The sequence below is a fragment of the Ruditapes philippinarum genome, unplaced genomic scaffold (genome assembly GCF_026571515.1).
Source record: "Ruditapes philippinarum isolate M1 unplaced genomic scaffold, ASM2657151v2 ctg2050_1_1_1_1, whole genome shotgun sequence".
Lineage (NCBI taxonomy): Eukaryota > Metazoa > Mollusca > Bivalvia > Venerida > Veneridae > Ruditapes > Ruditapes philippinarum.
In genome coordinates, this window is record NW_026867228.1 from 2,724 (window position 1) to 74,812 (window position 72,089).

General features: G+C 32.3%; 1 protein-coding gene across 1 annotated transcript; it reads left to right on the forward strand.

Moving 5' to 3' along the window:
* Nucleotides 1-5,077: 5,077 nt before the first annotated feature.
* Nucleotides 5,078-28,364, forward strand: LOC132735355 (uncharacterized; the record flags this gene model as incomplete). Its single annotated transcript, XM_060722292.1, is given in 15 exon segments — nucleotides 5,078-5,226; nucleotides 7,085-7,198; nucleotides 10,224-10,361; nucleotides 11,523-11,725; nucleotides 14,895-14,984; nucleotides 15,962-16,293; nucleotides 17,431-17,536; nucleotides 19,482-19,617; nucleotides 20,848-20,951; nucleotides 22,788-23,620; nucleotides 24,231-24,314; nucleotides 24,743-24,891; nucleotides 26,847-26,966; nucleotides 27,386-27,454; nucleotides 28,089-28,364. Coding segments are annotated over 15 exon segments (2,717 nt in total), but the record flags the coding sequence as incomplete, so codon positions are not given.
* Nucleotides 28,365-72,089: the final 43,725 nt, after the last annotated feature.

Consider the following 72,089-nt stretch of genomic DNA (forward strand, 5'->3'; position numbering starts at 1 on the left):
AAACAAGATTAAGGCACAATTCTTCATCGAGGGGTTTTTGTGGCAACAATCCTCCCCGAAACTTGACTTGCTAATTCCAAATAGAGTAGACAAAAAGCTTATTTGCAAGCCGTTTCATTTTCAGGAGAAAAATCCTAGAGATGTTTGGAAGAACGTGATGGAGAGTTAAAATTTTGTGGGCAACATGACGAAAAACTCATCAAACTGAGAAGTGAAACCCCTGTTAAGTTTTTTCTCGTCGTTTAAGACATAAAAAATTAAATTTTGTTTTGTTTGTAGCAGCATATTTCTTTTCAATGTTTTATAAGTTTTAGGAATTTTCCCTGTTAGAAATGCTGTTTTATATCGGCACTTTCTCTAAGGAATCGAAAAAGAGGCCTTCTTTGAGTTTGGAAAAGCAACTGGCCTCTGAAGACAGAAAACTAATTTTGCCTGGTTTTTTGAAAGACTAAATCTTGAATGGTTTTACTGGTATTTTTTTATATTTAATGATCCCAAAGGGGACTAGTCGGTGTTTTTTTCCCTTTAAATTAAAAAATTTTGAAACAGGTGGAACATAATCGGATCTGACTGGTTGTTGTTTTTTTTGTAAAGATGTTTCTAATCCATAGTATTTATGTCTCATTTGTTAAATTTTTTCATTGTTTAACATCAACAAATAACCGTGTTTGAAGATATTTTTTATGGTTTTGTTTTGGTTTTTCTTTTTCTTTTGGTTTAGTTTTTTTTTGACGCGCACGGGCAAAAAACTTGGACCCGACCCAGGATCTGAAAAAAATATTGTAAATCAATATTTACAAAAAAAAATTTTTTCCTTGTACTTTGGTTTTTTTAACTAACAAAAAATTTTTTAATTTTCATTTTTTTTTTTTCATTATTAGACTACTAAATGAATAATGTTTTTAAAATAATAAACTCTCTTTTAAAAATTACAAAAAAAAAAGATTAAAAATTTTTTTTACCCTTAGGGTAAAAAACCCCCAGACGGAACTGTCAGTCATATAAACGATATGCGCGGGCACTTAGACCCTCGAATCGCCAAAAACTGTAAGAAAATTTTACTTTTACTTTTACTTATTGTGTACGTCTAAATATTTATAAGAAAAACGGAGGGGCTTTTTAAAATTAATATTCTATTTTTTCGACGCAGATTTCAATTTGTTATTCTGGCAATTTTGAAAATAATCTTTCCTTGACATTTTTTCAACTTATTTTAATAACTTCAACTAAAAAAATGTCGATTTTAAATTATGAACGAAAAAACGATTTTGAAAAATTTTAATGGAAAAAACTATACTTCTTGGTTATCCCTGTCACGGTAATCCCCCAAGTAAAATCGGACGGGAAATACATTCCTAGACCCGAGAAAAACCCTCAAAAAATAAACAAAAAAAACGTTTTGACTTTTTTTAAACCAGTAGTGTTTTGGGAAATTCATAACGCCAGGGAAACAAGGGGCGGGGGCAAGCAGTAGGCGAGGGGAAATGGAACCGCCTTTGAATCACAACAAGCAGAAAGTTTATACGTCTTGGTTTAAAAAAACTAAAGTGAGTTATGCTTTGAATCGTACTCCTTAAAATAAAACAATTTATAAATATATACAGTTATTCTAAAAAAGATCAAAACTTTTGAATATGATTAAAATTAGTTTAAAAGTGATGACAACGATACATATGCAGTTCGTATTTTCCTTATCTTGGTAGGCGGGATTTGCTTAAAGTTCCGAATATTAATTATTTCTGTATACTTCGGCAGTGTAACAAAGGGGATGGGGAAAAAACAATGTTTTGCAAGTTAAAAAGGGGGCAAGGGGTTTTAAAAAACCTTGAAACAACGTTTTTTTGGAAGAATAAGAAATCTAATGGAATTGCAAATTTTAAAAAATTTTTTAAATTTTAACGAAAAAAAACGATTTTAAACGGGGATTCGTAAAGTAACTGGGGATGTAAATCGGCCGGAATTAACTTTTTCCCCCTTTTTGGTCAACTGTCACATATTTTTTTTTTTATTCATTTTTTTCAAAATCGTAATTATCAGGGGGAGAGTGTAAGATATATTTATTTAAAAAAAATTTTTTTTTAAAAGAATTATTAAATTACAAAATGGCATAAAGATTGATATTATTTTTATACTTTCCTTGCAAAGCTTCAGGACAGGGTTTTTTGTTTCAAAAAATTTTGGAAATGGGTTTTAAATGTATTTCGAAAAAATTTTTTGAATATGGCGCTTTTTTTACTAAATGATGAAAGGCACGGATTTTATTACAAGGATCGGACACTTTGGGTTTTGCTAAAAGTCCCCCTCGCTGGGGCGGAATCGGGTAAAGGGGGAAAATGAGATGGCGGAAATGCGGGGGTACGAAATAAAAGTTTTTTCCCGGGGGTATGTGGGGTTATTGGCTTTGTAAAATTTTACCATATGATGTATTTATCAGATTTTTTTGTGTCGCTAAAATATTATTTTGTACTGATAAACCATTTTTAAAAATTTTTAAAAAAAATTGGCCAAGGAACTTTACCTTTACCCCCTTTTTTTCCCAGATTTTTTGGCATCCCAAAAAAATTTTTTTTTAAAAAATTTTATCATTAAAAAATTTTTATTTAAAAAATTTTGAAATTCATTTTCAAAATTTTTTTTTTTCTTGTGGAAAATTTTTTCCAAATGATTTACTTTTTTTTTAACCCTTAAATGATTAAAAAAAACTACAAATTTTATTTATATTTTCAACTTTTGACAAATTTTAGAGATTCTTTAATTGGGGGGAAAATTTTTTGGCATGAGTCGTTTTATAAATTTTTTTTATGTAACATATTTTTTAAAAATATCTAAAAACGTCAATGTTTTTTTTAAAAAGTTTTTTTTCTATTTTAAAAAATATTTCAAAATTGTTTAATTTTCAATTTCATTTTTTAATAAGAAAATAGATTTAAAATTGTATTATTTTTTTAAAAATTTTTTAAATATGCCATGAAAAAAAAGTCGATTCAAAAATTTTAAAAAATTTGTTTGAAATGGGGTTCTTATCAATTAATTAATGATTTTGGGTAAATTTTTTTAATTTATTACCCCTTAAAGTAATTTTAATTAAGAAAAATTTTAAACATGGTAAAAAAAATTTTAAAATCTTTTTTTTCGCAAAATAAATGAATCAAATGGAAAAAATTGTGGGGGTTAAAAAATTTTTAATTTTAACCCCCAAATTAAAAAGTCTTTACATTGGAAAATTAATCCCTTTTTTTTTTTTTTAAGAAATATTAGGGGGTTTTTTTAAAAAATTTCAAAAATTCTTTTTTATAAAAAAAAATTTAAATTTATTTATTTCCTCCAATTTAATTTTTTTAAAACCTTTGGGGACAGTTTAAAACCCTTTAAAAAAATTTTAAAATTTAATTTTGAATTTCAGTTTTTTCCATTAAAATTTAAAAATTTAAAAAATTTTAAATAAAAAAAAAAATTTTTTTTAAAAAAAACTTATGGTATTGTGAAAAAAAAAGAAAAAAAATCCGTTTTTGCGAAAACGGGCATTTTTAAGGGGTTCGGCCCCGGTAAATTTTCGGATTTTTAATTCCCGGGTGCACGACAAGATATTTAAGCATTTATATAGGGTTAACTGGGAGTGTCCGATCCTTGTAATATAAATCCGTGGATGAAGCCCCTAATAGTAATATGTGCCCTGCATGATAATACATGCCGGGCCCTGCACAATAATACAGAAAAGCAAATGGTTTACATAGAAGGTGAAAGTTAGTGTATACAAGCAGAAAATATCTTTTTTTTATGTTTTCAGGAGATCTTTCTTTCCCTTTTATTGTCCCGTTTCCCTCTGTATAGGGTTTAAAAAAAACTTTTAAATTTAATTTTTGCAGATGTTTTAAAAAAGAAAAAGTATTATACTTTTTTTGAAAACCTTAACCTAAAATTAAAAGATAATATGAAAAAAGGCAAAAACCCCCAAAGCAAAAGGCGATTTTTTTACCGTAAAAAATTTTAATTATATTCATTTTTTTTTTACATTAAAGATTTTCCGTTTTAAAAAATTTTATTTTTGGGATTTTATACATGCCCCCGTTTTTTCTGGGGTTCCCCCCCTTTTCCTTATGGTTTTCCCCACACCCGGGTTCGCTAAGGCCAGTAAACTGCCCTTTACACAAAAAATGTGTATTTCATGCTGATACGCATGCTATCTGGAGCTCTGGTTCTACATCAGTCAAATTAGTCTTAGTACATCTGTTGTTATAATAACTTATACTAGTGTAAGCAAACAATTAAGACTACTTCTTGTATAGTAATGGTTTCATTTTTTGATAGTTTAGGGGCATTAAGCCGCATTGAAGGGTGGGGGCCTACACTCCAAGTGTCTGTGTCCAAACCCACTAACCTCTGACCGCAGAAGGTTTGAGTCACGGAAGTGTCTTCTGATTCTTTCATGTGAAAAAGCTATCTAATTAGCTGATGGAATATAGGTGGTTCTATTCGGGGTACCTTGGTTGCCTTAAATAACACACAGAGGCACCACTGCTACCTGGGACATTTAATACTTTGTCCAAGACAACTGCCAGTAAAGCTTTAAAAAAGCTGTTATAATAACTTACTGCGTTGGTACAATCATGTTAAACTCAATAATACAAAGAAAAAATCCTTTGAATCTTTTTTACTAAAACATAAAAAAAATAACAATATTAAAAAATTTTACATTCAAAAATATTTACTTTCAACCCATGGTTTATTGCATTTTCTGGGAACTGCTCGCTGAAGGCTGGTTTATTAAATATGTGATTATTTTTTTGAACATCATATCTACATTGTACTCGTCCTGATAAACTGAGAACAATGCTTTATTGTCTGATCACCTTTGGCAGTTTTTGTCAGGCCCAAATCCAAGGGGGGGGGGGGGGAGAGGGGTGCTTATGTATTTTAACTGACATAGTTGGAAACCTAACCTAAGATGATTAGAATGAAATAATTAACTGCAATGCCTGTTGGAAGTAGACATTTTTTTTATATGGTTCCTGTTTTTTTTGTATTGAAAATTCTTTCTAAATAACTTTTTTATTAATACTTATTTCTTCTTTGTAAGGACTAACTTCACTAGATGGCCACAGGATATGGTACGAGGACACAAGGGGTATAGTACCAATAACATATGATGGTGTACCCTTTGTGTCCATCCAAAGTGAGGTACGACAGTGCCATCAAGGACGTGGCAGAAATATAAAACCAAAAGAGGTATTACGTTTGATAATTAATTTTTATGTATGCAATATTGTTTTATAGGTATTTAATAGCACAGGTATTTTATTGCACAGCAGAGCACAATAATTTAAGTAATAATAATTAATATGGGTGTCAGTTTTATTTGACTACTGGTCAGAGACTGTAAACTGTATAAATGGAAAAATTTCCATACAGATTTCATTATTTTAAAGCTAGATATCTGAAAATTTGAAACGGTACAGCTAGGTTCTCCTAGGTTACAAATTAGTTTGTTTATTTCTGAAGTTGTGAATGGTATCAGAATTACCTGAATTGTCCACTGTACAGAATCATCTGTCCAGACAGATAGTACATGACGTTGTATTAATCCGATAGAAGCTTGGATGTTTTAATTTTTAGCTTGACTATACAAAGTATATGGAGAGCTGTCCTACTTGCCCCTGCGTCGGCGTCCGCTTACAGATTTCAGATTAAAGTTTTAGTGCAGTAAAATATTTTTCTCTATAACTTTTTCATTCTTAAGGTATCAACTTCAAACTTCAAATATATGTTCCTAATTGTTAAGGGATCAAATTCATACTTCAAATATATGTTCCTGATAATCTACCACATCTTATTTGCCAAGGTTTATAACTCTAGCAACAGTATTGCCAGAATTATCTCCCCTTGAACTTCAATTTTCCTTAAAAAATATTATTTTTAATTATTTACTGTTACTTCTTTATTTCTTAAGGGATCAACTTCATACTTCTATAGTATGCTCATTAATCACATGTTTTGTGGCAAGGTTCATAACTTGAGCACCAATATTGCAACAATTATCTCCTCATAAACTTAGATTGTTTTTACTTGAAAAATGTTATGTTTTACTTTAATTTCTTTAGTTTAAAAGGTATCTACCTAAAACTTCAAATACTTATTCCTTATCAACAATTACATCTTATATGACATTGTTCATAACTGTTGATGCAATAGTTTCAGATTTATCTCTCTTTGAATTTAGGATTTTCTTTAAGAAATATTATGACTTCTTTACTTTTTAAGTTACATGTATCTACATCAAACTTCAAATATATATTTGTTATCTTTACACACATGTTGTGTGACAAAGTTGATAACTCAAGCGTGACTATTTCCAGAATAATTCCCCCTTGAACTTGGAATTTATGTTAACAAATGTTATATTTCACTTTAACTTATTACATAATTATACTTAATTGATTTTTATGCCCCCACAAAGTGGGTAGCATATAGTGTTGCACTTGTACATCTGTCAGTATGTCTGTCCGTCTGTCCAAACCAAGAGGTACTTGTGTGACTTGGAGAACAATGGGTAACAGTAAATTCTCTTTGATCCTATTCATTTCGTTTTTACTTGTGTGTCTTTTTAAGTCTTGTGTGACTAAAAATGGCCAAAAAGATAAAAGGAAAAGTCACATAAGTAGCATTTTGTGAGTACGTCCGTCCGTACGTCCCGAAATCTTGTGAACACAACTCCTTTTAAACCAGATGGCAGATTTTGCTTAAACTTCCAGGGATGTGCAACCTTAATGTATAGATGTAAGTAAGTAAAGGGAGGAATTTTGGCTGCGAACAAATTTAACAGAATTATGGCCCATTGTTGATTTTTTCACTATACATGTATACCATATAAATGTTGTCAGTGGGGGCATCCGTGTCCTTTGGACACAGTTCTAGTTTTTCCTAGTTTTGTCTTCCCTACTGCATCTTGCATTTTATTCGTCAAGCTTTGCTGTATTTTGTGATTGCTCTAGTTTATTTCTAACATTATATACAATATTTCAGCAGCAAATGCTGAAGTTTATTTGTCATGCACACCTAATTTCTTGTTTATTTCTTGCATTTTTAGAATAAAAATGATCACTTTTATGAGACTGGAAGGAAACAAATACAAAATACAAAAAAAGTTGACTGTGAAATGAAAATAAGAATGAGGATGGTTGTAAGATTTCCAGACTATAAGGTTAGTGGGATATTATTTGTACCTAACGAAATGAATAGGGGTGTAACAATACAGCAAAAGATGTATTGCAATATATTGCCATTTTGCTGAAGCGTATTGCAATATATTGCAATACGTATTGTCGTGTATATGTTTTGATGTAAAGATGGAGTAACATTTATATATTATTATTATATGTATATATTTTTAGTAGAAACTTAATAAAAATGTAAGGAATAATAGAAAGTAGTGTCACACAATTTGATCAACAAAACTAGTCGCGTGTGACCTTTCACATCTGGGCGGCTTATGTAAATTATGCGGCCGCTTATTGACTTTCAAGTGTACTAGTTGTCGGATACTTTTATCTTACGTTGGTGCCAACAAAATTTGCCAATTAAAGATTTTATGTGAATTTGTGCAAAATTAGAAGGCAATTAATTGAAAATGATGATTTTTATAAAATACCGGTTTTCCAAAAATCGTACCGCGGTTCGAAATTTATTTTTTCATATTGCAATATATCGGTATACCGGTAAACCGTTACACCCTTAGAAATGATTAGTGGTTGGTACTTCAATTATATACTCAAGAGATAATTTTGAAACTCTAGTAATGTTATCTTGCCCTATTGAGCAAATATTTCTTTATAAAGTGACACCATGTCCAAAAGGAAGAAAATATAGTAATTGCAGAATAAAATACAGTAATTGCAAAGTTATGCCTATTTCTTAATTGTTTTTCTCATGTTAGCCTATCTGTCACAATTTATTTAACAAAAAACATCAAAAGATACAACCTGATTAAAACCAGCTCCTAATTTATGCTATGCATATGCTACACATTAGGATGTGATGGACACCAAATGGAGGTCACAGTCTTGAGACCTTTCTAAAAAGTCATTGAATTTGAAAGCAATTTTTTTAATTTATTGCGAATTTATTAAAGACAAGCAGAGTTATCACTCCCTATTTAGCAAAAAATAAGGCATCACATTTTACTGCATGAGTATAAATCCAATGAGAAGTGACTAGTTTTTAGCTCACCTGTCACAAAGTGACAGGGTGAGCTTTTGTGATCGCTTTTCGTCCGGCGTCCGTCCGTCGTCCGTCCGTCGTCCGTAAACTTTTACTTTAAATGACATCTCCTCATAAACCACTAGGCCAATTTCATCCAAACTTCACAGGAATGTTCCTTTGGTGGTCACCTTTAAAAATTGTTCAAAGAATTTAATTCCATGCAGAACTCTGGTTGCCATGGCAACCGAAAGAAAAAACTTTAAATATCTTCTTTTAAAAAACCCTAAGAGCTAGAGCTTAGATATTTGGCATGGAACATCTTCTAGTGAGTGTCTACCAAGTTTGTTCAAATAAAAACCCTGGGGTCAAAATTGGCCCCGCCCCAGGGGGTCATTGATTTTCCCTATATGCATATAGTAAAAACTTACAAAATCTTCTTTGAAAGAACTCAAAGAGCTAGAGCTAAGATATTCAGCATGAAACTTGTTCTAATGAGTGTCTACCAAGTTTGTTCAAATAAAAGCCCTGGGGTCAAAATTGGCCCCGCCCCAGGGGTTCATTGATTTTCCCTATATGCATATAGTAAAGACTTTAAAAATCTTCTTTTAAAGAACTCAAAGAGCTAGAGCTAAGATATTTAGCATCAAACATGTTCTAATAGTTGTCTACCAAGTTTGTTCAAATAAAAGCCCTGGGGTCAAAATTGGCCCTGCCCCGGGGGTCATTGATTTTCCTTATATGTGTATAGCAAAAACTTTAAAAAATCTTCTTTGAAAAAACCCAAATAGCTAGAGTTTAGATATTAAGCATGAAACATCTTCTAGTGAGTGTCTACAAAGTTTGTTCAAATAAAAGCCCTGGGGTCAAAATTGGCCCCGCCCCGGGGGTCATTGATTTTCCTTATATGTGTATAGCAAAAACTTAAACTCTTCTTTGAAAAAGCCCAAATAGCTAGAGTTTAGATATAAAGCATGAAACATCTTCTAGTAAGTGTCTACAAAGTTTGTTCAAATAAAAGCCCTGGGGTCAAAACTGGCCCCGCCCCAGGGGTGTCATTGTTTTAACTATATGTGTATAGCAAAAACTTAAAAAAATCTTCTTTTAAAAAGCCCAATGAGCTAGAGCTTAGATGTTTAGCATAAAACATCTTCTTATTGGTGTCTACCAAGTTTGTTCAAATAAAAGCCATGGGGTCAAAATTAGCCCCGCCCCAGGGGGTCATTGATTTTCCCTATATGCATAAAGTAAAAACTTAAAAAATCTTCTTTTAAAGAACTCAAAGAGCTAGAGCTAAGATATTTAGCATCAATCATGTTCTAATAGGTGTCTACCAAGTTTGTTCAAATAAAAGCCCTGGGGTCAAAATTGGCCCTGCCCCGGGGGTCATTGATTTTCCTTATATGTGTATAGCAAAAACTTAAAATCTTCTTTGAAAAAACCCAAATAGCTAGAGTTTAGATATTAAGCAAGAAACATCTTCTAGTGAGTGTCTACAAAGTTTGTTCAAATAAAAGCCCTGGGGTCAAAATTGGCCCTGTCCCGGGGGTCATTGATTTTCCTTATATGTGTATAGCAAAAACTTAAAATCTTCTTTGAAAAAACCCAAATAGCTAGAGTTTAGATCTTTAAGCATGAAACATCTTCTAGTAAGTGTCTACAAAGTTTGTTCAAATAAAAGCCCTGGGGTCAAAACTGGCCCCGCCCCAGGTGTGTCATTGTTTTTAACTTTATGTGTATAGTAAAACCTTAAAAAAAAATTCTTTTAAAAAGCCCAATGAGCTAGAGCTAAGATGTTTAGCATGAAACATCTTCTTATGGGTGGGTGGGGGGAGGGGGCTATATACAGGTGAGCGACCTCAGGGCCATCATGGCCCTCTTGTTGTGACAAAACTGTGGAATGTTGAGCATTTTTTGTTTGCTATGGACGTATTTCTAGTTACTTGTTAAGTATTTTTATAAAATCTGGTTGATTTGTTTTTAGAATTCTAGAAAAAATCATGTTTTTAATGATTTTATCTAACATCCAGATTGAGGGTCAAGGATCCGAGTGGAGGAGGAGAATGATGGCCAAACGCCTAAAAGATAACTTTTCTCCCCATGTTCGTCAAGAATTTCAGGTACACTTAAGAGTTCAGGGAGCTCACGAGGGACATCTGGTTGGAGAGGTTTGTTTATCAATATTTTGACAAATATTATACATAATGAATTTCATGGTAAAAAACTATTTGCAAATTTTTGGATTCCTCATGACATGATAAGTGTTAAATTATTATTATTTAATAAATTATATATCCCAAAGTGTGATTTTATTTGAGTTAAGAAGCGAGGAATTATTTTATTACGGCATAGCCCGAATGATATAATGATGTGCATTCTAACGACAAACAGTAATTTTATCAAGAACTAAAATCACCATATTGTAATTTTTAAAATTTATACTGCTAGAAATGTAATGCTGTACTGATAATAAAACAATATGTCATTCTGCTGGTGTATATTTTCATATTCAATGTGTCAAAAGTCAATAATTGTATATTGTAATTCTATATATTATACATATATTAACCTATAGCTCTTCAGCGCTTCTTATGTAAAATTCTTCCAAGTATAATTTCCAATAACCGTAAATTATACCATACCCAGACTATGGTATAATTTTCAGTTTTGAAGATCGAAGGAGTAAGTGTTTCTGGGCGGAGCTATAGGTAAAAACAGATACACCATTGGTGCGTTGACGATTTCTGGGTTTGCGTAAATTATACCATAATCACGTGACCTTTCTTATGCATAGGTTAAGGCATAAGAAAGGTCACGTGATTATGGTATATTTTACGCAAACCCAGAAATCGTCAACGCAGCAATGGTATATCTATTACTTAATAATTTTCATTCTGAAAGACAGGCGGAAAAAATGTTTTTTGTTATAATTTTTGTATATAACATTATAAAATGGAAAGATAAGAATTAACAATATAACCAATAGCAAATAAAAAAAGACTTCGTCTCGTGAGGTTAAGGCATAAGAAAGGTCACGTGATTATGGTATAATTTACGCAAACCCAGAAATCGTCATCGCAGCAATGGTATATCTATTACTTAATAATTTTCATTCTGAAAGACAGGCGGAAAAAATGTTTTTTGTTATAATTTTTGTATATAACATTATAAAATGGAAAGATAAGAATTAACAATATAACCAATAGCAAATAAAAAATGATTAACAGATTATTTTTTTTTTAATCCTTTGTTGTATAAATGTTGAGTTATTTATTACTCCTTTTACAGGTCTAGTTTTTCACTGGACACTTTACTTACATTTATTTCAGTTGTCTGGATATGGTTTGCCATTACACAAAGACGTAAAGCAACAGATCTCTGATTTAGTTGATGATGGCATTACCAATGCAGGAGAAATTGAGAGACATTTGGCGCTCAACACAGCTTCTGATGTGCCACTTACCAACCGACGTTTTCGTCCAAATGTAGGAGATATCCGCAATCATGTTTCTCTTGCTTTGAGACGAAAATGGTAAATGAACTGTTAAATAAAAATTATATGAAAATTTATTAAAGGTTATACATGCATGTTAATAATATTATGTATATTCTTCTACACTGATGGTACCTTCAAATAGATAGTGAATATTGAATGAGTATAGCTTTAATACTAAACTTTTTCAACAAACTGAATAAAATCATATTTTGCTAGCCTGCTGTATTGAATCGACATTAGATAAGAAATTGTTTAATTGTAAATTGTTTTTATTTAATGGCTTAATTACAAAACTATACCATAGTCTATGTGAAAAACATATTTGTTATGGTGTTAGGTTATTAACAGATGCTCATATTTTTATGGGTTATATTGCTGATAGAATCTTGAAATTCTATGTAATAAAGCACTAAAGGTATTCACTGCAGTCATCAAGTGTCTTTTGAGTCATAACTAACCAAGTGTAATACCTTTGTGTGATGTTAAGAATTCTTTTCCCTGTCTAAATTGGCTATTAACACAAAGAGTACATGTGACAAAACAGACATGTGGAATGCTATGACCTTGACTTTAAATGACTGACTCTCAAAAGATTGAATTTTCATCAAATTTTCTTAACATAGTCATTTATTTACAGCAAGTATTACAAAAACATTAAGTTTGACCAGATAGACCTATTAAAATTAAAAAAGAAAAGTTATTTTTATGCCCCCGCCATGTAATGGCCGGGGCATATAGTGTTACCCTGTTCCGTCATTCCGTCATTCTGTCATTCCGTCATCATCAGTTTCCGTTCATTATCTTAGTAACGGTTGCACATATTCAACTCAAATTTGACATATGGATATGTCATGAGAAAATACAGGTCAAGTTCGAATTTGGTCATGGTTCGATGATTTTTGGCAGAGTTATGCCCCTTTTACTTTGAAAATAATATGAAATTTTCAGTTTCCGTTCATTATCTCCCCAACGGTACAACACATTCAACTCAAATTTGACATATGGATATGTCATGAGAAAATACAGGTCAAGTTCGAATTTGGTCATGGTTCAACGATTTTTGGCAGAGTTATGCTCCTTTTACTTTGAAAATAATATGAAATTTTCAGTTTCCGTTCATTATCTCCCCAACCGTACAACACATTCAACTCAAATTTGACATATGGATATGTCATGAGAAAATACAGGTCAAGTTCGAATTTGGTTATGATTCGATGATTTTTGGCAGAGTTATGCCCCTTTTACTTTGAAAATAATATGAAATTTTCAGTTTCCGTTCATTATCTCCCCAACGGTACAACACATTCAACTCAAATTTGACATATGGATATGTCATGAGAAAATACAGGTCAAGTTTTAATTTGGTCATGGTTCGATGATTTTTGGCAGAGTTATGCTCCTTTTACTTTGAAAATAATATGAAATTTTCAGTTTCTGTTTATTATCTCCCCAACAGTACAACACATTCAACTCAAATTTGACATATGGATATTTTTTTGGAATGCCAAGGTCAAGTTCGAATTTGGTCATGGTTCAATAATTTTTGGCAGAGTAATGCCCTTTTCACTTTGAAAAAAATATGAAATTTACAGTTTCTGTTCATTATCTACCCAACAGTGTTACATATTCAACTCAAATTTGACATATGGATATGTCAAAGGAATGGGCAGGTCAAGTTGGAATTTGGTCATGGTTCGATGATTTTTTGGCAGAGTTATGTCCCTTTCACTTTGAAAATAATATAGATACATCTTAGGAATAGGCAGTTTAAGTTTGAATTTGGTCGTGGTTCAATGATTTTGGACAAACTTATCTTTCTTGAATATTGGAAAAAAAATTTGAACTTTCAGTTTCAGCACTCATACTTTTGTGGAAATGTATGTAGCCATTATTTTGGCTACAAATATGAAATATGCTATTTTCAAAAGGATAAGACTGAATAATTTCAGTGCCTTGAACATTGTATGAAAATGGTTTGTGTTAACATTGAAAAGTTTTAAGGGCTTTGAACTTAAAATGAAAACAATAATTTGTGCAAACAAATTTGGAACTAAATATAATAACATCTGAAATTTTGGCTGCATGCGGGGGCATCCGTGGCATGATGACACATTTCTAGTTTTGTTATGAATTGTTTAAACAGTTTGCTTTTAGGAAACGTAAAAAGTCTAGCGTTGCCCCGCTTGGCGGTGGCTATTGTACTTTGAAATGCTTTTGCTTGAAAATAATGCACCAAGGAAAGTCAAAAAGATGTTGTGTGAAAACTTTTGTAATCACAATATCATTTATTTAAAACTTTTACAGTCTCTGATTTCTTAATCTTTTTAGTCCCCTACCGGTTTACTGGTGGGGACTTTTGGTTTACCCTCTGTCTGTCAGTCTGTCCGTCCACAAAACTGGATCCCGCGATAACTTGAAAAGTACTGAAAATATTTTTATGAAACTTGATATATGGATAGATGGCAGTATGGAGATTATGCACCTCTTTTTCTTTTCTTCTTATATTGAAAATTCTGGTTGCTATGGAAACAAATATACTGAAAATATGGCAAATTTTACACATAAACTGGATCCAGTGATAACGCAAAAAGTAATAGAAATATTTTTATGAAACTTGTAATATGGGTAGATGGCAGTCTATAGATTATGCATGTCTTATCTTTTCTTCCTATTTTGAAAAAATATTGGTTGCCTTGGCAACAAATAGGCTTAAAACATGCCAATATAACAATATTTGTGATTAGGCAAAAATAGCTGAAAATTGTTATGAAATTGCATCTTTAATTCAAGAGTTATCTCCTCTTTAAGAAATTTGCTTTTAAAAATGTAATATTTTGGTAACAGGGATGTTTCAAATATTAACTTTAGAGTGTCCTTCAGTCTGTCTGTCTGTTCATAAAAACTGTTTCCTGTGATCATTTTTAAAGAACTTTTCTAACAAATTTACTTAAAATAGAGAAAAATTGAAAGATTAGTAAATGGCCAATGGCCCTTCAAAATGTTGATGGGGTTCTTACCGGTAGGGGAGGTATGGATTGCTTGCAATACTATGATAATTGCTTGTTGTTATTGAAATTTGTTTCAATATTTTCATGTTTACTTTCTTTTTTGTTCCCGGAATGATATAAATGTAATTAAACTTAAATTTGTGATAAATTTTTTGGAAATGTTATATTAATTTACTGATTAGATATCTTTTTTGTAGCTTCAGCCAAGATGATCAGCAAAATCTTGTGGCTGAAATTAACAAGTGGCAAGAAGACCTCCCAGACAACCAATTCTTCTTCCGTCCAAGGTATATGCAAGATAATTTTATTTTTATTTTTTCTTAATTTTCAAATCATATAAAGTAGGCAATTCCCTGGAAAAAAAACCCATGATTTGTCTTTCTCATAATAATCACTGGCTCTTTCACATTTTGTTGATCTTTTAAATGAGAGCCCTCCACACTTCCATTTTGGACCGTCAGCCAAAACAAAGCTGATATAGATAAAGACTTTTCTATAGATTCCTGATTTTTTTAAGAAAAAAATAAGTTGGTGCTGTGGATGGAGATAGTTGATTGGACCAGTCTGAGGAATTAATTGGGTGATCCATAGATCATTAAAAATATACAAGTGACAGGATAATTTCATTTATGTATAATGTGAAAACTTGATATATCTTATACTCTGAAACCCATAATGCTAGATCTTAGATTTTATGCCTGAAACATTGTGTGATGGATGATAGCATTTTGGAATTATGACTGACCTTAATGAGATTTTTGCATCATATAGTGGATCTCTACAAAGATTGTATGAGTTATTGCCCGGTGGTTAATATCCCTCTGGTTCATTGGCTTTCGGTTTATAAATTAAAATCTTCATAATATATGTTCTCAGAAACCTTAAGATCTATATCATAGACCTATGGCAAGTTACATTTTTGTTCATCTGAAAAATAATTATACCCAGTATTTTTACTAGTTTGATAGTTGGCCTCTCCATGGGTCATTGGTTTTTTTTAATGTATTATTGAATGTACTTAATATATAAATACAGGTTAAATGCATCTAAATGTCTATTGAAAAATAAAAATTATACCATTCTTGCGGCGTAATGGACCTATTAGTATTTGTCACAATTGTGACCAATAATTTTACAAGGCTTTAGTATATGCTTTTAGATGAAGAGTGAGAGTTGGTCACGAATAGTGCCCCCTGTTGATTTTGAAGTCATACAGTAAAGGGTCACCGGGGCAAAGTCATGTTAAGTTTGGTTTCTTTTACAGTTGTGATAATGGTGAAGAGGGGGAACAGTCATTCCTTTTTGTTCATCAGACAAAATTTCAACAGGATTTGTTAGTAAGGTATGGGGCAGAAATGGTAGTAATTGATAGTACTTATCGAACTACCAAGTATGACATACCATTGTTTATTCTCTGTGTGTCAACAAATTCAGGATATTCACCTGTTGGACAGTTTCTTGTACTGAAAGAAACAACACAATCCATCGCAGAAGCTTTACAGATACTCCAAAAATGGAACACAAAATGGTCACCAAAGTCATTTATGTGTGACTTCGATAAAGCAGAAATATCTGCTTTGGAAACTGTCTTTGCAGGTAACACAAATTTATGTCTTAATTATCCCCCGCCGAAAAGGCGGCAGGGGATATAGAAATAGTCTCCGTCCGTCTGACCTTCCGTCCGACATTTTTGTCCGGAGCATATCTCTAAAAGTATTTGATTAATCAACTTGAAACTTCATAGGTGGATAGACCACATTGAGGAGGAGTGCAGTGCACAAGAATGATAACTCTACCCTGCATAATTGTTTAGTTATTGCCCTTTTTTTATTTTTCAAAATTAATGTTTGTCCAGAGCATAACTCAAAAGGCCTTTGAGATATCATAATGAAACTTCATAGGTGCATAGATCTAACTCAGGAGGTGTGCAGTGCACAAGAATGATAACTCTACCTTTTATAATTTTTGAGTTATTGCCCTTTGTTATTTTTCATTCTTAATTATTCAATTCAATTTTTTTCTCAAAAGTATTTGAGTCATCAACTTGAAACTTCATAGGTGGATAGATTTTACTGAGGAGGGATGCAGCACACAAGAATGATAACCTACCTTGCATTATGTTTCAGTTTTTGCCCTTTGTTATTTGCCCTTTGTTATTTTCAGCCATCAGTATTCACATAGGTTTCAAATCTGTAATCACTGTAGCCATCAGTTTTCATTACCATTAGACCTCTTAAAATGGAATTATTCTGCTCTACTACATATACATTCTTCCAATGAGCAAACACATTTGGCGGGGGATGGCCATGTTGACATGGCTCTTGTTGTTGATAGTTTCAAATTGAAGTAATGCCTTGCTTACTATTTTCTTAGGTATTTTTAAAAAAATTATATGCTAGGAAAGTCATGGCTTGCATATTAGTATTGAAGAAAAAAATGGCTAGAGAAGAAATGCCTGTAATTGATAATTTGATGTTACTGAAAGATTTGCTGGAATTGATAAAAGCAATTTTATAGTTGGTATACTCAAACTGATTAAAGAATAAGTTAGTGTGTCTGATAATAAGTTAGTGTGTCTGATAATGTTTTCGAAGAACTGTGAACAATAACAATATTCTGTTGTTTGGGTGTGATATGATTTAACTGTGAGTTTTGAAATATTTTTTTAATTAAAGTTATGTATCTGGCAATGAAGTTTTGTCTTGTCTTGAATAGAAATGATACTGGTTTCAGGTGTAGATGTCTTTGTTTGCAATTTCCATCGTGAACAGTCCTGGCAAAGATGGCTTAATAGATCAGAAAATGGTGCAGCCGAACATAGACAATCCATCTTAAAGCAGTATGTTTTTTTTAATTTTTAGCTCACCTGTCACAAAGTGACAGGGTGAGCTTTTGTGATCGCTTTTCGTCCGGCGTCCGTCCGTCCGTCCGGCGTCTGTCGTCCGTAAACTTTTACTTTAAATGACATCTCCTCATAAACCACTAGGCCAATGTCATCCAAACTTCACAGGAATGTTCCTTTGGTGGTCACCTTTAAAAATTGTTCAAAGAATTTAATTCCATGCAGAACTCTGGTTGCCATGGCAACCGAAAGAAAAAACTTTAAATATTTTCTTTTAAAAAACCCTAAGAGCTAGAGCTTAGATATTTGGCATGAAACATCTTCTAGTGAGTGTCTACCAAGTTTGTTCAAATAAAAGCCCTGGGGTCAAAATTGGCCCCGCCCCAGGGGGTCATTGATTTTCCCTATATGCATATAGTAAAAACTTAAAAAATCTTCTTTTAAAGAACCCAAAGAGCTAGAGCTAAGATATTTAGCATGAAACATGTTCTAATGGATGTCTACCAAGTTTGTTTAAATAAAAGCCCTGGGGTCAAAATTGGCCCCGCCCCAGGGGTCATTGATTTTCCTTATATGTGTATAGCAAAAACTTAAAAAATCTTCTTTGAAAAAACCAAAATAGCTAGAGTTTAGATATTAAGCATGAAACATCTTCTAGTAAGTGTCTACAAAGTTTGTTCAAATAAAAGCCCTGGGGTCAAAACTGGCCCCGCCCCAGGGGTGTCATTGTTTTTAACTATATGTGTATAGTAAAAACTTAAAAAAATCTTCTTTTAAAAAGCCCAATGAGCTAGAGCTTAGATATTTAGCATGAAACATCTTCTTATAGGTTTCTACCAAGTTTGTTCAAATAAAAGCCCTGGGGTCAAAATTGTCCCCGCCCCAGGGGGTCATTGATTTTCCCTATATGCATATAGTAAAAACTTAAAAAATCTTCTTTTAAAGAACTCAAAGAGCTAGAGCTAAGATATTTAGCATCAAACATGTTCTAATATGTGTCTACCAAGTTTGTTCAAATAAAAGCCCTGGGGTCAAAGTTGGCCCCGCTCCGGGGGTCATTGATTTTCCTTATATGTGTATAGCAAAAACTTAAAAAATCTTCTTTGAAAAAATCCAAATAGCTAGAGTTTAGATATTAAGCATGAAACATCTTCTAGTGAGTGTCTACAAAGTTTGTTCAAATAAAAGCCCTGGGGTCAAAATTGGCCCCGCCCCGGGGGTCATTGATTTTCCTTATATGTGTATAGCAAAAACTTAAAATCTTCTTTGAAAAAACCCAAACAGCTAGAGTTTAGATATTAAGCATGAAACATCTTCTAGTTAGTGTCTACAAAGTTTGTTCAAATAAAAGCCCTGGGGTCAAAACTGGCCCCGCCCCATGGGTGTCATTGTTTTTAACTATATGTGTATAGTAAAAACTTTAAAAAAATCTTCTTTTAAAAAGCCCAATGAGCTAGAGCTTAGATGTTTAGCATGAAACATCTTCTTATGGGTGTGTGTGGGGGGGGGGGGCTATATACAGGTGAGCGACCTCAGGGCCATCATGGCCCTCTTGTTTATGTTTATCGTATTTCCTTGTACTTACATTTGTAGTACATGCGTATACTTGTAGCAAGTTCTGCATTGTTCATATTCAGTATTATTATTAATTAAATATAATGATAGATTACTAGATTCTATTCCAATTTAGTCTAACTTTTATTAAACCAAGTCACAATATATTTATTTAGCACTTGAAATTTAACTTTGAATTATCAACAGAATATGATTATTGTTTAATCAGGACTTTTTTCACAGGAAGGGTAGGTGGCCATTACACTTAATATTAAACTAAAATTTCACTAAAAAGTATTTACATGAAAAATTGGAATTGTTGAAAGGTTGAATTTGTTGTAATTGTCAATAGAAATAATTGCTTTACTGGTGACAAACTATTTTTAAGACTACATAAGATAGCACATGCCAGTTCTGAAGAAGAGTATGAAACTGAAGTTCAGCATTTGAAATCTTCTGACTTCTTTAAGCAGTCTTCAGCCTTCAGAAACTATATTGAAAAACAGTGGCTTCAAGAAAGAAAGGTAATACACAATTAAGGTTGTAAATGACTAAAAGGTATAAAGCTGTTTCTTATGAAATATTTCTATAAAATTTGTCAGCAGTAAAGATCCATTGTTTCCATAACCTTATAGTCGATTCTCTTAAGAGTTGTAACATGAATGACTCTCATTTAAAACTCATGAATATTGTATATTAACAGATTAAATTTTTTTTAGCTCACCACAGCCGAAGGCTCAAGGTGAGCTATAAGTATCAAAGGGGGATGCTCCAGCGTCCGTCATCCGTTGTCATGTGTCAACAATTGTCTTCTCCTCTGACACTACTAGGCAGATTTACTTCAAATTTGGTCTGTATTATCCTTGTGACAGTCACACTTGAATTTGCTCATGTCATTCCAATTGGCCCCTTTTAGTGACTTCAAACCACTTGCCCCTGACCACTGTGGGTTCGATTCCCAACAGGGACTTTGGATTCTTTCATGTGAGGAAGCTAATCACCTAGCTTACGGAACGTGGGTGGTTCTACTCAGGTGCCTGAAATAATGCATGGAAGGGCACCTGAGGTCTTCCTCCACCAGTAGAGCTGGAACGTCGCAATATGACCTATACTGTGTCGGTGTGAGGTAAAACCCAAACAAACAAACTTGACCTTCAAGCTTTACAGATGCATTGCTTTTGGTCAGAAGATTACCTCAATGGATTTTTTGTTGTTAAGGGGTCAGAGGTCAATATTACATTGACCTTATAGGTAACAATGCTTTCTGATCAATATCCCAACTCATGGGCCCTTTACTTTCAAATTTCACAGGTGCATTGGTCTTGGCCAGTAGATAACCCCTATTGATTTAGAGTCAAAGGTCAATTCATATTGACCTTGTATGTAAAGACTGTTTCTGACTAATATCTAAACAACTCAAGCTGCCTTGATTGACATTTTTTTAGTGAACTAAAAATCCTTTTAGTGTTCACATTTCAAGGTCTTATGTAATATAACAACTTGTCTGTCATCAATGAGGCCTACATGATTCATATAATTTATGCATATATTATTTTGTAAGATTTGAAATAACTTTGTCATAAAATTGCTGCACACAACCTTTGCGGTCACAATTACCTAGTGACTACTCGTGGCCAAGTAATTAACCTATATTGATTTTTTGGTCAAAAGTCAGTTATAATAAACTTATCACATAACTAATTGGCTGCCGATATGGGGCATACATGTTTTACAAACATATCTTGTTATTTCAGCGTTGGGTTAACTGTTTTAGAAGTGGCACCACCAATATTCAAGTGACCACCACAAACGGAGTGGAAGCTCTTTTTTTATGCAGCCAGCTATACAGTCCGACCCCGTTTATTCGACAACCCTTTATTCAAATACCCGGCATTATCCGAAGTAGATCTGTGGTCCCGTTTTTATCTCTATATAAATCAACATAAAAATGAACGTATTATTCAAAATGCATTATCCTAATACCTCCTATTTTTCAAAGTAAAATTTCAGTCCCGATGATACAATTATGAAAAAATATCACACCTATTATTCGAAGCCAGCCTAATTATTCTTCGAAGCCAGACTAATTGGCGCAGATCCACTCGCTGACCAGTCAACTTGTGAAAAATATCAACAGTCATGGGTGTATTTAGGCAATCATGATAATAACTCTGTGTGTTCTTCAATCAACGAAAATGAAAAGCTATGCACTATGTCCGATTATGTTACTGTTATTGCTTTAAGATGACAGCAATAATTTTCATACATACCGAATATGTGAATTTGACAAAACATCCAAAACATTCTTTTTCGTTAATTGTAACGTTACATGAGAGCCTTTATCCAAAAGCGAAAATACCAGAGTTAATCTCTGTAAATACCGTTGTAACAACACGGCCATTATCAAGGCTTTGCGTGAAACGAAATGATACATAATGTTGAAAAAATTGCCAGTATTTATGTTTCAATGTCATAGAGGATATTTGTTTCTTTTGGTGTAAGATCAAAATTTATTTCATCGAGTGATGGCAAGGATAAATATTTTCACAAGTGGCGCAGCCACGAGTGAAAATATTCAATCCTTGCCATCACTCGATGGCAAATTGAGTACAATTTCTGCATATTGTCAATTTATAAATATAAAGTACATATTCATTATTAAAAATAAAAATGATTACTGTTTTTTAAACTTAAAATTGTGAAGTAAAATAAGTGTTTTTTCTTTAATTTTTAACAAGAGGCAGTGGTAGTACATCCAAATGGTCCAATGAAAGGACGTTTGTCATCAGGCAAAAGAATACTTTAGAAATAATGTTGAATAAGAAATATGATATTTTTTTTAATCATTTAGAAGAAAAATTGTATTATAGTTTTATACCTTGTATCTCGAGGGTTACAACCTGATCTTGTTTTTGTTTGTCTCTCTATCTTTGTCATACATTAAAAATTCTTCCCCCGTCACCTCTTCGATACATAATTGTACTTCTCCACAGCAGAGGTCATGGCATTCTTTGCCTGTTCGCATGCCAAAATAACTTGTACAAATAAGCCACATGGAATGTATTAACGCTCTTGGATTGCCATCACCAAGTGTACCATTTTCATACATTTTATCCAGGGTCGCATGATCCAACACTTCTGCAGTTTTTGGTTTGTTGCCCAATCCTAGACTCATATATCTATAGATGTTAAATCACTTTGAAAACAGGTTTCTGCCATCATGTTGAAAAGATCGTGAGCTCTACCTTTACCAATGGATGGAGTATTTTCACACTTACATGTATTCTAAGTTCCTGACATGTTTATAAAACATTTTTTACTTGATTCAGTAAAAAAAAAAGAATCATAAGCCATAAAAAATATTTCTTTTATTTCATTAATTAATATGTAATATTGCAAACAATTGATAATTCATGCTGAAAGATTATGCTAGTAACTGGATTTAAGTACTTGTACTTGTATACCCATATGACTGTTTCTTTTACGATATTGGTCAGATTTTTGTTCAGGAAAACAGAAATTAATCATTCTTTGCATTTTATTAAAATATGGAAAAAGTGCATAGAAATAAAAAATGAAGACTGATTTCAGTAGACTAAAATTTTCAATTTGAAAGGGTTTGTTGTTCATTTCAACAGCCTATTTTCTCAAAAATATTATGGTATAAACGTTAATATGGCACTCTATGAATTATCTTCCCTGTTCTGTGCCTTAAAATATTTTTTAACTTTTCCAGGTACATTCGGAACCAAGTAGTCAGTTTGCCATTTTTCAAAAAGTACTCGAAGGATGTACCAACGTTCCTTGTTGGCAAACCGAAAAGGTTTGTTCTGCATTGTTTAAAGAGGTTACCCTCACCAAAATTAATAGAGGATGTTGAAAAAGTTGGAGACAGTTTCGTAATTAAATCCTCTTCAGGTGAAATTAATGTTAATTTCACCAATCATCTTCCATCTTGTACCTGTGAAGATTGGAAGAAAAGTCATTGGCCGTGCAAACATTTGTTAGCCATTTTTGAAAAATATCCAGAATACAACTGGCAGTCATTGTCTACGGAATATAGAGCATTGCCCTGGTTTAATGCAGATGAAACAGTGTTCGAAATAGATCAAGACCAACAAAAAACACCAGTAAGCAATTGCAGCATAGCTGAAAAAGACTGCATAACTCAACAAGAATCTAGCGACAGAAAAGATGAACAACAAAATAGAACAAATGACTCTTCCACTAATGAATATGAAAAGAAGAATAATTTAAGAAAGCTAAGATATTCTTGTTTGTCAATATTAAAGTCTATTGAGAGCAATTTGTACTGTGTGAATGAAGAGGAAACAATGAGAGATTTTAACCAAGTACTAAAGGAAACAGAGGAACTTTTGTCTAAAAAAATTCCAAAAGTTAGGGGTTTGCCTCTACGTAGTAAAAAAGTTAAACGCAGAAACTCTCTGTTAAAAAGATTTTGTCCAAAGAAGAAGAAACCAGTGGCTAAAAAGAACAGTAGTGTACAGAAAAAAGAAAAGATTGGGGGTAAATTTTCTTAGCATACATGTAGAATAAGTTTAAACATATTACTTTAGGGCATTTCTTACAACAGATATTTTTATCACTATGCTGTCGCAGCCTTGTCTGTCCTTCCATTTGCTGGTTTCTCAAGAGGCACTCATGATATAATTTTATTACTGAACTTAATATCCTTTATCATGATATAAAATGTTACATAATGCTTGTCTAAAGCAAAATCATACACATATGTTATGATCCTAAATAACAAAAAACGATTGAATTGTATAAGTTTTAGACCACTGATTCCCTACTTATTTCATTATATTGTTTAAGCGAAGTCTTTTGCTTATATGTTAGTTGCAGCCAAAAATTGAATATTCAACTTATTAATCATTGATTGAAACATTGTTGAAGATGAGAAATTGTTGTTTGTTCTTGGTCTTCATTGTCATTATTTCACCAGTAACATTTATTTATTTAGAAATATGTAACATTTACAGCACTGATGTTGGCACTGAACAGTATTGACTAGAAATAAGTAAACATTATTTACATACATTTTTGCTCTGTCTTTGTTTGATGAATATCCATGAATATTGAGATTTAATAAAAGTTGGTAACTTTGTCTTTCAAGATGAGATTTTGGATTTGGACAAGAGATCAGAAGCACTGATTCCCCAGTTCACAGAATGGAATTTTACAGAAGAAGATGAACAAGGCTAGTGCTTAATTAGCATATTTATTCTATGTAGTGATCCTCAATAGTTTGGGGTATAGTTTGCTGAGCAATAATGGTCTTCAAAATACAAATGTAATAACTTCAAATTATTTTATGTTGAATCATTTTCATAATTCTTTCAATTGAGGAATCTTTAAACCTAGGATATGGGTAGGTTGTCTCCTCTGCTTCAGCTTAATAATGGATAGAGAGAAATGTTAGCTTTTACTTTATAAGAGAAGCTTTGAAATTACCATTTAACTTGTGACATAACTCAAAAATAAGACAAACTTAAAGTTTTGATTATTTTAGATGAATTTTATTTAAGATGAAAAAGAGCAGGTATTTTAATTTGTCTGTGTGTGCACATAAACTAGTGTGTACTGTTGTTATACTAATATTAGCGTAATTTATCTGTTGATACTGCATTTCAGAATTGTTCATTTTTTTGTCTTATTTGACAGAAGTGGACAGGATATGGATGGGAAGATCTTCAGGAAACGTGGTTGGAAATATTGGGCCATATACATTGACTGAAAGGTCTTTTGAATTTATCAAAAGCACTCTTTCTGATGAGGTATGAGCCATTATATATAAAGTATGTATGTCAATTGTTATATGAAGATTTGGTACATCATCTTTGGTTTGTATCCCACTTTAAAATACTTTTAACTATTAATCCATTGAAATATTACTTTTCTCAGCATTAGAGATAGCTTTTCTCAGCATTAGAGATAGCTAGAGGAACTAATTTGGCGTAGGCAATGTTTACATTGACACCGATAAAAATGACTGACTGGTTAGCGTACTGTTCTATAAAGGTGTGTTATTTTCTCAGCCTGGGTTTATAATTGTAAACCAGTCGACTTTGTATCACTGAGACGCTCGGTAATAGATGTACATAAGATAAATCAAGCGTCTGTCACGTTATTGAAGTAGACGATAAAATATTGTCAATTTTATCAAATTATCAAGTTGTATACATTGATATTATCTTGTTCGAAACCCAAACAACGAAAAATCGACACATTCTACTGTGTAAACAAGCCCAGTGTCTTCTCAGTGTGTAATTCAGCCAATTATTAAAGAAATTTTGACTATTGATTGCAAGAGCAAAAGAAGTCATACGACAGCATAATTTAGATGCTACGATCAAATCATGGTGTAAAAGTTTCCCGTGGCTGTCTGTAATGCCAGATGTAGTACGTTTGAAATGTGCATTGTGTTGTAAGCACAAAATGGGTGGAAAATGTAGTGCATTTGAAATGTGCATTGTGTTGTAAGCACAAAATGGGTGGAAAATGGGCCAGATAAGGGGTTCTCAACATCCAAAAGTCTAACATTGAACGGTAAAAAATAAATTAATTGCAACCTTTTATTTTGTACCTAGCTCCTCTTTTTTTAAAGAAAAAATACAATGAAACTAAGTTATACATCACACCTTATTTTATTTCATTTATATGTTAGATAATTTACAGTCCATAAAACAGTAATCTCAACTTATAATTTGGTAAAGAAATGGTTGATTATTAGCCCACAAGCTTAAAGAATTGAACAGTGTAGGTCACAACTGTTTGCATGTATACATTTACTTCATTTCACATAAAAATGGTTCAAGGGTTTATAATATGCCTTAAACCTAAATATAAATGATACCTTGCCATGCTGTTATTTCTTATAAATTATAAACTGAGACCAATTCTGATTTTTTTCAGGCTGTAATGTATAAATATAAATTATAATGTATCATAATATGCGGCAAATTGACTCCCAAGTTTTTAAAACTGAGAGTCAATTTTACTCCTTCATTTGGCCAGAAACTGGCAGTTTACTCTCAAGTATAAAAAACAGAGAGTATTGACTCTTGAGTAAAAATAATTATCTAGAACACTGTTTTCTATAACATAAAATCACCTTTTCTTTAAGGACATTACTGTTGTAACAACTATTAAATAAAATGTACATTATCTCCATTATTGGACTGACAATTTCACTTCATTTATAGTTCACCTTAAAAAAAGAAAACTTTTTAAATATCCAACTCTCCCTATTGATCAGTATAGAGTTAGTTTGACAATGTGTGTTAATTTTTATAGAAGATACTGTGTCAAATTCAGTTCAATCACAGTTATTCCTAGAACTGCTTTGTAGAAATGAAATTTGCATATGAAACACAAGGGTACATGTGTCTTTGTGCACAAATTGACATAAATAATGCATATTTGTAAGGTCAAGTTTAAACACTTTCATTGAGGAATCTAGTGGACTGATTGTTAAGTAATTAAGTAAATATTCATGAAGCCAAATAAAGCTTGTCACTAAGTATGTTAGTATTCATCCGTAGCTGTTCTACAGAAAGTAGAAACATTCTCTGGTCAATATTGCTCCCATCTAAGTTTCTAATTTCTGTAGACCGCATGGATCAACACTAACATTTACTTCTTGTACAGCATTATATATCAGCAAATGTAACAGGAAAATTTTCATATTAAGTCAGCTTACTTTTGTACTTTTTGCAATTTACTTTTATAGGTTATAGATGCTTTCCTGCATGAATTAGTCAGACAAAAAGACAACATTCTGCACATTAATTGTATCACTATGACAGGAATTTTTAATGGGCAGAGCCACATACATGGACTACTTAGCAGGGTAAATTATCTAAATGCTGTTTTATAATTATATATTCTTACATATTATTATTCAGTATTGAGTATGTTCTTGATGGCATTCAGTATATGTTCAATAAGGAGAGTATTTCATTAATAAGTTACATTGAAGCGTTCTTGTGTAATACTGAACTGCTAAGACCTTTGACTTTTGGTATTTAGCATTTCCTGGGGGAAATTTACAATCTAAAAGCTAGCTGGGTAAAAATGACAACCAATTTTAATGACATTTGCATTGAAGAAATTTGACATTCTCGATGTATCTCGGAGGAGTAATCACGGCTCATCACAGCTCTGTTGTTAATGTTATTGTTTCATTATTTCATATCATATAAAAATTTGTGTAATGTGGCATTTGCTTAATGTGGACACTGCTCTACTTCATTATTACATTTTTTGCAGCACAACCTGATGAAGTTTGACTTCATAATAGGTGCACATAACGAAGGAGGAAATCACTGGACTTTGTTGGTAAGACATTTTGCATGAACTGAATATGCTCCATGTAAAAGAATTTCTATTCTTGCGTATCAGACATGATAATTACCTTTTACTCTGGTGCTATAAAAACCTGTCTTACACCCGCCATGTAAGACAAGTCGCGTGCTTTAAATGACGTCATTGCCATGCAACTTTTATGAATAAATTGTGTTCTTAGGATGACATCATTTTATGTATATGTTAGTGTTCATCCGTGCTGTTCTACAGAAATTGGAAACTTCGACAGGAGCGATAGTGACAGGAGAATGATTCTAATTTCTGTAGAACAGGTAAGGATAAACACTAACATATTTAGTGTCAAGCTTTATTTGGCCCTTGATTACATCACTACGCGGTACTATGAAGCACTAGGAAAAAAGAATTTAACTATGAACGGATTTCAATATAGTATCGACTTTTATCCTTCTATGAAAATTATCACACATGATTATATGAATGAAGTTGTAAGTTTATACCCTATTATAAGAAAAACTGCGTAATGAGAATATTAGTTTTCCTAATTTCTGTTCTGAAAATTTTTATGAAAATTAGCATGAATCTGGAGTGCTGCTTTAATGTTAAAAATTGAATATACTTTAAGTATTCCAAATTGTATTCTGTACAGATAATAAAACCACATTGCAGTGAAATTGTTTACTGCAATCCTCTTGGAACACTGTTCCACTTGGAACAGCAGTTACAGTTCAACTGGTAGTAAGTGCAGTTATCATTTGTTATGATGTTCGGGCACTGATTGTTTCTGTTCGTCATTTCTCTAGTTATATATTATTTGGACCATATTTAGCTCGACTATACGAAGTATATGGAGAGCTGTTACTTATTTATTTCTTAAGGGATCAACTTCATACTTCAAATGTATGTTCCTTATAATCAACCACATCTTATGTGACAAGGTTCATTACTCTTAACACCAATATTTTTATATTAATCTCCCCTTGAACTTAGAATTTTCCTAAAAAATACTATTTTTAACTGTTACTTATTTATTTCTTAAGGGATCAACTTCATACTGGCCCTACTTCAAATACATATTCTCTTTCATTATTTACATCTTATGTGGCAAGGTTCATAATTCTTGAAGCAATATTTTCCAATTGACCTCCATTTGAACTTAGAAATTTCTTTGAGAAATATTATAACTTCTTTACTTTTAAAGGTACCTACTTAAAACTTGAAATGTATATTTCCTATCATTACACACATGTAGTGTGACAAGGTTCATAACTGTGTGTGACTATTTTCAAAATTATCTCCCTTTGTACTTTAAGTAATTGTAATAAATGTTATTTTTTTGCTATAACTTAATACATAATTACACATAATTGATTTTCTTTCATAGTTTTGTCTTCCATACTGTGTCCAGTATTTTATTAGTTGAGCTTCGCTGTTCTGTGACAGCTCTTGTTAGTTATTTTGTCTGTATTATAGTTGTATTTTTTTTTAAATGAACAGTTACAGTTATTTTGTTACTACTATAGTTATCAAAAAATGTGAACAATGGATCAATTTCAGCTATTCCTTAGTTACATGTAAGTGTTTATGTATATTCCCTGAATAAATGATAGATCAGTTCATGCACTAAGTATAAAAATTAGCATTGTAATTTGCATTGTTAAGGAAATATTAAACTATCACATTAGTCAAGAGAAGTCATGTTTTGTGTGTTCTTTTTTTTTGGACGGCAGTGTCCTCATGAAAGACAGTGAGAAATTGTTTGCAGACATTCATTTGAAAATAAATATGTATTTAATAACCATTGTCTTAATACATCACTAGTATGTTTTCAGGATTCAGAAGAACCTCCCCATCTGCATGCATTGATTTTTTTTTTTTGGATACCACTCGGGCCATATCATGATCTTTTGGGGCTTTAGTTTTGAAATAAAATACAGATTTTAGCCATAATTTTTCTTTTATGTACCCTTAAATTTGCCCTAATTTCTGCCAGAAGGTGCTGGACAGCCTGAACTACTCCTTCATGACATGATTATATCTTCAGTGATAGGTATTTGTAACAAAAACTTTGTTATATTTCAGTTCATTTTTGAAGTGTCGATATGATGTTGGTTTGGAAGACCAAATTTCATCTGCCTGGTCAATCATTACTCCACCTCATTCTAGACAGATAGATGGAACCTCCTGTGGGATATATGTTTTAAAAGTAAGTTATTGATTTATAAATAAGTAATTGCTTCCTTTAAAAATTCAAAAGCAGTCCTGTAATAGTGCAAGGCATATTATTCTTTTAAACTTATGTATCTTTAGCATGACTTGACCTTGGTATAATCCTTTATCTTGACGTGCAGCATATTCTATGTTGATCATAGTTTGCTTGTTACAAATCTATACAACTATCAATAAAGGGATAAACTTTTGTTGCAGTTTGCAGAGAACTACTTAGCAGGAAAGACACTGAATATATTGTGGACTCCAGGAGACTTGTATGTTGTGAGGAAGAACTTGGCATTGTTTTTGATGTCAACTTTAAGAATATTGAGATCTGGAGTAGGTATGTACACATTGTCAATATATAAAAGAAAGTGTAATCTAAAGAAAAAAATTAAATTTATAGTTTTAAGTTTTAAAATGTTTTTAATAGAGTTAGTGATGGTATTTACTTAATTGATGGCAACGAGTAACTGGTTGATATTCGATTTATAGGAAAAATATATAATTTCCATTTTTTTCGCAATTTAGAAAGATTTGTTATCCAATTATTTCAGAAATTCGGAAATTTATGAGCTGAATGGGAGCATGTATTGTTTGGAATTTAATATGGCTGTTATTATTTTATATAACTTTAGAACAAACAACAGATGCAGAATGTGATACAGACCTGGAATGTGTTGAAATTGTGCCCTCACCTGTGCCCTCACCTGTTTTTAGGAGATCAAAAAGAGCACCCCAGCCAAAGGTTAGTTGTTATTATTTTAAGTATTGTATGACCTTACAAAAATGGGATTTTCATATCTTCAGCAAAATAATAAGCATTGTAGTGGTAAACAACAAGGAAAAAAAACATATTACAAATGGTAAATAGCAGCAATATTAATATAATTTGTAATAGTAAATGAAGAATTCATTTAAATGGCAGTTATAAAGAGCTAGTGCCTTGATTTAATTTAATGTCTTGTTAATGTTTTGTTGCCTATTTTAACAAGTAAAACATTATTAACTTTTAATGTCAGTGAAGATATAAGTTATCAGAAAATGTCAAGAAATTGCAGATTATATATGCATATTACAGAGAAAGAGATCATCCTTCATATATCAAATGCCAGAAAAGAAAGTGTTATCGAAAAAACAAAAGTTGGATATTCCTGAAGAACTTTATTGTGTCTGTCATAAACCTAATGATGGAAGGTAATCTTTTCCTTAGAATGATGTTTGACTTCAATTAGTAATATTTACTTTTTTGACAGGACCTTCAAGTTGACCATACTGAACTTTACCTTTACTCTTAACTGACCTAGACTTTCAAATGTATTCTGATTTAAAACAAGTTTTGATGAGAGAGAAGAAGGTTATAGCTTAACAGATTATCTTATTTAGACTTTAATTGATAACATATACTTCATTAAAAGAACAGTCTTAACCAGCTATAACTTCTGTAATTCATGAAGAAATTGGGATGTGTCTGGTGATATTGTCAATTTTGACATTGTTTATTTCTTTTAAATTATAACAAGAGGTAATCCATTAATACACTTATTTAGAAATTACTTAAGTGACAACTATACTGTTCACAAGGCCACACATCCGACTCACAGAGTTCTAGTTTAAATAATTTGGCATACTGAAAATATGAAAAACTATTTGTAATAACTTTATATTCTTATAACACTCTAAATTGAATTGATAGTAACCTTGCATTTGTTTTAAGTCTAAAGTCCTGGGCCCTGTTTGGGGAGCATTTTTCTGCTTTCAACAATAGGTTTTATTTTTTAAAGTTTGCGTTATAAAATCAAACTGTTTCTTGTTTATCTTAATTGTTCATTTCAACGAAATAAATTGCAAATACCAAGGTATTGATAGTGTATTTCTCCATAGATATAACATTATTTCTCTTCCTTTAAAGAAAATACTGGCAGTGTGAGAAGTGTTTGGACTGGTTTCATCCAGCTTGTGTAGGATTAGATGAAAACTTAGAACCAAGTCAGTACTTCTGTAAAACATGTCAGGTAACAATCAATGCAATACTTTATGCTGTCCAGACTGTTGATACATGATGAACTTTTTTTTATATTGTATGTTTCTCATCTTAATTTAATCAATTCATTGTTATTTCTTGTGCAATTTATTGGACTATTTTCCACACTCTACATGTAATGTTAAAAGAAATGAAAATCAGGTAAAATGTATATTGACTGATCATAAGAATATGTTCTTATTATTTCTTTGATTTCATGTAGAATTGCGGACTATTTTGGGGTATCTGTGGCCGAGTGGTTAAGGTCGTTGACTTCAAACCACTTTCCCCTCACCGCTGTGGGTTTGAATCCCAGCAGGGACTTGGATTTATTTATGTGAGGAAGCTAATCAGCTAGCTTATTTAACGTTGGTGGTTCTACTTCAGTGCCTGTTCGTGCCTGAAATAATTTTACGGAGGGCATCTGAGGTCTTCATCTACCAGTAAAGCTGGAACGTCACTGTATGACCTACACTGTGTAGGTGTGACGAAAAACCAAAACAAACAAACTGACTGTTTGGAATTTAGATTTTGTCTCATTGTTCACTTTTTTTTTTGCAGGATAAACATATCTTGAAACAAAGTGATCCCTCAGAGGCATTAAAAACCGGGAAATTACATGAAAAACCTACCAAAAAAATTGATATAAAGGCCTTAAGTCAAACAGTAAGTTTTTTTATATTAAGTTAGTTTACTTTAAACATCTTTATTTCAGCTTGATTGCAAAACAAGTTCTTGCAACTTAGGTTAATCACTTTATATTCAGCTTTTAATTTAGTTATCTAACTGTAATATTAAGACCTGATACAGATTAAAGTCAATTTTACGATGTGTTAAGAATACATGATGACTGGCATTTAAAATTGAAACGTGTGAATCAGAGTGACGATATCGCACCTTAATGTGGCCTACCTTTGATGACTAATTTTAGAGGAAAATTTGTTTGACTTGAATTTACGGGAACAAAACTCATTCCGACTAAACAGGAGTCTCATCAAGTCAAACTAGGACGTAAGCGGATTGAAAGTATAATAATAAAGAAATTTGACAAGACTTTATTGAGTTCTTCGACTAACATGGAATTTTGAGTAAGGCGATTATGACTTATTGGGAGTTAACTGTAGTAAGTTCATAATTTATATGGAATATGATTGTGCACAGCTACAGAGTTAAATTGCTAATTTTCAGTGGGAAAAGATGTCAATGCACCTGGAAGACATTGTGAGATGTTGTGATGAAAAATGGTAAGATATTTATAGATACATGTATATAATATTATGTAATTAAAGAGCCATTTCCCTTGTCGTATGTGGTTTGTGCCATAAGAACATATAGATTTATTTTTTCTTCTGTGTATTAAGAATGTTTTATGTACTGTTGCAGTTCAGAAACAGATCATGCACGTCATCACCAATTCTTGCAGACACCATTACGTTACATAGATGATAAGAGAAAATTGTTTTTTTATGGAGAGGATGTGTTTGAGACGAAGGTATGAAACTGCAAATTTAGTTGCCAACATATTTTTATAATGCATTGTTGACTTCAATTATTTAAATTTACTTAACCTGTCAGTTTTCTCATTCATCTATGGCATTGATTTATTTATGGGCAAAAGAGCACTTATGACAAAACTGACATCATGATATATGATGATTAATTAAGTGTGATCTTGACCTTCAATGATCTATAACATCAGTATTAAATTTCAATTTTGTTTCTTACAAAAAACTAGGTTTTGTAGGAGTTACCTATAGTCTAATATTCTTCCAGTAATGAGTTTGACAAAGGTGAGCATGGCTTCCTGCTAGGTGATTGCTATTGTTATATGAGACTTTAATGCACAAAGCCTCGATTTTCGACTGGTATCAGTCAGAAAAAAAGTGATGCTGGAGTAAAAAACAACAACACATATCCCCTTTATACTCGTTTTTGATGGCAAAATAAAAAGTAACAGATGATACTTTTGGGCACATTAATTTATTGATTCTGAAATGATTATAATTTTTTGGTTTTAGGCTATTGACTGGGTTGGTAAATCTGTGACACAATTAATAACATACGATTTACATCCAACGTAAGTATACATGTATTCCTTGTGATTTTAGACTTATAGAAACTTGCACATGCAAATGTTGTTGTGAATGTCATTAAATTAATAACTTTAAGTAATATATCTGACTGGTTGTGATGGCTGAAGCTTGTTTCTTTAGCATTTTTAAGTTTAAATGATGTTAAAATTGAACATTATGTAATATGAATATAATGAAACAGAAAATATCAAAAACCAACAGTCAAATTAAGAAGAAATAACATAGTTAACTCGCCTTTAATAATTGATAGTCTATGCTTAGTTTGTATTAAATAGTTATTTAATATTGGGAACACATGGTTAGCAACATTTTACATTTCAATATGCTGAATTAACATTTAATAAACACAATATTTATGAAAATCTTTTATTTTAACAGAATATGAGGACACAAGACACCTTTTCCTATTCAGATACGAGCCACCCTTATATCAGTTGTCAGATTGTTTATCATTTTCTTGTATTAAGTAAATGTCTTTTTTCTTTTCATACTTTAGTAAACCAGCTACTTCAGCCCGAATCATGACTCTAGAAGCTGTACCAAAGTCATCAAGATTGTATCAGTTATTCCAAACATATGGGTATGATTCTTTTATTATTGATTATTGAATGTAAAAAGAAATTTATTGCGAAAAAAGTGGTAAAAGTGTATGGACAACCCACTTTGCAGGCCTTGTCTCAAAGGTTCATCTTATAATATTGTCTAAATATAATCTTATGTCATAGAGATTGTTTGGTCATTGATCATCTGAGACATCTGTAGTTTGTTCAAGACTCATACAATTGAAAGTAAAATAATGTTCAAACAAATAAATATTTAAAAAAGAAATAAAACTTGTATTTCATAGTGTATCTTGTCTGTCACAACAATTTGGTTCGTGTTTATTTAATTGTTTGAATATTTTTTATATTTCAGTATAGCGTTCCAGTACTGTTTGTATGTGCTGGTAAAGGAGGCTTTGTTGTACTTCCTATGTACTGAGAAGCTACTTCCGTATGAGCATGCTGAGGAAGTTTGTCAGAAAACAGAAAGGACAAGGCACCAAATTTTAGGAAGATGAATATGTGTTTAATAATATATTAAAAAATAATATAGTAAAATTGTGCCTTGGAAGACACTTGAAATTCTAAGATTGTAAAATTGTAAAGGAGGCTTTGATGTATTACCTATGAAATGAAAAGCTACTTCCATATGACACTTGGAATTCTAACATAGTGAAATTGTGCCTCCAACACAGACACTCAGAATCATACCATAGTGAAATTGTGCCTCCGAACACAGACACTCGGAATCATACCATAGTGAAATTGTGCCTCTGAACACAGACACTCTGAATCAGAACATAGTGAAATTGTGCCTCTGAACACAGACACTCTGAATCAGAACATAGTGAAATTGTGCCTCTGAACACAGACACTCTGAATCATAACAGTGAAATTGTGCCTCCAACACAGACACTCAGAATCATAACATAGTGAAATTGTGCCTCCGAACACAGACACTCGGAATCATAACATAGTGAAATTGTGCCTCCAACACAGACACTCAGAATCATAACATAGTGAAATTGTGCCTCCAACACAGACACTCAGAATCATAACATAGTGAAATTGTGCCTCCAACACAGACACTCTGAATCATAACATAGTGAAATTGTGCCTCCAACACAGACACTCAGAATCATAACATAGTGAAATTGTGCCTCCAACTCAGACACTCTGAATCAGAACATAGTGAAATTGTGCCTCCAACACAGACACTCAGAATCATAACATAGTGAAATTGTGTCTCCAACTCAGACACTCTGAATCAGAACATAGTGAAATTGTGCCTCCGAACACAGACACTCGGAATCATAACATAGTGAAATTGTGCCTCCAACACAGACACTCTGAATCATAACATAGTGAAATTGTGCCTCCAACACAGACACTCTGAATCAGAACATAGTGAAATTGAGCCTCCAACACGAACACTCTGAATCATAACAGTGAAATTGTGCCTCCAACACAGACACTCTGAATCAGAACATAGTGAAATTGTGCCTCCGAACACAGACAATCGGAATCATAACATAGTGAAATTGTGCCTCCAACACAGACACTCGGAATCATAACATAGTGAAATTGTGCCTCCGAACACAGACACTCGGAATCAGAACATAGTGAAATTGTGCCTCTGAACACAGACACTCTGAATCAGAACATAGTGAAATTGTGCCTCTGAACACAGACACTCTAAATCATAACAGTGAAATTGTGCCTCCAACACAGACACTCAGAATCATAACATAGTGAAATTGTGCCTCCAACTCAGACACTCTGAATCAGAACATAGTGAAATTGTGCCTCCGAACACAGACAATCGGAATCATAACATAGTGAAATTGTGCCTCCGAACACAGACACTCTGAATCAGAACATAGTGAAATTGAGCCTCCAACACAAACACTCTGAATCAAAACAGTGAAATTGTGCCTCCAACACAGACACTCTGAATCATAACATAGTGAAATTGTGCCTCTAACACAGACACTCTGAATCATAACATAGTGAAATTGGCCTCCAACACAGACACATTCTGTATCATAACATAGTGAAATTGTGCCTCCAACACAGACACTCTGAATCAGAACATAGTGAAATTGAGCCTCCAACACTTACACTCTGAATCATAATGTAGTGAAATTGTGCCTCCGAACACAGACACTCTGAATCAGAACATAGTGAAATTGTGCCTCCGAACACAGACACTCTGAATTATAACATAGTGAAATTGTGCCTCCAACACAGACACTCTGAATCAGAACATAGTGAAATTGAGCCTCCAACACTTACACTCTGAATCATAATGTAGTGAAATTGTGCCTCCGAACACAGACACTCTGAATCAGAACATAGTGAAATTGTGCCTCCGAACACAGACACTCTGAATTATAACAGTGAAATTGTGCCTCTGAACACAGACACTTGGAATTATAACAAAGTGAAATTTAGCTTCCAAACACAGACACTCTGAATCTTGAGATAATAAAATTGTGTCTCCAAACACAAAATCTCTGATCCTAATATAATGAAATTAGGGCTCAAAACACAAAGATACCGAATCCTAAGATAGTAAAATTGTGCCTATAAACATACTGTGTAAGGCCTTGGACAACAAAGCTAAACCTAGCAACAAGGAGTCGGGTGGCGCCCGATGACACCCCTGCCGCTGAGCAGCTAATACAGGTTAGATCCTGGGGGACTAGGTGCCTGAGCTATATATAAATATTATATGTGTATAATTATGTCATCATCATCATCACCAACAAATCATGTCATATATCATCATGTCATAAATCATATTTCATGTCATATATCATTAAGCATGCCATATATCGCATCCTATTTCATGTCAAATATCATGTAATATATCATGTTTTATGTCATATATATTATATGTCATTCATATATTATATGTAATATATCATATATTGTATGTCAAATATCATTTATTATATATCATATGTCATATATTTTTGTCATAAATCATGTCATATATCATTTCATGTATAGTATATCATATCATTTCATATATCTTATATAATATTATGTCATATATCAAATGTCACATATCATGCAATATATCATATATCACATGTCATATATCATATCATAGTTCATACCATATATCATATAGCATGTCATCTATCATATATTGTGTCATATATCATGTCATATATCATGTCATATATCATGTCATATATATGTTATATATCATTTCATACATCATATATTGTATGTCAAATGTTGTATATCATATGTCATTAATCATATATTGTATGTCATAATCATGTCATGTATCTTATATCATATCATTTCATAGATCTTATATTATGTCATATATCATGTCATATCAAATATCTTACATTTTATCATATATCATATTATTTGATATATCATGTAATATATTATATATCATATCTTATATCATATATCACATCATATATCATATATGGTTATGAACAATGGGCATGTGACACAGAGAAAGCAAAAGTAATCATTTTCAAAGTGATTCTCCAGTTAAAGTCCTGAATGACTGCATGAATTGGTTTCCATTGACAATATGAGGGAAATTTTTATTCCTCAAACACATTGGTCGACCACATCAACAGGTAATGGTACCAGATGGTGTATCACCGTACCATCAATATAGTCTCGCAACGGACATGCTATAGTGTCATAACTACATGTATTTAGAATAACCAATTTGTTAATCAGAACATAAACAATTTCAAAACGTTCCACGTCTCCCTCGCAAAAACTGTACTCATCGTTTTAAGAACGTTAAATATAGCACCTTTTTACACATCGGAAAGAAGAAAACTGGTTGAAAAATGGCCTCGTCCCACTGCTTAGGAAAGTTTTCTGTATAGAAATGATATAAACTTAAGCTACAGTTACGTCACCTCAGTGCTTAGTACATGTACCTTTTTACATTTAGAAAAGGTGAAAACCGTTTGAAAATTGGCCTCGCCTCACTGCTTATGACCGTTTTCCGTATAGGATTGGAACAAAGTTGGGTTCCATTTAACACCCCTCAGTGCTGACCACCTTTTTACATGTAGAAAATACGAAAACCGTTTGAAAATTGGCCTCACCTCATTGCTTATGACCGTTTTCCATATAGATATAGTCTGATTTTATTGACCTGTCAATTTTGAATACATTATAGCACTCATTTAAATATTCGATTTCACTTCGGTTCTGTCCGTGTAGTTTACGAGAATTAATATGGAGTAAAAAATTAATGTTTTGAAAAGTCACACCTGCTTAATGCATAGGCCTTGTCAAATCCGCGATAGCACAGACGGTAGAGTGATTGTCTAATGTACTGGAGCACTGTAGTTCGATCCCTACTTTTGCCGTTGTTTTAAGGCCTACTCTTTTTTTTATTTTTGCAGTACATTTTCATGACAATGGCCGAGTGCTTCCAATATTGTCTACACATATATATGAATCAACTAAGAAATATTGTCTCAATTTGTATTGTGTTTAACACCATTGAAACGACATTTTCTAATTTTAATCCGAATTCATAATAATTTTTATTATGAAAGCATGTTTTTTAAAAGGAGTTTAATTGCTAAACATATTAAATCAAAAGGAACAACATAACAAGCAATTATAGGTCCGATAATGTTGAAAATAGTTATAAGAAGAAGAAAAAAACCCAAAAAACATTGGTGGTACGCGGTCTCGATCTCACAACACGTAGAACACTTAGAAATCATTAACCTGTAGCTTACCCTATTTCGCTATACCGCACAGTATAATTGCTCCATAGGCACAAATTATATTTAATCAAATCTCACTGAGTACATCTCACGGAAATTACCGAAAATCTTTCGAAGATTAATATATTGTGTGCATTGACCGTGTAATTAGTATGGAATTGACAGGTTAATAAAACCAAACAATATGATGAAAACTTGGGTTCAATTTACCTTGCTTCATTGCTTAGCACCTTTTTCACACATAGTAAAGACGAAAACTATTTGTTTTACAATACGAAGACCATTTGAAAATTGGCCTCGCCTCATTGCTTATGACAGTTTTACATATAGAAATGATAAAAACTTGGGTTCCAAGTACCTCCCTTCAGTGCTTTGCACTTTTTACACACATAGTAAAGACGAAAACTAATTGAAAATTGGCCTCGCCTCACTGCTTATGACCGTTTCCCGTTTATAAATGATACAAACTTGGATTTCTTGTACCTCGCCTTAGTGCTTATCACTTTTTTACAGTAAGCAAGGACGAAAACTATTTGAAAAATGGCCTAGTTTCACTGCTTATGAGGAATTTCCATAAAAAAATGATACAAACTTGGGTTCAATATACCTCCGCTCAGTGCTTATCACCTTTTTACACATAGAAAAGACGAAGACTGTTTGAAAATTGGCCTCGCCTCATTGCTTATGAAGGTTTCCCATATAGAAAGGATATAAACTTGAGTTCAATGTACCTCCCCTCAGTGCTGAGCACCTTTTTATATGTAGAAAATACGAAGACCGTTTGAAAATTGGCCTCGCCTCATTGCTTACGACCGTTTTCCATATAGAAATAATAAAAACTTGGGTTCCGAGTACCTCCCTTCAGTGTTTAGCACTTTTTCCACACATAGTAAAGACGAAAACTAATTGAAAATTGGCCTCGCCTCACTGCTTATGACCGTTTTCCGTTTATAAATGATACAAACTTGGATTTCTTGTACCTCGCCTCAGTGCTTATCACTTTTTTACATAAGCAAAGACGAAAACTATTTGAAAAATGGCCTCGTTTCACTGCTTATGAGGAATTTCCATAAGAAATTGATATAAACTTGGGTTCAATGTACCTCCCCTCAGTGCTTAGCACCTTTTTACACATAGAAAAGACGAAGACCGTTTGAAAATTGGCCTCGCCTCATTGCTTATGGCCGTTTTCCATATAGAAATGATAAAAACTTGGGTTCCAAGTACCTCCTCTCAGTTCTTAGGACTTTTTCCACACATAGTAAAGACTTAAAACTAATTGAAAATTGGCCTCGCGCTCACTGCTTATGACCGTTTTCCGTTTATAAATGATACAAACTTGGATTTCTTTGTACCTCGCCTCAGTGCTTATCACTTTTTTACATAAGCAAAGACGAAAACTATTTGAAAAATGGCCTCGTTTCACTGCTTATGAGGAATTTCCATAAGAAATTGATATAAACTTGGGTTCAATGTACCTCCCCTCAGTGCTTTGCACCTTTTTACACATAGAAAAGACGAAGACCGTTTGAAAATTGGCCTCGCCTCATTGCTTATGAAAGTTTCCCATATAGAAATGATATAAACTTGAGTTCAATGTACCTCCCCTCAGTGCTGAGCACCTTTTTATATGTAGAAAATACGAAGACCGTTTGAAAATTGGCCTCGCCTCATTGCTTATGACCGTTTTCCATATAGAAATGATAAAAACTTGGGTTCCAAGTACCTCCCCTCAGTTCTTAGGACTTTTTCCACACATAGTAAAGACTAAAACTAATTGAAAATTGGCCTCGCCTCACTGCTTATGACTGTTTTCCGTTTATAAATGATACAAACTTGGATTTCTTGTACCTCGCCTCAGTGCTTATCACCTTTTTACATAAGCAAAGACGAAAACTATTTGAAAAATGGCCTCGTTTCACTGCTTATGAGGAATTTCCATAAGAAATTGATATAAACTTGGGTTCAATGTACCTCCCCTCAGTGCTTAGCACCTTTTTACACATAGAAAAGACGAAGACCGTTTGAAAATTGGCCTCGCCTCATTGCTTATGGCCGTTTTCCATATAGAAATGATAAAAACTTGGGTTCCAAGTACCTCCCCTCAGTGCTTAGGACTTTTTCCACACATAGTAAAGACTAAAACTAATTGAAAATTGGCCTCGCCTCACTGCTTATGACCGTTTTCCGTTTATAAATGATACAAACTTGGATTTCTTGTACCTCGCCTCAGTGCTTATCACTTTTTTACATAAGCAAAGACGAAAACTATTTGAAAAATGGCCTCGTTTCACTGCTTATGAGGAATTTCCAAAAGAAATTGATATAAACTTGGGTTCAATGTACCTCCCCTCAGTGGTTTGCACCTATTTACACATAGAAAAGACGAAGACCGTTTGAAAATTGGCCTCGCCTCATTGCTTATGAAAGTTTCCCATATAGAAATGATATAAACTTGAGTTCAATGTACCTCCCCTCAGTGCTGAGCATCTTTTTATATGTAGAAAATACGAAGACCGTTTGAAAATTGGCCTCGCCTCATTGCTTATGGCCGTTTTCCATATAGAAATGATAAAAAACTTGGGTTCCAAGTACCTCCCCTCAGTGCTTAGGACTTTTTCCGCACATAGTAAAGACTAAAACTAATTGAAAATAGGCCTCGCCTCACTGCTTATGACTGTTTACGTTTATAAATGATACAAACTTGGATTTCTTGTACCTCGCCTCAGTGCTTATACCTTTTTACACATCTTTAGGAAAGACGAAAACTGGCTGAAAATTGACCTTGCTGGCAATGCTTATGAAGAATCTCCATATAGAAACGGTTGATATAACTATGAGTTCCAATGTGGACCTCCCCTCAGTGCTGAGCACCCTTTTTATATGTTAGAAAATATGAAGACTGTTTGAAATTGGCCTCGCCTCATTGCTTATGACCGTTTTTCCATATAGAAAGATAAAAACTGTGGTTCACAAGTACCTCCCTTCAATGTTTAGCCTACTTTTTCCACACATAGTAAGAGACTAAAACTAATTGAAAATTGGCCTCGCCTCACTGCTTATGACGTTTTCCGTTTAAAATGAAACAACATTTGGTTTCATGTACCTCGCCTCAGTACTTATCACCTTTTTACACATAGGAAAGAAGAAAACTGTTTGAAAAATGGCCTCGTTTCACTGCTTATGAGAAATTTCCATAAGAAATTGATATAAACTTGGGTTCAATGTACCTCCCCTCAGTGCTTTGCACCTTTTTACACATAGAAAAGACGAAGACCATTTGAAAATTGGCCTCGCCTCATTGCTTATGGCCGTTTCCCATATAGAAATGATATAAACTTGAGTTCAATGTACCTCGCCTCAGTGCTGAGCACCTTTTTATATGTAGAAAATACGAAGACCGTTTGAAAATTGGCCTCGCCTCAATGCTTATGACCGTTTTCCATATAGAAATGATAAAATCTTGGGTTCCAAGTACCTCCCCTCAGTGCTAAGGACCTTTTCCACACATAGTAAAGACGAAAACTAATTGAAAATTGGCCTCGCCTCACTGCTTATGACCGTTTTCCGTTTATAAATGATACAAACTTGGATTTCTTGTACCTCGCCTCAGTCCTTATCACCTTTTTACACAGAAGAAAAGATGAAAATTGTGTTGCATATGCCTACCAGCCTCACTGATCACCGGATTTCAATGTAGAAATGAACAATATCGGTTTCCATGTTCCTGCGCTCAGTGCTTATCATCCTTTTTTACCTTAGAACAATACGAAACTATTAAGAATGACCTGATCTCTACCTGTATTATGAATGTGTCCATTTAAGCATTACATATAACTTGGGTTCAATGTATCCTGGCCTCATGCTTACTTACTTTTGTTACACCAGCCAAAGACTGAAAACTGTGTTGTAAATTGTCTCTCGTCTCCACTGATTAGTGCAAAGAGGTTTTTCTCACTATACAAATGACCTATAACTATGGGTTTTCAACTAGTTTAGATCCTGGCCGACCAGTGCATCTACCACTTTTTAACAGTGTTAAGCAAAGCACGAAATATGATTTGGAAAAAATGGTTACCATCATTTTCACTGCGCGTTATGAGGATTTTCCGATAAGTTAACTTATTTATATAGAAGGGGTTCAATGTACCTCGCCCTAGTAAGGTTGCTAAGCACTATTATCTACATAGACATAATAGTACGAAACAGATTTGGTTATACAATTGGCTTCCAGCTCACTTGTCTTAATCAACCATCGTTTGCTTCCACATAGTAGAAAACTAAGGGATGAGAACGAACGAGTTGGTTATACTATTTGTACCTCAGCTACGAGTTACTTTAATCACTGTCTTTAGTCTATCAGGAAATATCAGACAAACTACGCTCATAGATACATATTCACTGGACCTCGTTTCATGACTTTGTCTATAGTATAGCAGACTACATACGCGTATAAGAGATAGCAATATAAACGCTTGAGTATATATATCTTAGTAACAACTAAATTGAGTATAGGATTTCATGCGTATTTTATTGTTATCAATATGATAAGGATAATAGTGTGTTGCATGAGGAAACTAGAACAGCGTCAGTTCTTACATAGAGCTCGTGAGATTGCGGCACAATATAACTTAATAGGCCGGGTGTACTTCTGGAGCAATTTATATTTACAGGTGGATTACATGTTAGGCAGCTGGCACCGACTTGAGTACACCGTAATATTAACCGTTCGGTTAATGCTCCACCTCGAAATAAGATGATATATTATATTTGAGATTGTGGTTGAGAAAAATGGCCGTCGCTCAATGGCGCGGTATATGAGGAGACTATGATGAGATACTAAATCGAATGGCCGTCGGTACAAACCGTAAATTGCATATGACTTCAAGTCTATTAGTAACCTTATCCACTCAACACGGAAGTATCTGGTAAGGCGGGTTCGGTAATTACGAGATAGGCACTAATTGGTGTGTCAGCGATCGAAGGATGAATGCTCGGCCAGAGAGTATAATACGAATAGTCCGTGTAAAAATTTGACGCCGCCTCATTACTCACAAAGATGAGCAAGAGCTGGTTGGGAGAGAGAAAGAGTAGAGCGGATGATGACATACGGGAGTGCGCTTCCCCCCACTCCCTGTGTCCAAATGGATATTGTCTATAACATAAAAATGGATCTTATGGACCAGATGTGTGTCCAAACCAGCCGCGCATCTGACGCCGTCACTGATCAGGGATCCAACGAGAGCCTAACAAACCTGATAACAAGGTAAGAAATTGATAGCGTACAGCAGTCGATCTCTGGATCAGATGAGACTGCACGAGGATGCGCAGTGCTGTGCTGAGATCCATGCTTAGGTCCTCACACACCACATTGACTTTTGGGTTTTGTCATGACACGGCTCATATAAACTTTGGTTCAATTAACCTCGCTTCAGTGCTTAGCACCTTTTAACACATAGAAAGTACGAATATACACGTAGTGTGTAGATTTATATTCAGTGTCTGCACGAGCTTTTGTGCATATTGAAACAGTCTTATCTGACATTTTATTAGTACCGAATTAATGTTCCTAATGCATATTGGATAATATTATTTGAGGTTGTAATGTTACCTCGACCACTACAGTTTTGCTCTTAAGTTAAATTGTCTAATCGATTTCCACGACACTGAGGGAATCTCTACTTCTAAAATAATTTATATTGCGTTACGTTCTTGAGAGCACGCCCACCCTGGAGGATCGCGCTTTCGGGTGTTAAGGTTTGAACCAGAACCGGAGTAATTTAAAGAGTTAGCTTCTCTTAAGTACATATCGAGTTTAATGCTCGCAAAGGAGATGTTAGGTGAGATCATATCATTATTAAAAGCTTCTGCCATATGGTATCGAGAAATACTTGTTGTGAAAAGTTAAGAGCGTTATATATATGAATCTATATAATACAAACATTAACACAGCATCCATATATCTCTTTTTTTATCTTATATATATATCAGACTAAACACTGTGTTTATTTGACCGACTCTAGCTACTCATCTCGCTCTCTATAATCTTATAGATATTCGCATAAATATGGTATCACAAATTGAAACCAACTTGTGGCTGAAAGAAAACAAAACTTGAATACACGTCAGCCTCAAGTGCTCTTTAACACATTTTTACACTTAGAATATACGAAAATTAATTGAAAAATGACCTCATCTCACTGCTTATCACCGATTTCCATATAGAAAATGATAAAAAAAAATTGGCCTTTGTACCTCGCCTCAGTGCTTTTCACCTTGTCTCGCATAGAAAAGACGAAAACTGGCTGAAAATTGACCTCGTCTCATACTGCTTATGTCAACAATCTATGAGGATCTTCCAAATTCGTCACCTTTGTCTAGTAACACTTATTAACCGATATTATGCTCTGAAGAAAAAAGAGCACACAGAATAAGATATACTGTTTTGCTAGAAAAAAAGTTAGACCTCTCTTGGTATTCTCATAAACGACATATTAACTAAGTGGTTTTCTACTAATAATAGACATGCACATATATAAGCAAGCTAAGGTTTGCATATAATTGGCGCGCTTATAGAGCGAGCGAATATGTGCGATTATACAACTTTCTTGTTCACTACTTAGTAAAATATAGAATCGAGAGAATATACATATAGAAATGATTCGCCGTGTTTCATGAGAGAGAGATGTATTTACACTTGGACTTTCGTATACCTCGCTCTCAGGATGCTTTTAGCACTCTATTTTAACGACATAGAAAATGGACGCGAAGAGCTTACATTATGGTTGAAGTAAATCAGTCGATCTATATGTTGAGAAAAGAGAGCTATTGAGACTAGAAAGGATGTTGTGCATATATATTACTATTTGTTACTATATAAATTTATTTTAATGTCGCGAGAATAACATTATGTATTGCTTTCGGCACATGGTGACTGAAATTTTTGAACAACGTGGTTTATTTAATGCGCATTAGAAGATAGAGGAAAACGCGTGGGTTATTATTTGATGTATGGATTCTATCTCGTGCAACGCGAACAGTGAAGTTACTGAGAGAGAGAATGGTGCTATGAAGTAGTATTGAGAGGCTGATATCTCAAGTTTTATGAACGGTTTTATCATTATCTATCTATTTCCGAGAGAAATCAGTAAACTTAACTCTTATATTTAGATTACCTTGAGATAGTCATATCCTGATTGTCCTGTGATTCTTCTGAGATGTACATGTGAAAAATACTTAGTAAGTGAGTATAGAAATAAAAAGTTTAAGTTTATACCATCATTTGACAGAATTTATATTGAGAGGCGAGATGTGAATTTGGCACAATTGTGTTTGAATAATTCGATCTAGAGATTCTTCTTTATGGTATTGTGATAGGATATCACCATTGGAATAACGTCAACACAAACTATCCGTTAGAAAACCAACTCACAGAGTGTTAGTATCTTTTAGCATATCCCTTGTCTGTATTGGATAATGTTGTCTTTTATGCACATTCTTTTATCTTTTGTTATGTTCTAGTAGGTTGTTTCACTAGTTAGAATAATATGATTCTGTTCTGATAGATCAAATATGATATCTTGATTATTAATTTGAGTCTAGGTTCTATAATCCTGAAATTGAAGACATTATTTATTAAAATATTATTTCATGTGAGATTACTTACTTTATATCACTTGTAACTATATTTATCCAATAGTCAAATAATACTCGAGATATCAGTCTATGTGTTCACTATAGTGATATATATGAGGTTTTGCTATTGGATAATTTTAAATACAAAATCGAAGAATGCAGTTCATTATGTAACTAGTCGGTATTACAATGGTATATTTCTGGTAATATTATTTCTCATTATTTTGTAAATAATCTATATATCACATATAAGGATACGTCCCCTTCCATCTATTACTTAGGATGTAATTAGATATATGATACTAGTTAGCATGAAATAGTAATAGACCTCTCGAGACGAGAAAAAAAGTAATCCATCATAAGTATGACATAATAGAACAAGTTATAATCCGGGAACATAGCGAGTGCTTTAGAAAAAGTCAGCCTTTATTAACTAATATAAGAAAAGTAAGAGAGATTCGAGAGAGCCATCGCGCTACATGATGTTTATTGAACGGGTGTTATAGCTAGTATAATATGAGAGTTGATTTAATAAGTTTGGCCCCTACTGTAATCTTTATATACGATAATTATTCGAGACACAGGCACGTAGACAAACACCGCGGAAGAATTTGGCTTCCGACATCGTAGTTGTCGTTTATATTAAGTCAGAGAGACGAGGAGTTTTCCATACATAAGTACTCAATAATTATCCTGTGTAGCCATAGGCACCCTGAATAGCAGACCATATTTTAACGTATCACAATGAATCATTTTGTTAACAGTATGATTTTGTACTTATAACAAATTTTGTGATCTCAACACTCATTTTTATATTAATGTACAACTAAATTCTTGATCTTGCATGAGATTGAATCGAGCACTATATTTGTGTACGTGAATTAAGTTATTTTAACTCAATCGATATAATGTTATTCAGAGAGGAAATTTGTGCCACTTACAGAGTGGACAGAGAGAGAGAGCAAATTCACAGAGAGAGTTAACATAGTTAAATAATATATTTCCTTATATGATTTTTTTCAACCATGCTGCCCATTATACTTCCTATAGAAGCGACTGTATTACGAGGATTTCAGAGAGAGGTTGCAGAGCTGCTCACTGCTCTTCCTCAGAGACTTACAAGCCACACGCAACACTCGGCTAATTTATCATCCCTTGTGCAGATTGATCATTAACATACAGATATATTTGAGAGAACGACTTCGTGGTTTAAATGCCCTTATATTGAAACTGACCACATTTACTTGAGAAAACGAGGGCAAAATGAAACACTGGAGAGTAACTTTTAGAGTCGATGACTTCTAATCTTAGAAATAAATATTTGAGCAGTTAAATCTACCTCTCTAGCATAATACGGAGCGTGGCGTTTCGATCCCCGGGAGATGCTTTGGTAGTTTTAGGCGGAGGAAGGTAGTCTAGTAACTCGGTGTAACTCCTCCAGGAACGATGGTTAGTGAAATTCACCCTCACTGCACTGTATAAACATGAATAACTGGTTATGGACTAATATCAGAGGTATGGAAAGTGAGAAACAAACCAGATAGAACAAATAAACTACTAACACACTATAGGATGGATCATAATAAGATACTAATATAAATGCATTAAAAATAACCTGCAGTATAATTATAAAATGATAATATTGAGTTTCTAACTTTAGTTTTATCGACCTGTATAAAATAAGGTAAGATGTGCTACGTGGCACAGCCACTCTCTCTTCCAATTCATCACGTTCTAATACAATTTTCTTTTATGAGAGATACAATATTATGTAGACACACATTCAGTCTTAAGAATTTTTCCAGTAATGATCTTCACCCTGTATATAAATTTCGTCGATCTATTAGATTTAATTAATTGTATTTAGCTTAAGGATGGAGCGTGAGAGTATAATTTGTGTATCTACTCGAGTGAAAGCAAGATTTTAGTATATATGATAGTCAGGAATGCGCGCACAATATATATTAAGAATATCAGCACCACTAAACTGCAATAGGTTCAGAAGCAGTTCATATTTAGATATTTAAGTTTTATTCTCGGACTAAGTCTGTCCATTTTCTCACTTAACTCATCAAATTATTCTTCTTGACTCTGTTTGAGGAGCATACATTATGATATTACAACACGGCCCGATTACTACTTTGAGGATTGGTATTATCGATACAAATGTAGATTAGCAATGTCACTTTTTGACGTTTTCGATGTAATGATTGTTCAATAAAGCAAATTGCTTTATAGTATGATCAGAATACCTTGGTCGCTGTCGAAAGAAGTCTCTTTAGTTAGACAGCATATGATAGAATTACATGTGTTTATAAAAGTATGTTCATAAGTCAAGTATGGGCCTTACAGTAGTCAACAATAGTGAGAACATTTAGCTTTCTAGTATACTCTTAGCTCGAATTTTCAGGCTAGATAAATGGACCACTCACTCACTACAGCTCTTAAATTTTCTATACACATATATGTTTAATGCACTTTGTTATTAATGAGCAGCGGATAATAGTCTATATCATTCTATAATATTTATTAACTAGCATACTCATTCGTCATTCAGATATGAGGAGTTAGACTATGTATACATACTCTGGATGTGCCTATGTTACTTCTAGCACTGGCTAAAATAGATGTTCCTTGTCTTACATTAGGAGAAAATCAAGCGTAATCGAGGGCTAATCAGACTGCCCCGATTACAAACATGTTAACAGGCCGCGGATGGAAGATTATTCACTATGGATATTGTAATAAGATACAGAGTTCCGGTATGATATTGTGTTATTAATAGTACTGACAAGATATATCAACTGCTGTTTATGTGGTACTAATGGAAGATACTTATATACGCACTCCACTCGTGAGAAATAGTATGATTATAAAATATAGAATCTATGAGGAGCACATATGATACAAATTAAGTTTAATCTCTTTGTGATTTATAATAAGAATGTTCTGCGGATAATACTCTATTCATATTCAGTATATATAATTTTGCGGAAACAGTGGTCATCGAGTTATGATTTGAGTTCTCGAGATTTTCTGGAGGTATATTTTTTTTCTTTATATGTTATATTTAAGATATCGCTGTTGTTCTCTATACAAATTAAGACTTTAGCGTGGTTTCTGAACTTCTCAAATCACACTCGATATAATATTTGATTGCGATATACGGCGTACTGTCTAAGGTATAATTTAATATTATTACGAAGATACTCATGAGGTGTGCTTCAACTAGTAACTGAGAGTTCATTTTTTTCACACTTGTAGTATCAACGAAACTCAGAAAGTAGCAGTAGGATATATTAGAATTCTCAGTAAATATAGCATGTTCTCATAGAATACATTATTTTTTATCATTTACGTATTCAATCTTTCACAGTGTTTAATATATACCGCTGATAACCGGCTATGTGTGATGGATTCTGCGAGCATTTGATCAAATATATATGTTGATTTCGCATTTAATGTACTCTTTATAGAATCACTCTTTCATGAGATGATCTATAGTCGACAATATGTTGTCTCTTTGAACTGTTCGTTTTAGAGATTTTTTAAGTTCACCAGTATTGGTATGATTTTCTGCATACATCGAGGGACTGTTCTTTTATTTTTATATACACGTAGTATCTTTATTTTTAAAAATTCAGTAAAATATGATTTTGCATGTCACTTGTTCCCCTTCCTATCCAGTTATGTATACAGATATGAGAAAATGTTCAGCTTCTTCTGAAAAAGAACACTCTCGACAATACACGATGAAAAAAGCTATTGTCTTGTTTCTCAGAACAAAAACAAAACAACCTAATTCTGATGCTACAAAATACAATTCGCTAACTACAGACCCTAAACCTTTATAACAAATTGACATATAAACGTGATTATGGATAGAGTCGTATCGAGATTTACGACTCACGTGGAAATATTTTCACGTAGTAATTGTATTTTTATATTAACGCTTCTGAAGAAATAATACGTAATTATCAGTTATAATCTGCGGGTGTTCATACTCAATTTTTTTAGATGTGGCTTAACAACATGGACTTAACTCACTGGTAGTCGTTATTCCGCGTGCCTTGGATAATTACTTATGGACGAGCTTAAGTGTACTAAGGCTATTACTTTACATGAACACGACACTTCTATACTTTGAGGTTCCGATATGCTTCAAACAATTTTAATAGCAATTGTAGGTCGTGTTGGGCTTAAAAATACGAGAATAAAGATATGGGAGTTTTTTCTCTAGCTATATATACGTAATAGGAACTTGGTTTACAAGACAGAACAAGTGGTTAATGTTATTTCTTATTTCAGATTTATTTTCATTCTAAAGAGATTTGGCTTAGTGTACGTGACTTACTGTTGGAGGTAAGCCCAGGAATCACCGGCAATTATCTATTAAAAATAGTGTCACGCGTTTTAGAAATATAATTCAGTGAAAACAAATAACGTCACGCGTAATTAACTTTTTACAGATTAAGGTCTAATATTATGAACAATTTTGTGTTTGGTCCTATTAAATTAGATATTTAGTTACGTAACTATAACGTTAATAGATCTAGATAGAGAAACAATCGTGTAAATGTTAAGTGTGCACTGTTGTTGGAGAATTTAGATAACGATGGGCGGAAAACTGGGGGAGTAGATAGTGTAGTCTGCGCAAGCTGACCAGTACAGATTCAAAAGTAGCTTAAATAAGTATTGCATCTCTGGAGAGATAGGTGGACATACACGTACCCTAACTCAAATCGGTAAACAATTATCTTGCGTAGAATTGTCACTATAGTATTATGCGAGAGAGAAAAAAGCAACAGCTTTGAATGGCTAACGAACCAGCTTTGAGATTAAAATCACAGCGAGCATTTGACTGTGAGATGAAAGTAAAGCGGATGCAGAGTAGAAAACCGAAAGACTAAGCGAAAAAAAAAAGGTTAGTGTAATATTTTATTAGATCATCATAAAGCATTAATTCACTCCTAATCATTTGATCATTGAAAATGATGCTGACAAATTGTGGTGCATATACTTTCAAGATCGTTCACAAATTATTTTGTTTCATTTATTAAAAATATGGATTAGGATGTAGAAACGTTAAGAAGTATATTGGTATCACATGTGGCAAAAAAATTCTAGTATAGACCAAGATTTGACACTTGGGTTCTAACTAGCGATTGAAGGTTTTTATATATATTAGGTAAAAATGATTTCGAGGAGCATCAGGTCTCCCTCTCACTAACTAAGCCCTCTCTGTCCGACCCAAATTGTTATGCATTTGAAATCAAACATGGTCGTCGAAATATAAAATCTTAAATCTTTTCCCATAACAAAAAAATATGTTTAATCCCAATTATAGGAAATCTAAATGATATACCTTTATAATATAAATAACTAACATCAGGTGCATAGTTTGCGAATATGTATTGAGTGTTGTGGAACTTATTAGATAGCGTTAGACTTACGGTCTTATATGATTGAGCGTATCTTTCTAATAATTGTCCTGGTGCAGATATCTCTATTTATCTCCCAAAATTGGACACTATCACGCGCGGGATACTATGGTTATACTCCTCCTCATAATCGATGATAATAAAAAATGTACATGGAAATAAAAACCCCTGCGCCTCGGAGAATGTCAAAAGATGCCCTAAAGAAGCTCATTTAATCACCTATTGGAACTTGAATACACATGGTAATCTTAGTCTATTATATTCCGAAGAGAGAGGTGTAATATATGTTGTGCACTATAGACTCTCCGAGATCTAGATATGCGGAAGATGACTGGGTATACGTAGAGTTATAATGAAATAGGTGATATAAAGATTAAAAATTTTATATACTCTTCGTGCTATCTTATGAGCGCGTTAGCGACACGAGTAGATTTGATTACCACTTCCTTAAAAAGAATGGCGAAGAGTAGAGTGATCCCCTCGGGAGGACGACGCAAAAACCAAGAGACATTTTTAAGAGGAGTATTGGGTTTCACAAATGTTTGTGATTCAGGACATTTATGTTTACACCCACACACTCGAGAGCCCCTCGAGAGGCTAATGGTGTCGTGGAAAAAATGGAAAACTCAGTTAACGTAGGAATTGGAGCATTTATTTTTATCGTATGAATATAGACCGCCTCAAATGACATTCACGATCTTTCAGCTGTTCAATTAACCTTTCTAAACAAGTAGATGTATTGATATCTTTTATAACACGAAGAATAAAATTTCACGGAGCTGCTATTTTCAAATACCAAGCACAATCGCAATTATCTAGAATTCAAAGAATAAGAACGTGTTTGCTTTAATGACAAACTAAGAAAATAGCAAGAATGGGAGAGTCTTTACCATATTGAACTGTAAATGACCTTTGGGATGTTCTTGATATAACACACATAACAAAAAAATCAGAGACATCTCGTATTTCTTCACATGCATGAAATACATCTCGAGTGAAAGTGACAGTAAATTATCATCTTAAATAAGTAGTTGTCCGGAGAGAGATGTTACATCCCACACAATTCTTAAGAAAAATTTAGAGAAACAACTTTCTTGATTTCAGAATTTCCCGAAAAATGTCAAGCAAGATATTGATTGATATCGAAACTATTAAATAGATGGAAAACAAAAACAAAACATGTCAGGATAATTAAATCAGGTTTATTTTTTTTTTCAAAATCCAATACATTTCTTGAAATGAACAAGGCGTCTCTTTAGGATGTTTGATTCAATTGTTTGCATTAAGTCGTTATATTAAACAGAGAATTCATGAGCATTATTGTCAATTTATAAATTCCGATGGGGACACTTTTTTATTGAAGCATTGACAATTTCAATACTCTGGTGTCATAAAGAATTACAAGAGTGGCCCTCTTGTTACACTAATCTGCTCATTATGTGAGACCATATTACACATAAGTCATACGACAGAAAAATTAAACACATTTAATAATCATCACCTAGAAGTATTAAATATGTGTAACAATCAGCGTGTTGCACAGATAATCACATATATCTATTCTTTAGGTATATAGATTCATTGCTTTAATTCTTTGTATTGACACATTTATTCTTCTATATATAGACCACTACAACTGTGTGAAGGACATGCTGCTTAGAATGCTGTCGCTTGCTTATCATTCTGACTTAGTATCGCCAAGGTATTCTTCCTTGTTCTCAGCCCACGAATACTCAACATGTATGATCGGTCGTAGAATTTTTGAGATTTGATTAGGATGTAAACACGAGTTCCTTCGAGTAGTTATTTGGTGCCTTCTTACTGTATAGATGACTGATCATCGTGACGCGTCAGATTTCTGACGTATAGTTACGAGAATGTAAAATTATAGATCTTGGAATGTAAAGTAATGCAAGGTACAACAACGGTCCACTAAGTATGTCAAATATACGATTATCTAGATCTTTAATCGTTAAAATTTGGTGCGCATAGTGCCTTTTGTCTCATACTTTAATCCGGAAATGTTGTCAGAGATGATGATACACTTATATTATATTCGTCCCACATAGAGTCGCGAATACAACCACTTCAATATAGATCTCTATCTAATCCGGACTTCCTGATAAATTGATATAGAGTAATACTACTCGACTTCACATTACCTGATGAATCTTATTTTAAACGGCATAGAATGTTTAAAGAGATAAGTGTAGGGTTTCAATATTATGGTAAAAATATACTAATTAGATAATAAAGCCCATCACATGCTTGATCCGAGATTATAGTTCAAAAAGTATCATCTCGCCAGAGTAACTGGATGCTATTTTGAGGAGCAAATTAATTTACATACAAAAATATATCATATTAAAATGACAACTACTTTGTACTTATTTTTATATTAATTATAATCTATTTTGTTCATCCTCTAAGTATATACAAAGTTAGAATATATGCAATATTATATATAGCCAATTTGATTGCATCTTCTCATTTCGATTTTGTCGTTAGTTTTTCATGAAACATATACACATGAGAGGAAATGAGTTCGAGCTCACTCATAAATTGCTGAGGCTTGAATCATTTGGTTTCAGATCGATCTTAGTTACGAATAGTAGCTAATATTTCATTATCTTACTCGGAGTGAGCTCTGACTGCTTACAGTTTTTAAAGAAGCTTAATTTGCTGCACCCTTATAACCAAAATAGGAGAATATTAGTTTCTTAAACACCCATAATTTGAAGAAAAAAGCCTGACTTTTTTTCGTCGCCAATAAGAAAACAAAGCACGATAAGACAAATATACATTCGCGGCACAAGATGTTACTACATATAACTCTACTACCAAATATGACTGTAACTCATAAGTTTCCATGTTTAACATTGTAATTGAACGTTGCACGTTGCGTTAATGTTTTCAAAAGGTCTGTCTAGGGTGCATTTGACACGGTAACTTGCACTTTCCAGTAACCCGTCCATGAGAGACGTGCGCAACATCTCATCCGCATGCGTCGGAATCTACTCTTAAATATATAAATGCTGTCACCCTGCTAGAGGTTGGCCGAGTGTCTATCGTGGGTCGTATGTGCGTATGTCTCTTTATTCCTATGTAACCCTCTATTTTATCATGTGACACGCTCACATGACAATATTTCAAAAGTACCGATGCTTGGCGCAATATCTAAATAATGTTGCAAATAATTGATGCTCATACGGTGTTGGAACTGATCGCTCTCATAACATGTCTAGCTATACTGTTATTTAGTTTTTAATCTATTCGCATTTATTAGATTAATTTATACGCTACCATACGCACGCAATTTATAAGGCGCATTTTTAAATTTTCATACTCATGTGTCCATGAACATGAGAGAATTGGCATTGAGAGTATAGTCGCTAATAGACTACTTCTAATAAAAACAAACCCAGAGTACACCGAACTTGCTATGAGAGCAAATATATACTCTATCCTATAATTAGTACTACGTCTATAGTTAAGAAGAGATCACATAAGACACTAACACATACGCAGAAATTTGCTAAGACAAGCTATACTTATAATTAGGTGTAACTTCCCATGCAGCATATGAGTCCTAGTTAGCACTTATGTCACCCATACATGAAATCCAGTGAAAATAAATACTTCGTATTTTGTTTTATTATTATTCACATATGTCGTGTTATTTGAATAAAGTCTAAACTAAAGTCTTATAGTATATCATCTAGAAAGATATGACTGTATAATAGTATTTACATCTGGAGAATGAGTAAACAGTTATACTACACAATCGGTTAAAACACAATTATTCATTTGAGAAAATTGTAATAATATTAGAAACGCACAGAATACATAATTGCTGCATATTCTTGTTGTATTATATAATCAAATATAAAGCTGAAAATAGACGGATAAAGGAACAGGATATACTCAATATCAAGATAAATCGTGGATTCTATCTTTCATTACATTAAATGAACAATGGGTCTCTTTAGATCGTTCCATTATGTCATTATATTAAGGATGAAACGTTAAGAAGATATGGTCTGTTGCAAAAATTCTGAGAACCAGTTGACACTTGTCTAACGAGAAGTTTTAAAAGGAAAATGAGTCGACATCAATCTCCCACTCCCCTGCCACCCAATTTAGCATTTGAACAAACATGTTCGTTAAATATAAAATCTATTTTTCATAAAAAATAGTTTATCAATAGAAATATAATAATAAATGTCATTGTATTTGTGTTATATTTTAAAGCGTTAGCTTAACTCTTAGATTGACTTTAATTTTGTCTTGTGAGTACCTATAACAAGCGGGGAACCTGTATACCTCGCTCGAATGTCAAGCTCATTTAATCACTTGGATTGAATACACATGTAAATCTTCATATATTGAGGCAGTTTTGTGCACACAGTTATAATTGGGTGAGATGACTGGTATAAAATTGAAAAGATAAAATAAATTTCGCACTTAGCAGGACAAATTGAACAAGTTTCTAGAATATTCGTCGTTTTCCTTCATTAAAATTGTTTTGATTTTCAATTTCCCGTGAATCTGACATTAATCTTAAAATCCTGAGACTTTTTTTGAAGCTAAAAGCTTCTTGAAAAAATTAAAGAGGCTTTATACACGCTCATATTGAATAAACATCGTCAAATAAAGAGCAAAAATAAAATTAATCACTGAGATCTTGTACATCATGCGTAATACTAACTTTTTGTTTATCTGTTCTGTTTATCTTTTCCTTTATTCTTTTATCCACAACTGTTATAGATGTTTCTTCCTTTTCTGATTGTACAGCAAGTGTATCTTCTTGTTCTAATACAATATTTTGTTTTGATTGATGTAAAAGTTCTATATTGTCCTCACTGTTAGATACTGAATCATCGTGACCATTTGATAAGAGAGATATAGTTGTTGGAAGGTACACTTCATTATGAACATACACTTCGTAATTTGTTTTGGTTTGTAACTTTCCAAAGTAATGAAAACATTTCTCGGCCACATTGTCGAACACATCACAGATCTCACACGGACTCTGAAAAATGTTTAGAAACACATTCCCATAATTGACTATTTTCAAGAAGTAAATGTAGTTAATTATTGGGTATACAATTCATAAATAAATCACATCATCGGATTAATTAAAATATCATCTTCCAGAGTTGATGCTATTTTGGGACATTTTTCATTTCAAAAATATATCTATTAATCAACATTTTTCTATTTATTATCATTTTGTTCATTTTATCAGTGAAATATACATTTAAATTATGTCTTCTCATATTCATTTCGAGTTATTAAAAAGAAGAAAACATCTATAATAAATGAGGATATTTCTCATTGCTTGCAATCATTTTCTAATAATTAACTACAGGCAGCGACTATATAGGTAACCTTTGGATAACCGCCGTATGAACACATCCGCGGATGTTTCTTAATTCACAATTCTACCATTTCATGTTTAAATGTTGAATTCTGCTTAAGCCGGTGCTAGGGGGCATGGACGGTAACTTGCACTTTCCAGTACCGTCCATGAACAGGCTCAATCAAACCGAGCCTGCAACATTTTCAATTCTGCCGTGTTGGGCTTTCTTTAGGGATTCTTTATTTATCTATTTTTTGGAGTACAGACATTTAAGTTTGTGAATTCAAATCATGCAGTACATCTCAAGTAACGATGCAAACATCAGCAATTCTTAGTAACGATTAATAAATAAGACTCGCAGTTAGGATTAAATTTCTGCCATGACATAGCTAAAAGTCGCTATACCAACAAACATAACCGATTGCTATTATAAAACTTACCATAAAACAAGGACACACTAAAACCACTAACATCCAGATTGCAAAGCTTAATATGGTTCCACCAATAGCTAGTTTACACTCCAATTCTGATCTATATTAATAAAATATCTGGTTTTATACAACTGCCTTTCTGTATAGTCTTTATGAAGTTATATGTGCATATTTTTAAAATTTATGACGCGAAAATAATTGCTGCATTTTTGTTACAATTAAAGAAATACGTAAAAAGTATTTATTTTAAATTCAGCGAATATTTTAAATATGTATTAATTGTTCCTAAAAACTTAAACAAAAAGTTAATCAGGTAAAACATATTTCTAAGCATTTATTTCAGCAGATAAAACATGTAAGAGGATTGTTATTATTGACTGTAAAATCACAGAAACTTTCTCAATTTGTGTTGTCAATTATTTTAATGTGTTCGTAATTGAAGATACTTTTAAAGAGGATTAGTATAACAATATTGTCGTCATATTTAAGCGGTGATTGTTTATACGACAATTCAAATAACTTTTTTTTATATTTTGCTTATCGACAGAAGTAAATAAATGTTACCTGGCAACACATTTCCACACGATAAAAGAACACCCAACTGACAATTCCAAGAGTAATATCACCATATAAACAATTATAACCCAACCCATGTTCTGCCGACCCTGAACATATAAGTTAAGATTCTTACATTAGTATTCAAAGTAAACGTTGATAACAAAACAATCAAATTTTAAAAGATAGATTACAGTCTTGAATAAAGTTAACGAAACAGTTGAGAAAAAATCTACTTAAATTTTAAACACTTAAAAGCACATTTTGCCTGAGAAATACATAATTATTAAATTCTTAATAAATGTCAAACATGCTATATCTTAAACAGTTAAACAGCCAAAGAAAGTAGCGCTGAATGTGCAGTGATGTGTCGTAAATGATCAAAGTAGTAATTTTTCAACCATACAAAATACCAATCACTATAATTATACCAATTGCTTACAAAGCCAAAGGAGCAAAGATAATAAATTAATATTACAAATAACTTATTACAAAAATATTGATAACTAAACATTATAGCATTTCTCTGAGGCATAATGGGCAGAGAAATAACAATTAAGTTTAAAATAAAACGAATCTATTAATCTGTATTAAATTGAGAAAATTTTACTGCTTTCTCATATTTGTATCAAATATAAATACCGAATAGAACACTGCATGAAAAATAGTTACTTCCACAACAAGTAGTTCCAATATGTGTGTAATCAAATAGGACACCGATATACAATGTCATTTATATCCATGCGATTTGTTTTTGTCGTATACGTAGCTTTGTAACAGAGAGGTCCGAATTAGTTTTTTACAGTACAGGAATCATACCGACAAGACATCAGCGAAACTATCTTGGGAAATCACACCAATTATTGGCTAGAATTAAATGTCTTGTTATTCAGACATGTTTTGTTCAATAATGCTTATTTATTGAAGATTACCTAGGGTGGATTTGCAATGCTAACGTGAATTACCATGTACACGTATGAAAAAAATATCATTATAGTAATCATTTTTTAAAGTATGAAAGGTTGCAATCCTTTTTCACTGGCATTGACTTTCAACAGATGTCAAGTGCCGTTTCGCAGTCGAAAAAGTTGCCCTGTGCTTCACTTCAGTGCTGTTATATTTTTCTGGTCCTTCAGTGCTAAGGGGCGTGAAGGATGTTACACGTTTTAGTTATCCCTCGTGTATAGACTAAAACAAACCGGGTCTGCAATTTTCATGTAATTTTGTGATAAATGCTTCCGAGAGATCAACCTTTCTCCAGAACTTTCATAATAGTCATAAACTAACTTAAATGTACTTCATTTGGATTTGATAAGAAATCAAACGTTTTCACAGCAGTGCTTTAAAAATAGTGTAATGTAAATGTCGACTTGTGTGTGTCTTTAAGAAACGTAACAAAAGGAAAAACGGTTATTTAAGGCTATTTAGTTAAGACAAAATACAAGATGGAAAATACGAGACTTTGCAGTCAATGCAAAACACCATTGACATGACAAAGGCAGAAGATAGACATCCTGATGTCATTTGCCAAGAAAAAAAAACCTCACAAGTATGAATAAATGAGTGTCTTTAGAAAGAAAACGTGTTCGGGGTAATATCATTTATATGATACTGATATTAAGAAACACTGCCTCATGATTTGCGTTAAAATGTATTGTTTAATAGTGTTGCTATCTGAAAATGTGATACATTTTATGATTTCCTAATGAAGTAATCCTAATAATAAATGACATTTTATAACATTGAAAAGTATTTTTTTTATGAAAAGACAAATCAATGAACAATATGGGTATATACATATATTTCCTTTATAATCCAAATACTGAAATTATCTTGTAAATGCTCAAGTCTCGAAAGAAAATGACACCAACATTTATAGATAATTATAAATGTGAGATACAAACTTATATTGTCAGAAGGCTATTTGAACACCTAACACCAACCTATCCATTTTCTTTTTTAATGTTTGAACTTTTGGTTTTCACAAATTGCTAGTGTTTGTACTTTTATTCTTGATTGCATGTTCTTCCTCTTTCCTTTCAAGTGGTATCTATACAACAAACAATTTCGTTGATAGACGTTTTACCTTTGGGCAAGATATGATAATATAAGTAATTGTATAAAAATCAGAACATATACCTTATATGATATCAAAGTCAATCTGAGGTATTAATAAGTAGGACAGAAGTTGTAGATAATTGAACTTCATTGCCTTTCTTCACACAAATATTATTTTCAAAGCAAAGGAATTACTTTTTTCTTTGTTTGTGTAGACACATAGTAAGACAATGAATTTAAAGATCATCGAACTCGTGTCTTATAAATTGATCAAATGATTTTTATCAATACTTATCTTTATTGATGGAGAAAGATGATGGAAGAGAGTGTCAGCTTGTTGCACAATCAATATCAATTGATTCTATTATGAATATAAGAGTTTTCATTTAACAATTACATTTGTTAAGCATACAAACGGAACGTCAAATTTAATACTCGATTTGTGAAACACATAGCTGAAATTGTTGATTTGTTGGACAAAGTCCTGCAAGGGCGAGCTGTTAATTTGCAAAATGATATCGAATTCTAGAAAATGCTGAATATTGTACATTTTGATTAAAATAAATTAATAAATTATCTCTACATTGTATGTTGTTTAAAATTCATTGTATTTATTAATATTAACTTTTATTCTTTTAATAAGCAAATTGTGCTAAAACAATACTTTGCATTAATATCATCATTATTTTCATAAATTGATATAAGTAAAAAAAATCCATTCCAGGTCAGCACTTGACAGGTTACTGTCGTCTTGATACAAGCTGGTGTCCCTTTAAAACACAATCTGTTGATTTCACATTGTAGAAATATACTATTTTTTACCCCAGAATGGACAATATATTATTTAACGCTTTGCGATTTATCAATCAAATATAATTGAAATCGAATTATTACATAAGTGGACGGCAACTTAAAAAGCATTCTCAGAGAATTTTTATCACGAATAGGGATTTTACAGAGTTGTAAACAATTTGATACAGATCTGGACAATGAACTTGTGTGCAAAATTTAAAATCAGTCGCTCACTCCTTTTAAATTTATACTCATATTTTCATTGTGCTAAATGATCATTTGTAACTCGACTTGGGCTTAAAAATCTCACTATCAATTTTCAGTTTTATTGATTGTATGTATTATTTTTGCTCTTATTTTCATTTTAAGTGCTCCAGTCGATCTTTTTCAGAATGTAAAATTTCATGTTTCTAATATTTGGACCATAGTGGATCTTCTTTAAATTATCAGGGTCGGTTATTTGTAAATCTAATCGAGAATCGGAAGTATTGGTATGTATTCAGATATTTTAATGACAAAGGTGATATTTAAATAGTAACAAGATAATAAACTCGAATCTGTTTTAATTTTTCAAAATATTTTCCTAATTGAAAACAAAGTAGGCTGTTACAACACATACGTGATTATTGTTTAGCTATATAAGCCATTCTAGTTTTAGATGACATTTGTTGTTGCATTTTCCATTATCAACTAAATGCTTGAAGTCTTGTAAATCTTTCTTTTTGTAGAATTAGAAGTTTATAAATTTCACGTATCACTTAAAGACAACTTCAACCACGGATTTATATAACATATTTGTTATTAAGATATGTGCTTTAACTGACCGTTTAGTAAAAATATAAATCGTTCAAGATGCAAAATACGATTGCAGGATGGTTTTTATAGAACATGTTCATGAAAGCAATAATAAATGCGAGCTACTGTCCACACCCCTATCACCGGCTTAGTACATATGAAACAAAAAAGTATATTCTGACACACTATAGTTGATCAAACGAGTATAGTATTTCGCTCACTCATTTTCCCGGAGATATTAGTTTTTTGAAATTATTATGCATGATGCTATTCAATAGAATCTATAATTATCATAATGCTAAACTGCATTTGATGTCATAAATAAGATAATTATCTTTACACCTATAATATATAAAAGAAAGTACACATAAGCAATTTCTGTATTTTAATTCACCTATAGTAATTGTTAAATAAATCAAATGTCAAATACGCTATTGCTCCCTTAGTAGAAAAAGTGATTTCCTCTCTCAACAAATTGACTTTTCATGATAAGAGCCTGTCATCTTGCTTTTTCTTATATTAAATGTTTCCTTCCTTCAACTCTGACGTTATATATTTATACTTTGTTGATTAATGTTCATAATTGCTTTAGGAATTTATATTCGTTGACAAATGTATTATTTTAATACTTAAAAACAGACAACATATTACCGAACAAATATGGAAAAGTTTTAAACAAATAAAAAAGGCAGTATTTCTGTATCTTTTTGTATCTTATGTAACATTTACTTTTCTGATTAGACGAACATTCATATTTATTTACAATGTGTAATCTTTAGGTTTGATCTATTATATCATGATAGAAAGTTGCCTGACCAAATTTAAGGGGCGTTAAAGAGACATGGCTTCACTTTAGTCTTAGAGATCAAGTCTGATTTAATCACTCATTGTGGGGTTGTTTTCTATTAATCTGATTAGTTCTAAAAAGCTCTCAATTTATTTATCAATCGATATCGCTCCGATCAGTTTCTAGACATTCTGAAATCGGGATTGTCACTTGTAACTGTATTTCAGAAATTTACGATAAGATGAATCGAAGTGTCCGATTTGTCGGCTACTTATCAACTGATGCTATTTAATCTAAGCCCAGCTATTTTCAAACAAACACTTAGCTTCTCCAGTAAAAATGAAATTTCTTCAATTTCTTTTCATGAATTATATATAAGTTATAAACTTTTAAACATTTCAAGTGTAGGTCTTCAAAAAATCAAAAATGGCATAAAGACTTTGCTCTAAAATCGTTCATAATCTCTGTGTCTTGCCTAATCGTATGCTTTAAGTTTAGCTAAATAGGATATTTGGTATCTATCTGCAAGGCCACTTCCTTTGATATTTGTATCTTAATGACATTCTTTGGTACAATTTCCTTTGCTCTAAATTTGACCAATACATTCGTTTGTATTTATATTTTTGAAGAAAGTTCTTGACGTAGTTTCTTTCACAACAATTTGTCTTTTCTTGACAGAATCACATGTTTTATAAATCACGTATTCCTTTCTGTTTTTCTTTGACCTCATTTTACAAGTTATTTGTTTTTGTCCATAGAGCAATGATAAATGACTATTGTTCTGGATGTACTGCTGTCGCCACAATGACCATTTCCTGATAGTAAAAGGCTCTGATAATCTTCCTATTTAAATAACGGATACTTTAACGGAATATAATCAGTGTTATTACTAGTATGTAGTAAAAAAGCCGAGTTTAGCATACAGATAGTATTCCAAGCGAACATAACTATATATATGTAGATTTATTTATCAATCGATATTGCTCAGATCTGTTTTTAGACATCCTGAAATTGGGTTTGTCACTTGTAACTGTATTTTAGAAATTTACGATAAGATAAATCGAAGTGTCCGATTTGTCTGCTACTTATCAATTGATGCTATTTAATCTAAGCCCAGTTATTTTCAAACAAACACTTAGCTTCTCTAGTAAAAATGAAATTTCTTCAATTTCTTTTCATGAATTATATATTATTTATAAACTTTAAAACAACTCAAGTGTAGGTCTTCAAAAATTCAAAAATGGCATAAAGAATTTGCTCTTAAATCGTTCATAACCTCTGTGTCTTGCCTAATCATATGCTTTAAGTTCAGCTTAATAGGTTTCTTGGTATCTATCTTCAAGGCCACTTCCTTTGATATTTGTATCTTAATGGCATTCTTTGGTACCATTTCCATTGCTCTAAATTTGGCCAATACATTCGTTCGTATATCTATTTTTGAAGAAAGTGCTTGACGTAGTTTCTTTCGTATCAAATGTCTTTTATTGACAGAAGCAGATGTTTTATAAATCACGTACGTCCTTCCTGTTTTTCTGTGACCCCATTTTACAAGTGATTTGTTTTAGTCCATAGAGCAATGATAAATGACTATTGTTCTGGATGTACTGCTGTCGCCAGAATGACCATTTCCTGATAGTAAATGGCTCTGATAATCTTCCTATTTAAATAACGGATACCTTAACGGAATATAATCAGTGTCATTACTAGTATGTAGTAAAAAAGCCGAGTTTAGCATACAGATAATTTTCCAAGCGATAAAGCACATATAATTTTATGGACCAAGTTATAGCATACTGTCCTAAATATATTTTACATCCTTTATCCTTGTGATAATAACTGACAACAATGAGAGGGTAATGGTATTTTAGAATCGAAGGGCATAGTTCATATAATTTTTTGTAGAGATCTACTAGGTTAACTTACCAATGTCTCAGCTTTTTGCATTTTGGGACTTAGCAAGAAAGTAAAGACTTTTTTTTTATTAATAAACTAAATGCCTTACCTTTGCCTGACCTAACGTCAGTGTTATTATTTATTCATCTTTTGTAGAGGACCACAAGGTGATGCTATATATTTACAATCTTCTTAATACGCCACAATATGAGTCTATGTAAATTAAATGACCACCCAATGTATATGAACATTGCCTGCATTTCTAAGCAAGTAGCTTGGAAGAAAATATTACATGTTTATTTTGATTTTCTTTCTGTATCAGTTCATATATTTTTATGTCCAAACTTACATAGATAGGATATGAAGGCGGTAAACGTATACTCTGTGATAACGTTTACTTTACATTCTTACTTAAAAATAGTGTTTTTATAAATATTTCCTACAGTATTCTTTTCGTTGAAGTCATGTTGCGTACATTCCGATCGCGTATTTTGCCTACTTTTATCTATTCAATTATTACTATTTATATTTTCCGTTTCAAGAGCCTTATTCCTACTGGAAGTACAATAAATTGGCAGTGCAGACACATAATTTATATTTAAAATTTTATTCAATAAAGTTCAAGTAGATGATGTGACTAATCAGTTACAAATACTTAAATTGTATATCAATTATCATTTTAAAAACTATTGAGAAAAATATATAAAAATAAAAAATGCAATCTGTTGGTTATATATACCAAATATTATCCATTTTCTTGACTTTGATTTCTGTATTTTTGCAATATTTCACAACCATCTTCTCCATATAAAACTTTCAGCTGAAAGGGTCTATTTCATTTCTAAAAACTAACAATTTTTTATATTTATAGAGTTGCTAGCTTCAGATAATTTCGATGCAGACACCTTTATTGAAAGTCAAATTCATTACTTATTGGATTGTTAAGAAAAATTATATTTATCCACGCCTTGACAGATACGAGAATTTAATTAGGTTTAACATCAAAATGGTTATAGTAATTTTATGTGGCATTAACATAGTGAAAAGTGGAAACAAAAAAGATCATGATACGTGCGCAATTAAACTGATATGTGCCCAAATAGGGTAAATATTTTTATCTCTTGAAATATGCTTACATTTAAGAAATATTTAGCTTGAGTAATGAGTCATTTTTTTCCTGATGTAGAAAGGGTTATAATTGGTTTTATAATGTGATGATTAAACGATGCGAGATGCTTATCATTTGAAGGAAATTACACAGAGTGTGAAATAGTGATATCTGATTTCCACATAAAACACTAAATCAGTCTAACCATACTTTTTGCCAAACACGCAAAAGAAGCAAAATATTGCTCAGTTGAAAGTTTCTACATAATAATGAAGGTGATGGTTTTTTTTTGTATATTACCCTCTGAATAACAACAGTTAGCCACTTTGAATGCAACATAAGTTAATAGTTCCGCTACCGCACCTGGTTCCTGTTGTTGATTGTCCAAACGTTTACTCGTACGAATGCCTTCACGTTCTCAAGAAACGAATACTTATTCATTATATGCCAAAGCAGAGGTGCACTGCGAATGGTTTTCATGATCAATCAAAAAGAAGTTTACCTGCAACGTCCGGAAATCGATTCAAGGTTGCCCGATTCACCGTCCAACGCTCTAGCGATTGAGCTAACCTGTCATAATTTGGTATTAAAATACTATGTTACAGTGTAAAAGGGCATAGCAAAATGTTATTTAACACGGTCAAAATCAATAATCCTATATAAAATAAATCAATCACTTAAAAATGTATGTCACGGGTGTTACAAACTCCTTGGAAATGTTTTCTGTTTTGCTTATATTTTTCTGCATGTGGTATAACTGTGTCGTTGTTTTCTGACTTTGTAGAAAGTTTATCGACTTTTTTGAACTCATTGTTTTGTTTTGATAATGAGTTATGTAAATGTCCTGTACGTTCATCATTGTTAGAGATTGAATCTTCGTGACCATTTGATAAAAGAGACACAGTTGTTGGTAGATAAACTTCATTATGAATGTACACTTCGTGATGTTTTTTGGTTTTTATCTTTCCAAAAAAGTGGTAACATTTCTCCACCACGTTGTCAAGAAAGTTACAAATCTCACATGGACTCTGGAAAAACAAAAGCACATTCCTAGAATTAGTATGTTTCATCATTTATTATCAGATGTGAATAGTCGTGAATCGAGTTTACAAAATTTATAAATAATACGCAATAAAAAGATCGGGTTGTGAAAACACTAACATGGTTATTTCGTTTTATGGCTTATCGCCCAAATTGCACAATTGGGTTTCATAATTGTCTTAGAAGACAGAAACACAAACTCTGTCTAAATCGGGATTACGAAAATGAACTGACTTTACAAAATAATGGAAACTGTATTCCAGAAATCAAGGACATTTGATTTTTATTTGTTATTCCTCAATATCTTTGTTGTGATACTTATTTATTACCATAAAAACAGATATATTATTTTAGTTCAGTTTAAACATATTTTATTGCATCAAATACATGTCAAATATTATACAAATGATAAGTATATAACAAAAATCAAATGGGTTATTGTTGTGAGAATTAACTTCTTGCAGTGCATTGATTATACATTAACAAACATTGAAATTTTTACTTACCATGAAGCATGGACAAACTAAAACCACTAACATCCAGATTGCAACGCTAAATATGGTTCCACCAAAAGCTAGTTTACACTCTAATTCGGATCTACGGAAATAAAAAAATCCTTTATATTTACAGATGTTGTACGACTGCTTTGTTATATTTTCATTGTTTATTTAACTGTTTATTGAGTTTCAGTGAAATTTGTTATTTAATTGTTCGCTTCAATTAATGAACACATTTATGAAATTATTGTATTTACAAACGTTTTTCGGTAGTACACAAGTAAATGCTGCTTAAATCAAAACATTACAATTTTACATATTTTTAAATTCCGCAAAAATATTCTATAAATTACTCATAGATGTATAAATCAAGATTGCCTGAACGAGTCGGATTTTTGTAAATAGATTTATCCGGTAACTACATTTGAAAACATATTTCTCAGCAATCATTTGCAGCATCGGTATTTGTGGAGATAATAAGAACACGAAGTGAATTTTAAAAGGATTTCTGACATTTGGGGAAACTCACAGAAATGCTCTCAGCCTAAGACGACTAAAATTACCATTTTAATCTTGGTTGTCAGTCAATGTAATGCGTTTGTAATTGAATGCAGGAAAAAAACTGCACTAGCATAATCGTGATTTCGTTTTATTTAGCCATGCAAGTTTATTCGACATATGAAAACAACGCAGGCTGTGTTTCCTTTAGCACACAACTTCACATTCATTGTTTAGTACTGAATGGTTCAAGAAACAGATTTGAGATTGTTTCAAATAGCGTATAGCTATCAACACAATCGAACTAAAATAAATTCGTAAAAACTCAAAGAGTGAGTAAGAAAATGTTACCTTGCAATACATTTCCAGATGATAAGAGAAAATCCAACTGATAGTTCCAAGACCAGTATCACAAAATAAACAATTAATACCCAGCCCATGTTGAGTCCTGAAGACATAAGATATAGCGCACACAATAGACAAAGTAAATGTTCAATGTCACATTTAAGAGAAGCAACCTTTCACAAATTAAAAACATAACACACCTTAAGTAAAATGAGTTGTGTACATTTTCCCTAACAATTGATGTATTTTAATTTCATAAAATTATTTTCTTATTATTCTATATTTTCATAATTGTTCCATATTCAAAAACTGATAAAACCAACCTTTTATTTGATCATTAAATATATTTACTTCGTCCTCACTAAGTAGTTCCAATAAGAGTGTAATCAAATAGTACACTGATATCCCGAGCGATTTCGCAATTTTTTTATATCCATACAATATTTTTGTCTTTATATTCAATGTAACTTTGGAACACGGAGGGCCGAATTGGTTTTTATAGGAATCATACCGACAAGACATCAGCGAAACTTGGGAAATCACATCAATTATTGGCTAGAATTAAATGTCTTGCTGCATTGAGGAATCTTTTATTGGAAAATGCTTATTTATTGAATATCACCAGTTTAGTAGAAAACGTTGGGTGAACTTGTACTGTTGGCACTTGTGATCTACAGTTTATACAGACCTAAAAAGAGCCAATGAAGCCAATTTAATGTTGTATTATTCATGTAAGTAGCCTCATAAATCCCATTTTATTTTCGACATTTTCCTCGTGACATACACTTCATATATTTTTATAATGTACTTCCAAGATATCAAAATCCCTTTCCATATTGATTTATCTTATCATATGTTATAAGTTAATTGTAAATGCATATGACAATAAATTTATATTTGTATTTTTGAAAAAATAGATATTTTTAATAACTGAAAAAGCAAAAACAAAGGAATGCAGCATACATCCAGATTCATACTAATGTTCATGAAATTTTGAAAATGTATTTGAAAGTAAAAGATAGTAAAGTTAACAAGAAAAGTAATTTACTAATTTCAAACGGCACTTGCAATCCAAATAAAATAACCAAAAAGAGTTTAGATTAAAAAAAGAAGAAAGACCTATTTGCGTTAATCACGCAGGTATGGTTATAAAACTCAAACCATTAATCGAGCTGCCTGTGTACACGCATACGCAAACTAAGAAATAATTCTCTATTTATAGGACATTTATTCATATTCAGTCTGTTTAGGTTTTGGAATAATTTTCTCAGCACAATTAAAATAAAAAAATAGCTTTTTCATCTTATATATTTATTTTTCCTCTTTAATTTATACACATATAAAATGTAAACTTAATGTAGAATACTTAGCATCATCGTACATGGGTTGAGTTCATAAATTGATGTTCACTGATTGTGACAAGGAAACGAGCCTTATCTGGCGTGTTTTATATAAATCTGTTTTATATATCTATTGATCCATCGATGTTTTTCTTAATTAGATTTATTGTCAGTATTCAAGAGATTTCTTACGATAAAGCAGAATTTTTACTCGTTCTTCACTGCTTCTTATTTAAACATCGGTTGTGTTCTTTCCCCCATTATCACACAAAGTAATTATTATTAATTATAAATGATAACGTCGAACAATTATAAATAAGGATTTAAACCGTAACATCGGAAGAAAGTGAATATCCGTTGTCATAAGTATAGAGTTTAGTTATCACATTATTGGGACAAATATATGTTTTTCTTCAATACTTTAGGAACAAAATGTAAGAGATTTCTTGTGGCGACAACAACAATAACAGCTCAGATAAGTTTTTGACTTAATTTAATAAAGTCACCATTATGACAAAAAATAAATTTGTTCAGTTCTAATCTTGTAAAAATCTAATCGAGAATATCTGTCATTTTTGCTAAGCATATTGCTATGTACCGTGTCCAGTATATAAAAATACAACTCTATACAGCAGATAGAATAACCTGTTCGTATTATGAATAAAGTAAGAAATAGAGTAAAAGTTTTCTAAAAATAGCACATCAGAAAGTATTAGATGGATTTTTTAAAATTGTATTGTAAGAAATAGCATCACGTTTTTATTATCTTGCAATTATCCCTTTTATACAGAAACTATTTTTATGATATATGTACTTTTATTCTCGAGATGCTTTGCTCATCCCTTTCCTTTTCATTGCATAATTATTTGTCGTAACTAAAAAAAACACTTTCGTTTGTAGGAATTTTACCCTTTTGGCATGTAATTGTAATATATATCTTAATTGTAATATAATGTTGTAAGATATCAACATAAAAGCCTACAGGAAAAGTATAGATGATTTAAGAGGCCTTCAGGTTTTGTTACTGTTGCAAAAAACATTTTTTTTATCTTGAAAAAGTCCATCATATAACTGTAAAGCCTTTTTACAAAACATCGTTCCAACAAAACATCGTTCCAACAGCTATTTATAACATTTAAGTGTCGTTATTGTACTTGAAGTAACACAGTTTTGTCAAAATGACAAAATTGATGGTGTGAATCTATAATCTTATGTAATTTTATAATGTTATTATGTTATTTTAAAAATTTATAATTTCAATTATTATTTAAATACTGAAATTATCTTATTAGTACTAAAGTCTCGAAAGGAAATTACATCAAAACCTGAAGATAATTAGATAATTATACATTTATATTGCAATCTTTTTTACTAATGAATATGCTTGAGGGAGAGGGAGAACCTTTTCATATACGTGAAAAAAATCTTGTTTTCAAGAATTCGAAAACAATGTACAACAATAAAACCATGAGTTTTAAAAACTAGGGCCTAAATGATTTTGACAATTGATATCAAAATATTTTGATATAATCCAATTTATCTTTTTTTGTTTTAAGATAAAAAGTAATTTGACAAGATTCTTAAACAGATATAAAAGCTTAATTACAGCTTAATCAGAATCGAAATTAAACGCACCATTAACTGTTTGGTACAGCTTAAATGTCACAAAGTTATTTGAACATCAAAATTTCCAGCCTATCAGCAACTTCTTGTTTAATGTTTGAACTTTTGGTTTTCACAATTTACTAATGTTTGTACTTTTATTTTTGATTGCATGTTCTTCCTCTTTCTTTACAAATTGTATCTAAAGTATACAACAAACAATTTCGTTGATAGACGTTTTACCTTAGGGAAGACATAATTTGAGTAATTGTATAAAAATTAGAACACATATCAAAGTCAATCTGAGGTATTAATAAATAGGACAGAACTTGCAGATAATTGAATTCTCTTTCTTCTCAACTGAATGGAGATATTTTCTTTGTTTTTGTAGACACATAGTAAGAAAATTAATATGAAGGTCATATTACTCGTGTCCTATACATTGATCAAAGAATTTTTACCATAATTATCTTAATTGATGGAGGAAAATGATGGAAGAGAGTGTCAGTTTGTTGCGCAATGAATATCATTCTGAATACAAGGGTTTACATTTAACAATAACATTTGTTAAGCATACAAACGGAACATAATTAGAGCAGGTTATACTTAAAAATAGATTTGTGAAATAATTAGTAGAAATTGTTGATTTATTGGACAGAGTCTCGCAAGGGCAAACGGTAAATTTTATTAAATGATATCAAATTCCAGAAATGCAAAATATTGTTCATTTGAATAAAAAAAATAATTAATAAATTATCTCTGCATTGTATAATGTTTACATTGTCTTATGTTAATAAATATCAACTTTTATTCTATAAAAAAGCAAATTGTGTTAAAACAATACTTTATATAAACATCATCAATA